This window comes from Schistocerca serialis, chromosome 4 (assembly GCF_023864345.2).
Source record: "Schistocerca serialis cubense isolate TAMUIC-IGC-003099 chromosome 4, iqSchSeri2.2, whole genome shotgun sequence".
NCBI lineage: Eukaryota > Metazoa > Arthropoda > Insecta > Orthoptera > Acrididae > Schistocerca > Schistocerca serialis.
This window is the reverse complement of record NC_064641.1, coordinates 277,418,443-277,490,531: the sequence shown is the minus strand read 5'-3', so window position 1 is coordinate 277,490,531 and position 72,089 is coordinate 277,418,443.

Genomic DNA, 72,089 nt, shown 5'->3' with positions numbered 1-72,089 from the left:
ATCGGAGGCGGTAGGTTGCGGGAGAAGTCCCTGGGCCCCTGTGGCTGGGGGGGAGGGGGTGGCTGCGTCGGCTGCGTGCAGTAGCTGGCGGGAGAGGACACGCAGAGTGGCGTCCGCGCCCACTGCGTCTGCATTGGGTGTGTCCACGATAGATTCCAGGACTATCTCCCGAAAGCGCTCACAGTCCATGCACCGGTACGTCTGTCGGCGTGGTGGCAGCGTGGCTCCGGCGACATCTATGTCAAAGACCACCGGCAGGTGGTCTGACGACAGTGCACACCGTGTGGAGGCGGTCGTGTGGTGCCCGATGCCTTTTATGACTGTGACATCGAGCACGTCCGGCCGTCCCCTGGCTGGGTAGATTGTGGGCTCCTGTGGGCCCAGGATCAGGGCGCCGTTCCTCGCGGCAGTGCGGGTAAGTCGGCGGCCACTGACAATGGTGAGGCGGGAGTTCCATTCCGGGTGCTTCGCATTGAAGTCACCCGCAATGGACACCCTCCCCCCAACTGTCAGCAGCGCGTCGACGTCCGCCTCCTGGAAGTGTCCGCGTGGTGGCCTGTATACCGCCATGAACGTGATCTGCCCGGCTGTCGTCGTGACCGTCGTCCAAGTGGCTTCCAGGGTTGCCAGGTCTGGAAGTTGCACCTGGTGGTGCCTGAGTGATGCACGTACATAGATGGCGGTGCCACCGCCAGCTGTTGGCCTGTCATTGCAGTAGCAAACATAGTTTGCTACACACACGTGGACCCCAGGTTTAAGGTGAGTTTCGCCGACCAGGCAGAGGTCAATGGCCTCGTCCTGCATGAACTGGCGAAACTCACCTTGTTGGGGGAACAGGCTGTTTGCGTTGAAGCCGCAAACAGTCAGTCCATGGATGAGTAGATTATCCATGGTGCGGCTTCATGGTGACGGTAGCAGCCTGGAGGGCCTCCGTGACTGCCGTGACTAGCACGGGCAGTTGTTGGAGCAGGGCAGAGAGAGAGCCCAGAAGGGCTCCCAGTTCTGCAGCTCCTGGTCCTGTTGATGGTGCAGGTATAGCCGCAGCAGCGGGCGCGGGGGCGGCCGGGCGCGGCGTCGCCGTCGCGTCCGTTCGCTGGACCGCGCGTCCAGCAGCCTGCGGAGTGTTGAGTGGACGGGCAGTGCGTCGTCCACCCTGGTGGTGGTCAGCCTGGGAGGCAGCCTGTGTGGCGGACGAGCCAGGCGCGGCGGATGGTGCGGTCTCGTTCGAGTCCCGTGGCGGAAGTGGCGGGAAGGCCGCTTGGCGTCTCATGGTGGCGTCAGCGGACTCCCCCTTGGTGGCGGAGGCGTAGGTGGTGCCAGTTTGCTCCTTCCTGGCAGGTGCTGATCGTCCGTTCTGCCGTGGGCGGCGGCGGAATGCAGCGCAGCCTCTGTAGCTCGCTACATGTGGCTCGCTACAGTTGCAGCACTTTGGCGCCTCCTCTCTCTTCTTCGTACAGTCCCGACTCTGGTAGGAGTCAGTGCACTTGACACAGCGGGCCAGCATGGAGAAGTAGCGAGCCACGTGGTCAAGAACCTGGCAGGAGAAGCACTGGGCGCGCCTCCCCTTGGCCTTGAGTGGCTCCACTTCCACCCCAATTCGGGCCACCATCTGCAGCTGGAAGATTTTTCGGTTTTCGAAGTTGTCTGGGAGGACAACTAGGAAAAGCGGCATGTCTCGCCTCGTCCTGGGCGATTTCATGATGGTCACGGAGCTGGCCATGTAGCCCAGCTCCGCCAGTTCTTCTTTGAGGTGCGAGGGCTCCATTTTCAGTGGGAGGCGGCGGAAAACCACCTTCAGCTGCTTCAAGGGCTCCGCATTATGTGTAAAGCAGTGTAGCTTGTCGGTCTCAATGGTCTTCATTGCTGCACGGTGGTCATCCATGGTGGCGGTCGAAACCCGGTATAGGTCTTGCCCGACACATTTGACCTTGGCAGCGAACGCCACTGTCTCAAATTTATCAAGGAAGGCCTTGTAAGTGTCCGTCCATGAGACAGTTATCGGTGGCCCCTGGCTCGTCGACATCGATGAATGAGTTCGTCGTCGGGAGCGGCTGCACTGTTTGGAGCCGTTTGGCCCGAGCAGTGTGCCGCCGCTTCAGGACGGTGAACCTGTCGTCTGGTGTGTGGTCTGCCTCAGTTGGGGCAGGGTCGTCTGCCATCTTCTGCTTCTGGCTTCTCCTGCAAGCAGACTGAGAGAATGTGGAGGAGTCGTCCTCCTCTATTGCTGCTGGCCTCTTCCTGGAGGTCTGCGGTGTTGCCATGGCTTCCGCCTCGAGCAGGTCGCCAAGGTTGGCCTCTACGATAGTGTCGTCACATGACAGGACGGTGCCGTCTTCTCTCGTCACGCCTGGCGGTACAGTTTCCGGTATATCTGTGGCCTCTTCACTGAAAGAGACCGGAGTGGCAGCCAGCAGTGCACCAGTTTCTTCTGGAACTGGGACTGGTGACGCAACACTCATCGGGGCCGCCGCTGACAGAACAGTGTTGTGCGTATTCAACACGCCTGTCAGGGCTCCCGACGGTACTCGTTCCTCTTCGTTGACCACGCAACCGAGTGACTTGAGGTACTGGTGGAAAAAGTGGAGAGCTCGTTCGTCGGCTGCTCGTTCCCGGTAAGCAGTAGCCCGTGACATTCTGTGCAGGATGACGTACAATTGCGCCGCTGTAAGCGGGCCTTTTTCCCTAGAATATGCCGTCTGGTGGTCCAATGTCGTTTGCTGCGTCGTCGTACGTGGAGGGCCGGATGGGGCCGCAGACGGGGCGGACTCGGTCGCCCGAGCCCGTCCCACCTGGCGGCTATCCGCCACACCCTTCGCTTGAGTAGCATGGTCCTGCTTGCAGTGCATCGCTTACTCGAGTGGGCGCGGATCGCGAACGGAACGCCCGACACAGGACAGGCCTCAGAGAGCTACCACAGGTGGCGCCCAAGTCGGGCGCGGACGTCCGAGGGAACACCGGGGAAGAGGCAAGCAGCGCCAGGCGGGCGCGGACGGCAAAGAGAGCTCCCAGCGTCCTCTGGGCATAAGTACAGGACAAGATCCTCCAATACGGAAGTCTCATGTAACACCTGAAGAAGGCAACGAGTTAGGTGGCTGAAATAGTGTGCCAGAGCGACACAAACATCTGGCAGTAGACCCGATTGTTCCACACATTATATATTATTTGTATCAGCCCCACATTCTAATTCTAAAGCTGCAGTTTGGATTTTCAAATCGAACAAAAGATTATTTAGTTGAATGACATGTGCTAACTGCTCAGGGTTCGGTTCAAGAACTTTAAGATCCTTTACTCTTTTAGCCAGGTGGGCTAATTGTGCATGAATGCGCTTCATCTGCCTCGAGGTCGGCTGATTATTTTGGAGAAAAGTGAAATTTTCTTGCAACTGTTTCAATGCTACCATAATCTGCATGATGGCTAAATCTAACCGCAAGTCCCCTCTTCGCTTAACATCAACTTGTGCCCTAGTAGAATTGTTCCGGCTGTATTTACGACCAAGAGCTGAATAATTAGAACATTAATGATCGGGTACGAACCAGAAAGTAAACGATATATAATAGTGGGACAAATTTTTAAACGACAATTAGTGTCTTAGTACAGTACTACTGCCTATAATTACGACCAGAGAGCTGACCGAGTAAAACTCTGAAGGTCGGGTATAAGCCAGAAAATAATTAGGAAGGAGGCAGACAATGAAACAAATCCCCACGAGGATTACAGAATGTTACTCCCCTTTATCAGCAAGCAGTTCCATGGATCCATGGTGCGTTGCAGCGGTTACTGAGTGGTGCCAATGAAAGCCAGGTAGAGGAGGGCAGCCAGGCCACGAACAATCGACCGATACGAATGTTTCCAACCAACCGACGGGAAGGCGGCTTGCTGCTTGTAGTCGACGCTGACCCCGCTCTGCGCAAGCCCTCCTTACGCAGCTCGTGGCTTCGACCGCTCGGACCTCGTAACCACTTCTTGTTGCGACGCTACCACCAACCCCCAAACTTCGTGCCTCCATCTCGTGCCAGCGAACCCGTATATATATTGGCAAGCAAAGACCTTCTGAGGACACTACCAACAGAATCATGTGGCTTTAAAGAAGATGCACTAGCAACTATTGGCCACTCTCAAGCCAAGGCATATTGCAGAACAAAGAGATACACATTATTCGCTAAACAGGACACAATAATACTGCGCCAATTTTCTTTAAACAATAGAACCACAGGGCCATAGTATCAATAAGCATTATGTTACAGTCCACTCTTCCCACCGTCAAATGGCTTTGAGCACTATGGGACTTAACTTCTGAGGTCATCAGTCCCCTAGAACTTAGAACAACTTAAACCTAACTAACCTAAGGGCATCACACATATCCATGCCCGAGGTAGGATTCGAACCTGCGACCGTAGCAACAGCGCGGTTCCAGACTGTAGCGCCTAGAACCGCTCTGCCACTCCTGCCGGCTCCCACCTTCAATTATCATTTTAACTCCTTTACGAATAACAGAAGCAGAGCTCCAGAGCTCGACCTTCGTCAACTTCTTCAGCGGGTGCCCAACATCTGGCAATTCGCTTCAGCTGTGTACATGCGTTGTCAAACCCAAATCACCCGAACCAAACCCTGCCACTGGTGCTCCGACCTTCCTTCTTCGGCCACATGCCGTTCACCCCTCCCTGCCTCCGCGCCAAGCCTCCACACCTCAACCAGGAAAACCAAAGGTAAGTCCCAACAGAAGTGACTATCGATACCGGTGCCAGATGTAGTTAGGCCAGCAAACTGAGCCGCAACGTCTAAGTGGTGACGAGGAAAAAATTTAGTTGGCACACGGTCCTGAGAAAGAGAGCTATTGCATGTGCATAACATCTAATACCACACGCGAAGATGAAAAAAATTCGGGCACTGTAGAACGCGTATCCATGAAGTTTGTGTCGTATCTCTGCAATCGGCACCTATTCCACAACACTACTGCGATTTGCCGATGTATTTGATTTATATTATGTAACATAACTGAGAGGTGATAACAAGCTGTATCAAGAACGCGCGTTTTTGACACATAATCAGTGTGCACCATTGCCTTGAAACAGAATGCTTTCAGAACACGCAGTTCGAAACAACAAAATATGAAAATTATGTAATCACCGTTAGGACTATTCCTGTCCTTTTATTACAACAAACTGTAACAATAACAAGCATTTTCGAGAGATGCTAAGTATGCTAGCGCTTTGAAACAGCATTTAATCGTAGAATGCCACGTCTTATCAAATACGGGCTTCTGTGAAATTCTATATGGGTTTTGGAGTCTAAGTGGGACTCATAATGAGAGTAAATTAATGATGTGTTATTTTAAGCTGTATTATTGATATGCTTGTTAAATGTTGAGCTCGAATCTGAGTGAGCTACGTTTTAGACATATTCACCTCTCTAATAATTATTTTAAAGACCATGCTTCGTGGATTTGTTAATGTGTTCTGAAGACCTTATTTCGAGTTGGAACTGATTTGTAATATTCACATCTGGGGCGGGACCGGGAGAAAATCAATAGCCTGGGGTGTAAATTATTTCCATAACAATTGTAATCTTCAGTCTTGTTTGTTATTCAGATGACCACAGTTATCTTCTTCATAAAATGCAACTGTGTGGCCAGTATGGTACCGGATTATTGATGCTTTGTATCCATTCGACGCATAATCCGTCTAATCACCGATCCATTGTGTTATGTATTTATGAAAATTGTTTTGCTCTATTATATATATTAAGCTTTATTTATTGTATGTGTTTAATTAATTAATGTTTGATTTGTCTTTGCACTCTTTAATTAATCAGGCTTCGCTCCACTACACTCTGTGGTGGAACATTCTCCGTCCAGGGAAATTACAGCATCATTATTGCATTATTGCAGTTTTTCATCGTTGATATTCTTGTCTATACCTTGAATTGTTTATTAAATTAATGAATTGACGAGATACTGATGTATCGAATCGCAACCGATCAATGAAACACTATTCTATGGATAAGTACACAGTAAAGCATTTGTGATAATTTACGCTCATGAGGAACTGAACTATGAACATCTACCTGGTAGCGTATAGTGCTGTCTAAGACTCAGGTGGTGAAGGTGTCACTTAGTGGGTTATGATGCTGAAGACATAAAAAATGGTCATGTATCATCCTTGTCCATGATCACACAACTGGAGTAAACAACTATCAGAGATTGGTCGAATCACCTCGCTGCATGGCGTCCCATATGGACTCAACAAGACGTGAGTACAGGTAACGCAAAAAGGCTGCACAAGCAGATAGTGACGGGCTGGTAGTGCCGTGAATTCTCTTTTGAAAGTTCGGGTCTCCTACGGGGTTATATAAGAGTACATTCGTATGCACCTGATTATATGTAACTTCCTGATAGATGGTAGAAGAACAACAGTGGCCCAACTTCACCTCACGTAACCTACTCCAGTATTTTCGCCAACAGCCTGTATGCTTAGCTGACACATGTTATTCGTCGCTTTGTGTGGTTTGAGAGTCTCTAGTCTCTCGCCAACCACGTGAACTAATGTCTGCGTGACTTGACGAACTGTTCTAGCGAGCAACGTTCTGCATTTCGACCGTACAGAAGCTGTGTTTCTGAGGCCCTGACTAATAACATAACAGGAGTATTCGTATTTACATTCACCATGAGCCACAAACTCAGCCTCTTGAATGACCTAACGGTCGCAGGAGAAATCTTTTTATTTTATTTTATGGGACTTAACTGCTAAGGTCATCAGTCAGTCAGCTTACACACTACTTAACCTAAATTATCCTAAGGAGAAACACACACACCCATGCCCGAGGGAGGACTCGAACCTCCGCCGGGACCAGCCGCACAGTCCATGACTGCAGCGCCCTAGACCGCTCGGCTAATCCAACTCTTCTTTCTTGCAGGGCGTCCTTTGGAACTATTGCTTCCGTGGTTTTGGAAACAATTTGAATTTTCGGTGTTTGACGTCCGGACGGGGCGCACTAGTCATTCGCTGATTAATGTCAGTTTAAAAAGTTCTCTCTCCCTCTGTTTCCACCATCGTAATCATTGTAGCGTGGATAATAAGTGATGTCCGATGTAATTTTTAAACTTGCTGTCACCGTTTTCATTTAAGCGTCTATGTTGGCTGCAGAAAACACTCAAAATTCTCTAACATCTGCTTTTCTTTGTTGTTATTTCGTGCTCAACTTCAGTAGACTAAACTTCTATAATCTCTACTTATCAGCTTGCGTGAATTTTTACCATCACTTTAGCCGTTTGTTGTGAGGTCATGTTGGTCTCCTACTTAACTCGTCTGACAGGTCGTGTTATATCAAGAGAAGTCCAGATCGGTTAGTAGTCAATTGTCACTTGTTGAGATGACTAAACAATCTGCTGCCTATACACGTTGGTCAGTTGTCAGCTTTCTTCATGAATTGATTTGTGTTACTGTTAATCAGAGCTCTGCAGCACTTACCGTTAGTAGCACCCTTCAGTTGAAGAATGGAAATAAGATAGTAGCAGGTGTTTAGAATGAAACCGGAATTTCATTTAAGAGTAGTGTATTCTGTTTAACATTTATCACATGAAAAGAGTCAGCACACGTAGGTAAACACCTACGCCAGTTGATGGGCAATAATTGACACGAATGATTACTGACGTTGTTGTCACATGTTTGCCATTTATTTCAGGCTCTCTAACGTAAGGTGTAACTACATATTTCTTTCCTGCACTCAAAAAGAGATTTTCGGCCAATGCCCAGTGGCACATACATTTAATACATGGTTTATGGTATTATCTCTTGACATATTGTAGGAAGTTTGTTTTTTTCTTAACTGGAACGCTATATATAATTTAGTGAAATTCCTTAGCTCTCGAAAAATAAAAGTATATTGACGCTGAAACTTCTTGCAAAAATATTTCAGAAATGTGTTAAAACTGATAAGCAAGGTGGTCAGACTCCACATTCATGCCAGAGTTCATCGCTAGATGCACCATATGCTATATGTGATACGTATGTGAAATTCCTTCTGATAGGCTCAGCTTAACATGATGGGTGTCACGTACGAAAATCGCACCAAACTCTGTATAATTACCTCTCCCAAGTAAGATACGTCAACAATGAAATAAATCTCTGTAGCCTTCGCTTATCTAGTTGCTACATATAAGACAGAGCTCCCTATATCAACTCCACTTGGTACCATTTACCATTTACATCGCAGAGACTTTTTACAGACGTCTGGCCTCTCTCCTTTAGTATATTTCTCACATACTTTTCCGAAGTCTGAATGCCAACATCAAGAAGCGTTATATCACTGTATCCGGTAATTCAACAGCATTGGAATAGAGTCTTCAAAAAAAAAAAAAAAAAAAAAAAACAGTTGCTTCAGTCTCACGGCCAAACTTGAATTAACATTACTAAGTCTATAAGATAACCATCTGCCTTTCATTTGAATAACTTCATTTCAACATTTCAACCTCCTCAATCGTTACCAAAATACAAAGGTTGGTACGCCTTACGCAGCTCAACCTACACATCCTAACTGATTTAATCATTGTTTGCTATCCATCAGTTAATTTCAGCATTAAGCCCATCCGTAGATAAAGAAAAAATAAAAAAATGGTTCAAATGGCTCTGAGCACTATGGGACTCAACATCTTAGGTCGTAAGTCCCCTAGAACTTAGAACTACTTAAACCTAACTAACCTAAGGACATCACACACACCGATGCCCGAGGCAGGATTCGAACCTGCGACCGTAGCAGTCCCGCGGTTCCGGACTGCAGCGCCAGAACCGCACGGCCACCGCGGCCGGCAATAAAAAATACCTGAATAACATTAGTACTAATTAAAATCTATCTTTACTGAAAACTTCAGAATCTTGTGCAGTATTTTTACAGTTGTGTTCGCAATAATTTCATCGTGCCGAATATTTGGCCCTTTCATTTAATTTCTCTACAGGTGATCGTGACAAGGCTGTCTAGAGTTGTAGGACTGGAGGACGTTGAAGCCAGTTTCAAAAGTTTCCACTACCTCGGCGTTTGTGCATTTTCTCCTCAAAGGTAGTTTTAGATGCGAACTTCTATTCGTCGAAAGAGAGAGAAGAAAACTCTACCCAGCGAACAGACATCCTCAGGGACATCAGCGGTGTAGGGGAAACACGTTATACTTTGTTCGTGTATAACTGACACAATACGGTAACCACTACATAACGAATGTAACGAGGTGGTGCAGTGGTTAGTAAACTGGGCTCACATTCGGGACGTCGACTGTTCAAAACTGCTTCCAGCCATCCAGATTTACGTTTCTATAACTTTCATAACTCGTTCGGGGCAATTGCCGGCATACCTTCGAAACAGCACCACTGATTTTTGTACCTCTTCTATATACATTTCGGGCCTGGGCTCCATCTCCAATGACCTCTACGCAGACGGGACTTCAACCTTTACCTTCCTTTCACCCTTCGTTCGCTCTTTTCTTCACCAGGCAGTGACGCCTGCAGTGTTGCCCACAGCATAGACAGATTACTAAGGTTGCTAGGAGCCAGACTATTCACCACAGACCTGACGTTTTCCAAATACTACCGTCTCAGAACTAAGAAGCTCATTGTTCTAAATTGCTTACACTTAGCAGTTGTCTGATGTTTTGGATAATCGCAACACCAAGAAGGAATTGTGTGACAGAAATATGGTTGGCGTGTTTCTATATCTACTACAATTTCGCGCCTGTTGCATACGAGTGACGCTATTAGTGCCACTATGACGATTCAAAGCAGGTTTGCTTGAAACAGACGTTGTTAAGGTTGTGAGCATTAGTTACTTTTGATATTAGACGTGGTGAGTTGATGTTAGTCAAGAGTGCCTCACAGAGTTTGAACGAGTCCGCGTCGTACAGCTACGAGAGGGTGGATGTTGCTTCTGCGATATTGTAGGAATGCTTGGCAGGACTGTAGCCACTGTACATGATTGCTAGCTTCAGTGGTCGCATGAATGTACAGCTGCAAAAAGAGAGGTCTCCGGACGGCCACGAGGCGCTGCCTAGAGCGAAGACCATCGTGTTCGGCGTATGTCTCTGGCACATCGTACTGCGTCTACAGCATTCTGAGCATCAGTTGACACCACAGTGACACAACGAACGGTTACATATCGGTTACTTCAAGTAAAGCACCGAGCCACACGCCCTGTAGCGTGCATTCAACTGACCCCCATGTCACAGTCATTTGCGACTTCCGTTGTGTCAGCTGAGAGCTAATTGGAGGGAAGGATGGAAGTGTGTTCTGTTTTGCAGATGAAAACTGATATGGCCTCGGTACCAACGATGATCGTGTGTTGGTAAGGAAGAGGGCAGTTGAGAGCCGGCAACCGACATGTCCGCGTGCTACGTGCGCGGAACTTACACCTGGACGTATGGTCTAGAATGCTGTTTGGTATGACAGCAGGAACACTCTTATGGTTATCCCATGCACCCTGACTGCAGATTTGTACGGAAATGTGGTGATTCTACCATGGACAGGATTCGAGGGGTAGTTTTCCAGCAGGATACTGCTCCTCCACACACTGCTGTTGTAACCCAAGATGCTCTACAGAGTGTCGACATGTTACTTTGGCATGCTAGAGACCAGATCTGTCTCTAATGGGGCACATCTGGGTATCATCGGCCGACAACTCCAACACCATGCACAAATAGCATATTGTCCAACCAAGTGCAACAGGTGTGGAACTCTATCCCACAAACTCCCGCACCTGTGCTACACAGTGCCTCCATGTTTGCATGCTTGCAGTGAACATTCTGTCGGTTGCTCCGGTTGTCAATGTATCAGCAGTTCCGCATTTGCAATGACTTATCTCGTACTTATTTTAATTTGTGGTCTTGCAGTGTTTATCACTTGAATTTGTTACGTAGACAAAAGTATTCCCTAAATTAGGTTTTGGTGTTGCGACTATTCTTTCCGTCAGTGTGGACCACGAAAGATTCTAAAGCAGGCACTCTCCACTTTTTACTAGGTTACACTGTTAGTGAAAAAGACGGCAACTACGTTTTTATTGGAACACCTAGCTCCTCTTATACATTCGCGATCTATGGGAAGAAATAAATAAATATGGACTGCACAGTTTTCATTTCTTCTCTTTTCTTGCGAAATACTATTTTTTCATCCCTAGGGTAATTTTTCAATAAGGAACTACTCCTGCACAAGTTCGATGTAATGATTTTGAACCGCTATGTATTTAATAATTCTTCTTGTGCAGAATTCCCTGTCTCTGCAAACATTAGTGATAAGCTCGATGTCTTGGAGCTTATTGGTACCCTTTTGCTTTTAATAACCTCGAGGAAAGATACCTAGCTATATAATGTCTGGTTGTGTAGCAGGCCATGTGTGGCCACTTATCGTTCAGTATAGAGTTCTAGTAATACGAACTAATATCTCCCATGACTTTCGTGAGAAATGTGCTGGACTGCCATTCCATGTTCTTGATGGCCAGGATCTTCAAGCAATAATGGTAATTCTAGCTCCAAAATACCGCAAGAAGAATAAGGACCACATGATTTCTATTTGTTATTACATACCATGTGTTACTATGTCAAGGACGTTGAAGTTCAGCTTAATGCAGCGATAATGCGAACTTTATCTATCGACATCACTATGATCCAAGTTTTTAAAATGTGTGAACATTCCATGACACAAATAATTTGGGTATATTAATATTTTGCATTGCCAATGCTTGGGGCGATTTTGGAAATCGTCCCCGTGAAGTTTCTGATGCGTCTAAATATGTTGTTGCTGTTGAGGTCTTCAGTCCAAAGACTGGTTTGATGCAGGTCTCAATGCTACTCTATCCCGCGCAAGCCTCTTTATCTCCGACTAACGGCTGCAACCTACATTCTTTTGAGCCTGCTTATTGTATTCAATTTCTTGGTCTCCATCTACAATTTTTACTCTCCCTCCCCCCGTATCTTTACACATTTTCCTCCAGTACTAACTTGTTCAGCCGTTGATGCCTTACAATGTGTCGTATCAACCGACCGCCTTTTTTTTTAGTCAAGCTATGCAACAATGTTCCATTATCCTCAAATCGGTTCAGTACCCTCTCGTTGGTTAGGTGATGTATCCGTATAATTTTCAATATTCATCCGTAGTGCCATCTGACCTTCAGCATTCTTCAGCAGCTGTACATTTAAATAGCTTTTAATGTCTTCTTTTCTGAACTGTTTATCGTTCACGTTTCACTCCCTTACAACGCTACACTCCAAACCAGTACCTTGAGAAACATCTTCTTCGCACTTAAATCTGTATTCGATGTAAACAAATATATGTCGAAATGTGTTAGGGATAAATTTTGGCTTAAAAAACAAGGTTCAAATGGCTCTGAGCACTATGCGACTTAACTTCTGAGGTCATCAGTCGCCTAGAACTTAGAACTAATTAAACCTAACTAACCTAAGGTCATCACACACATCCATGCCCGAGGCAGGACTCGAACCTGCGACCGTAGCGCTCGCTCGGATCCAGACTGTAGCGCCTAGAACCGCACGGCCACTCCTGGCGGCTTTTGGCTTCAGTCCGGAACCACGCGGCTGCTACGGTCGCAGGTTCGAATCCTGCCTGGGGCATGGATGAGTGTGATGTCCTTTAGTTAGTTACGTTCTAAGTTCTAAGTCTGGGGGACTGATGACCTCAGATGTTAAGTCCCATACTGCTTAGAGCCATTTGACCCATTTCATAAATTTTGTGGCCCCCTTAAACTCTAGGAACACAAGTATTTCATAATCTATAATCATGAGCAACATCTTGTGAGTTCATGTTAGGGATTTAGAGTTTACAGCAACAGCACCTAACACTTCAGTCTCACCGCTTTCCCCAGTTTCTACGTGCCTTTTTCTTTATTAGCATGTTCCCACTAGTATAAAACTCTCCCGTAACGCTGCAAAAGGAAGTTCAGTACAGTATTCTTTCACTCAAACACTTACCACAAGGATAACCGTCAAAAATTACTCGTAAGACCAAAAGGAGCAGAAGATGGTTTTCTGCAACATAGTCGGTATTTGATCATTAATGTCTGTTTTATGGACATTAGGCCATGGTCCCACCCATATTTCTGTGAATAATGTTTAGATTCCAAACGCAAGAGACATGATCATAAGATGTAAAGACTCAAATACGAGTTTCAAATGAGCTCAGCAAGGCAAATTGTTTGTATGTATCCACGCAACGGTCGAGTTGTGACGCCATCAGTGTGAGCTTGTAGTAGGGAAGAGTTGGCACTGTTTGCGTCATTTAGCTATAAGGAACACAACTTGACGAATTTTATTCTTTTTTTCTGTTTTCATATGATTCATTGGGCACAGTGAATACAGAGGAAGCACCAAATTTGTTTCTCTGACATTATGGTTTTATCAAGATCAAATCACTGCTATGCCTGTATATACAGAAAGACGAAAAAAATTAAAAATCACACAAACAATTTTAACAGAGAATAACAAAGATTTAAATTAGAAAATACATATTCCTTAAGGCTAAGTAAAGCAAATAGCGCTGAATTTTCTTCACTAAAAACTCCATAATATACAATGACGGAAAAGCGGCAGTACCAAAAACTAATTCATGTAGAGTTATGAAATTTCTGGAACATATTCGTCTAGGTAACATACGTAAGTGATTGACATTGCGAGGTCACAAGCTAATTTATGAGTGAGATACATTAATCAATAGATTAATAACCGACGTAAGCTACAGAATGTTGAATGCAAGCATCCAAACGTGAAAGCATTGTGTTTTACAGGTGCCGGTTGTCAGTTTTGCGGGATGGAGCACCATGGCTGTTGCGCTTGGTCGGTCAATACGGGACCGGTTAATGATGTTTCTGGATGACATTAGAGTTGTTGTGCGACGGTGTCGATATGTGATCCATTGGAGACAGATGTGGTGATCGAGCAGGCCAAGGCAACTTGTCGACATTATGTACAGCATCGGTATATGAGTAAACGTTATCCTGTTGGAAACACCCCCCGCATGCTATTCATAAATGGCAGCACATTAGGTTGAATCACCAGATAAGGGTACAAACATTGAGCCAGGGTGCTTGGGATAACCGCGAGAGTGCTCCTGCTGTCATACGAAATCGCACCCAGACCATAGCTCCAAGTGCAGTTCCAGTGTGTCTATCATGCACCACAAATTGATTACCGGCCCTCAGCTGGCTAACCAACACATGGCCATCACCGTCACCGACGTGGACCAGCTTTCACCAGAAGAAACAACGGACGTTCATACTTCCTTGCAATGAGCTCTCGCTTGACATCACTGAAGTGCCAAATTTGCGGTGATTTGGGGTCAGTGGAACGCACGCTATTGGGCTGTCCTTGAACTAACCGATCTGTAACACTTCGTTGTGTCACCATGGTGCCAACTGCTGCTCAGATAGCTGCTGAAGAAGAAGTACGATGCGTCAGAGTCATAAGCTGAACACGATGGTCTTCCCACTTGATTGTGCCACTAGCCCGTCCGAAGCCCGATCTTCTACATACTGTACATTTTCGTGACCACTGCCGCCAGCAATCATGTAACAGTCTGTTCGTTCCTGCCAAATCTTCCTCCAGTATCGCAGGAGGGATATCCATCTTCTACTAGCCCTATTACACGAGTTAGTTCAAACTCAGTGAGGTGTAGATAATGGAATCTTTGTCGCCTTAAAGGTATTCTTGACTAACATCAAGTCACCATGTCCAACATCAAAGGTAACTAATGCTCAGGACCGTTACAGCGTGTTTTTAAAGTAAACCTGATTTTCATCCTCATAGTGGTGGTACTAGAGCCACTCTCACGCGACTGGCGCGAAATTTGGATAGACATAATTTTTCAGTTGCAGAAATGCGCCTAGCAAATTTAGTTTATGTATCACAATTCCTGCTTGATGTTGCAATTTCCTTTCATCAGTAAATTTCGTCTCGATTCTCGATCCCAGGGAACGGTCCGATGACGTCACGAACCCACGTTGCGTGAATACGTATAAAGAATTCGGCTTGCCGGGATTGTATAAATTTGAAACTTCTATCTCATTCTTCATAGCCCCGAGGATGTTTTCATCGTTAGGAAACAACGTTAGATAAGTGGCTATATCTCTGACCACCGCCTAGTGCCTTAAAAATTACTAGAGAAGCATAAATCATTTCTTGTATGCATTCACAGTAAGAAGGACTGTAACAAAATTAAACCTACAGCTAGATAGTATATCACAACGCTGAACGAATAAAAACGTAGTAATACGAGCACTCTATGACACTCTTGTCTTTGCTAGAATATACGAGCACATGAAAGAAATCCCGTCTCTATGGCTAAGAGCAGTGTACCTGTATTTGATATTATCTTGCAATTAATAACAGTCTGTGAATTCGTGCTTAAATTTTCGGGTTAGTGTCTCACAGAAATGTAGATTTATAAAATTATTCGCTTTTAGGGTTCCATACCTCAGTCGGCGAAAACAGAACCCTCGTAGTTTGCTGTCAGTCTGTCTGTCCGACAGTGAAAATCTTTTTTTCTCAGGAACGGATACACGTGTCAAGTTGAAATTTATGTTACATAATAACGTCTGCAGTCCCTTGGCGGCGTTTAAAGTTTAGCCTTCGAAGGCAGTGCTGCCAAGACATACGGCCATTTGTGCCACATTTTACACTTGCAAACTCTCTCATCAAACCCTATAGGGTACCAGAATCATAAATTTGGAAAGAAGCAAGGTTTCACAGTACAAGTAAAGGACAAAATTATTAATTCGTAATTATACCTCAAGGAGAAGATTACTTTGTCGATCTACCCGTCTGTTAAGATCCCTTTTTCCGAAAGCTGGTAGACATGTTGTTGTTGTTGTTGTGGTCTTCAGTCCTGAGACTGGTTTGATGCAGCTCTCCAAGCTACTCTATCCTGTGCAAGGTTCTTCATCTCCCAGTACATACTGGAACCTACATCCTTCTGAATCTGTTTAGTGTATTCATCTCTTGGTCTCCCTCTACGATTTTTACCCTCCACGCTGCCCTCCTATACTAAATTGGTGATCCCTTGATGCCGCAGAACATGTACTACCAACCGATCCCTTCTTCTAATCAAGTTGTCCCACAAACTTCTCTTCTCCCCACTCCTATTCAATACCTCCTCATTAATTATATGATTTACCCATCTAATCTTCAGCATTCTTCTGTAGCACCACATTTCGAAAGCTTCTATTCTCTTCTTGTCCAAACTAGTTGTCGTCCACGTTTCACTTCCATATATGGCTACGCTACATACAAATACTTTCAGAAACGACTTCCTGACACTTAAATCTATACTCGATGTTAACAAATTTCTCTTCTTCAGAAACGCTTTCCTTGCCTTTGCCAGTCTACATTTTATATCCTCTCTACTTCGCCCATCATCATTTATTTTGCTTCCCAAATAGCAAAACTCCTTTACTGCTTTAAGTGTCTCATTTCCTAATCTAATTCCCTCAGCATCACCCGACTTAATTCGACTACATTCCATTATCCTCGTTTTGCTTTTGTTGATGTTCATCTTAAACCCTCCTTTCATGACAATGTCCATTCCGTTCAACTGCTCTTCCAAGTACTTTGCTGTCTCTGACAGAATTACAATGTCATCGGCGAATCTCAAAGTTTTTATTTCTTCTCCATGGATTTTAATACCTACTCCGAATTTTTCTTTTGTTTCCTTCACTGCTTGCTCAATATACAGATTGAATAACATCGGGGATAGGCTACAGCCCTGTCTCACTCCCTTTCCAACCACTGCTTCCCTTTCGTGCCCCTCGACTCTTATAACTGCCATCTAGTTTCTGTACAAATTGTAAATTACCTTTCGCTCCCTGTATTTTACCCCCGCCACCTTCGGAATTTGATGCTAGAAACATAGGTTTGCCTTTCCTTAATCTAGCTTCTAAGATAAGTCGTAGTGTCATAATTGCCTCACGTGTTCCAATATTTCTACGGAATCCAAACTGATCTCCCGAGGTCAGCTTCTACCAGTTTTTCCATTCGTCTGTAGAGAATCAGCGTTAGTATTTTGCATCCGTGACTTATTAGACTGATTATTCGGTAGTTTTCACATCTGTCAGCACCTGCTTTCTTTGGGATCGGAATTATTACATTCTTCTTGAAGTCTGAGGGTATGTCGCCTGTCGCATACATCTTGCTGGTAGACATATCAAGTTAAAATTTCGAAGTCAATGCAATCGAAATATACCGGCCTTTGTATCACACATTTTGATACTCGCAGACTCACTCTCCGGAATCCTTAGCCTATTTCTCTTCTACCTAGAATCATGAAATTTAGCAATAAGCAAGGTTTCACAATACAAGTAAAACAAAAAAATACTGCAGTTGTTAATTTGTAATTATATCACAAGAAATTAATTTTTTGCCATTCTTAAATGTCTTTGAATTCCCGCGAGTTATTTCTTTCTGGTATCAATATCGGTAACTGGCAAAAATCGTTGAGATTCTCGATTCCTGGCATGTATGAAATATCTGTAGACATTATTAGGTTTGTACGAAACTCTCGGAGAGGGAATTCCATTGACACGCAGCCAATTTTTTGTCGTGCGACACGAATACGCAGTTAAAAATACAGGCTTAAATTTTTGTCATACTCTACCTATATGTAGTTTAAAATAATTGATCTCATTGAGAAGAACATTCGACCTCTAATCACCATCATGTATATCATCTAGTAGTATAGCACCACCTTGTAGCCCCTTCTGACTGTCGTGAGTTGTCATTACTGTTTTCTTTTGGGGTGCACAACTAAAGTGACACACCGTACATGTGCATATATTGCGGTGTCAGTCCACAATGTTGTGATATACACACCTCAACCACTGTTCACTGCTTTCGCCACTCGGTGTTATTGTTTTGTACTGCCAAACTAGATTACTTTCGAATGTAGCAAAGCAAAAGCTGAAATGCTTAAGTCCATTTCCACATGTTCCTTTGCATAGGAAAACCCAGGAGAACTGATCCAGTTTAATCCTCGTATTATTGAAAATATCACTTAATTAAGTGTTTTTGTCACTGGTGTTGAGAATCAACTGAAGTCATAAAAACTGAACAGATCTCCTCCAGGGCCCGATGGAGTCCCTGTCAGATTCTGTACTGAATTTGCGGCTGTGGTAGCCCCTCTTCTCATTACAATTTATCGTAGATACCCCAAATAAAAAACCGTGGAAAAGGTGCACAGGTCACATCTGTTTACTAGAGGGGTAGTAGAAATTAGCCTCAAAACTACCGTCCGAAATGTTTGACGTCATTTTTTGTATATTCTGAGCTGAAACCTAATGCGGTATCTCGAACAGAATGACCCACTAATTGCCAAACAAGATGGTTCCGAAAACACTGATCGTGTGAAACCCATCTCCCACTTTTTTCGCATGACATACTGACGATGCTGATGACTTCTGATCAAGACAGGTGGATGCAGTGTTTCTTGATTTCCGAAAAGCATTTGACTCAGTTCTATACCTACGTTCGCTGTCAAATCTACGATCATGTAGGGTATCAACTGAAATTTGTAACTGGTAGGGAAGACGCAACATGTTCTCTTGAATGGAGAGTCATCGTCAGATATAGAAGTGTGGTCCAGGGAAGTGTGTTGGGACCCTTTGCTGTTCATGTTGTATATTAATTATCTTGCAGACAGTATTAATAGTAACCTAAGAGTTTTTGCAGATGACGCTGTTATCTGTAAGGAAGTATTATCTGGAAGAAGCTGCATATAAATATCAGTCATATCTTCATAAGATTTCGAAGTGGTGCAAAGACTGGCAACTTCCTTTACATGTTCATAAACTTAAAACTGTGCACTTCACAAAACGACAAAACGTAGTGAGTGTAATATCAGTGAGTCATTTTTGCAATCGTCCAATACATACAGATACTTTGGTTGCAGGGATATGAAACTGAATGATCAAATAGGCTCAGTCGGTGGTAAATCGGGTAGTAGACTCCAGTTTACGGGTAGGATACTGCAAAAGTGCAATCAGTCTACAAAGCAGATTTCTTACTAATTAATCGTGCGACCGCTTCGAGAATATTGCTCAAGTGTGTGAGACCCGTACCAAATATGACTAACAGGGAATATTGAACATATACAGAGAAGGGCAGCACATTTAGTCTCAGGTTTGTTTGATACATGGGAGTGTGGAACAGAGGTACTGAAGAAAATGAACTAGTGGACTCTTGAGGGTAGATCTAAACTATCCCGAGAAAGACTGTTAAACAAAGTTTCAATAACCACCTTTAAATGATGATCCTAGGAATATACCACAATCCCCTGCGTATCGCTCACATAGGGATCGAGACGATAAGATTAGAAAAATTACTTTACGCACAGAGGCATACAAGGACTCATTCTTCCTGCGGTCCATACTTGAACGGAACGGAAAGAAACCCTAATCACTAGTATAGCGGGATGTACCCTCTTCCATTTACCCCACGGAAGTTTGCAGAGTATGGCTTTAGATGTTCCTCCCCTGCGATACATTCTACTTGCATACTTGCAGTAAGTTACCGCAAAAGCACCTTAATCGATGGTACTGTATTTTGCGCCAATTGACGAAGAACACTTCTGCCTAATCAGTCTGCACGTGATATCATTCTCGTTTGGTTAAGATACTTTCTGATTCCTTTCTAGGGCAATGAGGCACTCCCCATTCCTGTGGTGGTCCGGATATAAATCCGTGCCATTTGTCGCCGTCGGTCGTGTAATTAGTCTGCCATCTCTATAAATTGCCAGCGGACGAGCGCGGTGTGTTTAATGGAAAGTTAAATTACACTGAAAGTGTGCGCAGAATGCGGTAGCAATGCTTTTCGCACAATCGTCTTTCTAATCCCACGCTGAATAATACATGCTATATTTCTTCTGTTTTAGAGCGAACTATGTTGCTTATCGCAATGAAAGGTACAAAACATTCCGAGAATGTTTCTCCTACACTCTGTGGAAAGTGGTGTAATTAAACACACCACAACGGAGAGGGTAGGTTCAATTATGTGTCATGATTTATGGTTGCATGCTCTGGAATAGCCAAGAAATATATAATTGCATTAACGAGAGAGAAGAAGAACTTGAAGCCTTTTACGTTTGTTACTGGTCATGTTCAAATCATATCGAAAATAGTGCATCTAAAATTTTGCTTGGAACCTACATTACACGAGATGAAAGTTAAGCGTATTCGGGTCGTTGGAACGAATGCTACGAGGGTCATTCTATAAGTCATGACGACTACGGTATATCTTGCGCTAATACGACAACTTGGGAATTCCACCACGTAAATTGAACTGGTAAGGCTGTGTGTATTAGTATGCCAACATAAAATGGGGTTCCAATGCAGGAAGTCACGGCAAAGCTTGAAATCAAACACACGCATTGCAACTCATTGTAAATTTGTTTTACACGAGTACAAATGGAACAAAAACGAATTAAAAACAACTGTTATTCTTAAAAATAGTCCCTCGGTGCATCCACACAGCATTGTCAACGATGGGGAAGGCATTGTATGCTAGTGGCATTGCCCTCAGTGTGTGTTACCTGTCGCCGGCCTTAGTGACCGTGGGGTTCTAGGCGCTACAGTCTGGAACCGCGTGACCGCTACGGTCGCAGGTTCGAATCCTGCCTCGGGCATGGATGTGTGTGCTGTCCTTAGGTTAGTTAGGTTTAGGTAGCTCTAAGTTGTAGGGGACTGATGACCGCAGCAGTTAAGTCCCATAGTGCTCAGAGCCATTTGAACCATTTTGTGTTACCTGTCGCCGAGATGCCGTGAGGATATCACCCCTCTGTTCAAAGCGTCTCCCATGCAACGGTTTCTTCGATCGTGGAATGAGCTCGAAGTCACATGGGCGGAGGTTTGATGAATAGGGTGGGGGCGGGGGGGGGGGGGGGTGCGGGGGAGGGGGGAGGATTGCCCACCTACACCGCTGTACACAATTCTTGGTGATGTCTGCTGCGTGGGCTGTTGCTTTATCATCGAATATGATGGCTTTATCCAGCAGTATCGGACATCTACGCCGAAGTGTGCGTCCAGATAGTACAGCAGAAGTTCCGTGTGACATTTCTGCCGGCGAGAAAGGCAGTTTTCACGTAAGTTCGCTGTTCCTCTCCGCTTACATCCATCTTGTAACACAGCCAAGCTCACACTTATTGTTTCAAGCGCTGATACCGAGCAATCCTCGTATGCGGTCGCAATCTGTCGGATGGTTCACGTACTGCTTACCATGGTCTTTCGAATGTGTTTACTGAGATTACGGTGATGCCAAATGTTCGCAAAACGTACTATAGTTGCTATGATTTTCGGAATGACACTGGAATTACAATTTAGGAACAAAAAAAGAGTCAAGTCAAAAAGGCTGCAAAATTGAACATTTTAATATGAACAGCTAGAGCGAATTCTATAATAAATTGCAAGAGAAAATTGTAACATTTGCCCATGCTCTTGCTTTATAATGAAAATCATGAACTGTGTGGCGTAAGAGAAGGGATAAACTCTCAGTTGCATCGTAATGTTTAAAATAAATGAGATGTTAAAACCTGGAAATATTTTTATGAAACAAGTTAGGATACCATTACAGCAAGTAATCTTTAATATTACCATTACTTTTCTCATAAACTAAACTAAACTAAACTCCGTCCGAACAAGCCTTGGGAGGCCCAACGGTAACGACTGGCCGCACTGTCATCCTCTTAGCCTAGGGGTGTCACTGATGCGGATACGGAGGGACATGTAGACAGCACACCGCTCTCCCGGCCGTTGTCAGCTTTCGTGACCGGAACTGCTACTTCTCAATCAAGTTGCTCCTCAGTTTGCCTCGCAAGGGCTGAGTGCACCCCGCTTGCCAACAGCACTCGGCAGACTGGATGGTCACCCATGCAATTATTAGCCCAGACCGACAGTGCTTAACTTCAGTGATCTGACGGGAACCTGTGTTACCGCTGCGGCAAGGCGATTCGCTTTTTATTTTTTTTTCTCATACGTTTGTGAATTTCAATTTATCTGCGTGAATACTACTGCTAACACTTTCCAGACTGGCCTCAGTCACCGTGGATGGGGCAGCTGGATTGCTGTTTTAACACATTTTTCAAGAATCATAGCTTTTAAACTGAGAAGAAACGTCTATGAAGTTACATTTGAAACACCGAAAACTGATAAGCTAATTTTAAAATCTCGCTATAAAATACTAAAAGTCGCTGATATAAAAAAGTTTCACTTAATTATGATTTTGTTATGAAAAGCTTGTATACATACTTTTATATGTAATTTGCCTGAGTGTGGGTTATTTTGAAACGGTCAATCAGACAAAGAGCCACATTACTATTACGTTACTACCAGGACGTTTCGTTTCAGCACGATTTTCCCTTCTCGCTCCTTCTGACGTCGGAGTACACTTGGCAGTCTTATTCCATTTTGTCCGAGTTGTTTCGCATTCCGTCAGCAATGTGTTAAAATCGCAATGAAAATACACGTTCCACTTACATTAAAGTGAACACCACCTGTGTTCCACTTCAACGTGCACTAACCGCCACAGACGGAAGGTGGCAGAACTAACAGAGGACGGTACATAACGCGTGTGGGGGAGGGGGGGGGGTCAGGAGAAGGGAAAGAGTACAGTCGTTATCGCAATGCGGAAACGTAGCGATGTATCAAACGTCCTAAAGGGCAGACCTGGTAATCACTGGCTCTGGCTTTCAAGTCCAGGGTGGAGGGTTAAGTAAACGGCTAAGTTTGTAGGCTGTTAGCGTGCCGCCATTGTTAAAGTATACCATGCACGCCAAAATGGCGCTATACAAAACCGGCGCTGAGTTAATTGTGGTGCACCACTAGCCATACATGAACGATGGCTTCAGAGATGTGTACGGACAAACAGACGTGCAACAGTTGTGCAACGACTTCCCGCAAGAGCCAGGAGTCTATTAAGAGTGTCTTCCCAAAGAACAGTCAGCGAACGCCGCAGATTAAAGACTTCAACAGCAGGCGCCTGGTTCATGCTCCCAAGTTTATTGCTGTTCAGCGACGAAGAAGGCTGATACTTGCACTGATACTGTCCATTGGACGTCCACTGAGTGGCGACAGGTGAGTCACGTTTTATGCTCCATCAGACAGATAGTTGTGGTATGTATGGCGTGAAACACTTGAAAAAACAAACGCCATGCAACAATTGTTGGAAGAGTCCATGCCAGATGAGGTAGCATTACAGTCTGTGTAATGACTTTGTGGTATTCCACGGGTCATTTTGTTCTTCTGCAACGCTCGATGTGTCAACGCAAGTACGCATCTATCTTTGGTGACCGTGTCCACCCTTAGATGCAGTTTGTTTTTCCTTGACTCAGTTACATCGACGAGCAGGACAATTCAAACTGTCACACAGCTCTCAGTGTACCCGTATGGTTTGAAGAGCATCAGTATTTATTCACCGTACTACCCTGAACACCGTACTACCCTACCCACCAAACTCTCCAGCTTTAAACCAAGTCAAGAGTCTGTTCACGCCATGGAACCCCAGCCGAGAAACTTAGCGCAGCTGGCAACAGCAGTGGGTTCGTCATGGATCCACATTCCTGTCGGTACCTTCCAGCACCTAATTGACTCTCTTCCTGCATGTCTTGCAGGGTCTGTGCCGCAAAGGGTGATTATGCAGGCTTCTGACTGGTGGTCATATTAATGAGATTGCAGAGTGTATCTTTGGTACAGTTTCTTTCTCCCAGATTTTCCGCTTCCTAAGTTTGGAATAGCAGGGGTAAAATACAGGGAGCGAAAGGCTATTAACAATTTGTACAGAAACCAGATGGCAGTTATAAGAGTCGAGGGGCATGAAAGGGAAGCAGTGGTTGGGAAAGGAGTGAACAGGGTTGTAGCCTCTCCCCGATGTTACTCAATCTGTATATTGAGCAAGCAGTAAATGAAACAAAAGAAAAATTCGGAATAGGTATTAAAATCCATGGAGAAGAAATAAAAACTTTGAGGTTCGCCGATGACATTGTAATTCTGTCAGAGACAGCAAAGTACTTGGAAGAGCAGTTGAACGGAATGGACAGTGTCTTGAAAGGAGGATATAAGATGAACATTAACAAAAGCAAAACGAGGATAATGGAATGTAGTCGAATTAAGTCGGGAGATGCTGAGGGTATTAGATTAGGAAATGAGACACTTAAAGTAGTAAAGGAGTTTTGCTATTTAGGGAGTAAAATAACTGATGATAGTCGAAGTAGAGAGGATATAAAATGTAGACTGGCAATGGCAAGAAAATCGTTTCTGAAGAAGAGAAATTTGTTAACATCGAGTATAGATTTAAGTGTCGGGAAGTCGTTTCTGAAAGTATTTGTATGGAGTGTAGCCATGTATGGAAGTGAAACATGGACGATAACCATTTTGGACAAGAAGAGAATAGAAGCTTTCGAAATGTGGTGCTACAGAAGAATGCTGAAGATAAGGTGAGTAGATCACGTAACTAATGAGGAGGTATTGAATAGGATTGGGGAGAAGAGAAGTTTGTGGCACAACTTGACTAGAAGAAGGGATCGGTTGGTAGGACATGTTTTGAGGCATCAAGGGATCACAAATTTAGCATTGGAGGGCAGCGTGGAGGGTAAAAATCGTAGAGGGAGACCAAGAGATCAATACACTAAGCAGATTCAGAAGGATGTAGGTTGCAGTAGGTACTGGGAGATGAAGAAGCTTGCACAGGATAGAGTAGCATGGAGAGCTGCATCAAACCAGTCTCCGGACTGCACAACAACAACAAGAAGTTTGGAATAACATAATTCGGAAGACTTTGGAGCCGTGCCCTTCAGTTTTTACATCGTTAACCATAGTGATAAAACATACGTATTGTTTTAGCTGCACTATAGTGGCCATTATTGAATGTGGTGTTTCATTTCTCTGTACTGTGTTTATTTCTGAATACGCTATGCTGAATGCTTGATCTGCAATGGGTGTTACCTAAGACTTCGTAGCACAGTGTGATAGACGCTCAGTGCGAAACACAAACCAGTGCAATGTGGGAGAAATTTATTTTTGGATGGCAGACGTATACAGGAGTCTGGATGATTGACTAGTACTAGCTGCAGGTTTGATACTTTATTCCTATCCGTTTTCCATTAGATTCAGATTGGGAGACTACGCTTGTTGGTCTGTATAGTCGATATCTTCATCTCGATAATATGATGCTCCAGTATAGCTGGATACGTATACGAATTACTGTCCACGAAGAAAAAGTACAGGTGTAAGACGTAGGATGTGATCGAGATAGACGAGAATGGGAGTCGGAAAGAGTAACTTTCGAAACGAAAGAGAGAAATTCAGTGAAACTGGAATATGTCACTAGGTTTTTCGGAGTTCAGAAAGGCTCGCCTGGGGCAGGAGTACAGGACGACTGCTAGTCCGAGAGAAACATGAAATGAGGAAGAAAACAAGCTTAAAACTAGTCATGGTATTCTTAATTCATCTCACTTAGTGACGAAGCTACAAGACACGCAAATCCTCCGTATGGTCAAAGTAGATCCTTTTGATCTCAGCAACTTATTGACTGATATACCGGTATATGAGTTCCTATGCATTCTTACCTCCTTACTAACTAAATCAGGAACTAACGCTGTTGCCACAGATGACATAAGGTTAGCTGTACAAACTTCCTTAACACAGAATTATTTTAGTTTCAGTGGCGGATATACAAACAGTTCGACAGTCTAGCTATGCGATCCTCCCTCAGTCCAGTCATTGCTGAAACTTCATGGGCAATTTTAAAAACGTTTTGGAAAGTAACCCACTCTCCCCAAGGTTGTATACTTGTCCAGGTATGTCGATGACGTGTTCTGCGTGATGACACGTGCTACCAGACAAAGCCAAAAAAATCCTAAAATAGTTAAATTCTAAACACAAGAAAATAAAATTCACTATGGAATTTGGGGGTCGGTAGTAGAAGCAAATACTCGTGAGGATGGTGCATGGTTGCATGTGTCGATACGTTTTCAAGTAGTAGGCTTGAGGCAAAACACTGACACTCCTCTAGAGGGTTTGACTCTGCTAACGTGGATTATAGATATTTTCGTTGGAAGCTGCACCTTCACATTTACCGGTGATGTTCATTGTAAGAAGAATAAGGATTACAACGACAGAACTAAAGTCCCAAGTCATGAAATAAAGTGTTAATGACAACGGAATTAATAAATTCCACAGTATTAGTTATACACTGAATTATATTTACTAGCTTAAAAACCATATAAATTTATCAATTCAGTGTACAAGACTGACAAAAAGCCAACTAAACTTAAGTTCCAATTACCAGAAATCGATTATGAGTAACACATACAAAAATTATCAGTAATTAAAATACCAAGAGACTGAAAAAGTAGCATTATAAACCTTATATACGGGCAAGAAAAGAATGTAGCTTACAAGCGGTGCACGAAGTATTACAGTAATATATTCCGTTGAAATCGTGAGAGAAGGTTAGTGTGTGTGTGTGTGTGTGTGTGTGTGTGTGTGTGTGTGTGTGTGTCAGCACAAACAGACGACATTTAAAGGCACATGTCAACAAAAACCGTTTACATAAGGGGTAGAGAGCGGTGATAGGCCGACAAACCACGACCTCTGCCAAAAATGTGAAGGGAGGGGTTGCTCCTCATGGCAGTAAGATAGAGCTTTCAGGAGGAGGAGGAGCAAGTTAGTGTCCTGTCGACAACGAGGTCATTAGAGACGGAGCATAAGCTCAGATTACGAAAGAAAGCAATTGGAAGAAAATCGACCGCCCCCTTTCAAAGGAATCATTCCGACATCTTCCTGGAGCGATTTAGGGAAATAACAGAAAACCTATATCAGGATGGCCGGACACGGGTTGGAAACCGTCGTCCTCCCGAAAGCGAGTCCAGTGTGCTAACCATAGCTTTCATGGGAGGGTAGGTAAGGGGAAGGCCGGGGTAAGCGCTGCAAGGCGCTGAAGGCGGAAGAGAGGGCGCTCGTGTCCTATTGTTTCTCACAGCAGGTGCGTATACTTGCTAACAAAATGACCTTGAAGAACTAATTCGCGTGTGTTGACCTGATAGCCGAAGCACTGAACATCATAATTATATGGTTAATTACGTTATTATTGAATATTTCTATACATTAATTATAAATACATTAATAATAGTAATATTATAATTTCAACAAAACAAAAGTAAATCAAGGGACACGCTCTTCTCGATAACACTCACAACTAGTAATATTTTAAATTAAAAGAATGAGTGTTAAAGATTCATATCACAACTGATAACAGCGTAAACCGAAAGAATAGATATCCTGATAATTAGACCTAATATCAACTTGAATTAACATAAGCAATTTTTTTTAGAAGATTACTACTTTATGATTTTAAACTCACACGCGACACTTCGGTAGATCACGTCTGAAAGATCAACAGAATTGAAATTTCACTCTGCTCTCCTGGAAACAAATCTGGTAACCATTTCCTCGAAAAAATGTTCGTTCTTTATGAGTTCTCCTAATAGACAAGCCTCAACTGAAATAGTTGCGGGATGTGACAGTATCCTATCTCCAGCCGATTTTCGAGAATAGCTTTTGATTCTCTTCAGCGATGAAAATGATCTTTCTACTGCAAACTTACAGGAACGGTATACAATAACGACACTAATACGTAAGATACCCTGCCAGAAGAAATAAACTGTACACCTTTTTAGAGGTTTCCAATACATTCATGATTTATTGTTACAACAGTACATATGGAGTATATGAAATGTTTACATTTGCATATCATTAGCACAAGGGCTTCTGAGGTACCAGATAACTACTAATGCTGAAATACACGTAATAATAGGTGGTCTAGTCTGCACTAGCGGCAATTCAGGCGCTGACTCATTCAGTCGATCGTATAGATGGCGAGTATTGTCGTGGGATACGTTATGCCACGCCTGCTCGACCTGTTCATGCGGTTCTGTAAGAGTTTTTGACTGACGAGAAAATGGTTCAAGTGGCTCTGAGCGCTATGCGACTTAACTTCTGAGGTCATCAGTCGCCTAGAACTTAGAACTAATTAAACCTAACTAACCTAAGGACATCACACACATCCATGCCCGACGCAGGATTCGAACCTGCGACCGTAGCGGTCGCTCGGCTCCAGACTGTAGCGCCTAGAACCGCACGGCCACTCCGGCCCCCTTTTTGACTGACGCGCCGCATTAGTCATTTCTCGTCCCATCATATCCCACACATGCATGATCTGAGACAAATCTGGAGATGCTACTGACCAGGAAAGTTTCTGCACATTTTGGAGAGTGCGTTGAGTTTAATGGGCGGTGTGTGTGCGACCGTTACCCTGTTGGAACAACAGATCACCATCCTACTGCAAGAACGCCAAAGGACAACATTCGACGCCGGTTGCCGTCCCCTCCACGAACACAAAAGATGAACAAGGGTCGCAACTTATTGCACCTCATAGGGTGTGATCCATGCGTCTTCGATGAATACACTCAACGAGACAGAAGCGATCAGCAGGTTTCGATTTTTCTCGCCGTCACTTTTCCTGTCTGGTTTGTGAATATTAGACAACAGATAAATAATAATTATTATTAATAATAGTAGTGATCAGTTTATACAAACTTTGCGTGCTGGACAATGGCATTTTTGTTTTCAGTTATCTGATTATGTGTTGATCACATGTTTTCCTTTTGTTTAGTCATTTCATTACGTATTGATGTCAAGAGCTTTCTGTTTTCGGTCATTTGCTTGATAATAGTGTCAAATATGCTGGCAATATTTGTCAACTGAAATTTCTCTGCCCCCACCACGTCGTTTGACATGACGTCACGGACAATAATGGGCTCTGAGCTTGATTTAGCTACTTGACCAGTGGTCGGGTTATTTACGAAACTTCCGTCACTAGGCATGCTAATTGCTGATTGATCATTAATATTGTAGTCAACTGTGGAGTCGTTGTCAATGTTTTGTCCAATGTCCAAGTTGGATTCGGTTTGCGTCTGTTGTCAGTCGTGTTCCATTTTTGCTAATTGTTTACGCGTTACCACCATTCTACACGTAATGTATATGGCAAGAAAAATCTTTAGACACGTTTGAGAATGAATTCATTCATACAGCAACAGTAATGGCTTAACTGAGCAAGAATTACCATAAATGGTGAACAAATTAACATTCATGGCTGCTTGCCATTTTGCGTTGCACATGACACAATTCGGCCATTTTTTGGAATGGTATGACTATTGTCGTAAGAAACTGTATGACAAAAATAATTTGAAATACGCGATCTTGCGCATTAATGACTGCTACGGCTACGGAAAACTTTGACAAAGTTGGGAAGCAAGCTGCAATTACTGAAAGCGCTTGGGCTAGCATGCTAATGTTAAAATGTAATGTCTTACCTTGGGTCCAAGTATGCAGTGTAGATTCCAGGTTTCATCATCAGCTTCAATGGTTCAGCTTTTTGTTTGGTCTTTACAAATATTCAATGGCAATGGCTCGTCAGATACGATCCCTTTATCCACGCAACAAAGAAAATCAACGTAGTATATTCAATAAGAGATCCAGACACGAAGTCGCCAGTTTGATTTATCTCGCCGTGGCTTTTCCTGTCTGGTTGGTGAATATCACACAACAGATAAATAATAATAATTATTAATAACAGTATGAGATCAGTTTATACAAACTTGGAGCGCTTGACAATGGCTTTTTGTGTAAGGTCCGTTCATTGTAAGTTTGACCGTGTGTGATGCTTTATCGGACTTCGTACATTGAATGATTACAAAGCTTTGGTTCATACTGGACCTTTGATATAATTTGTAACACGGAACCTTTAGCCTTGCCAAGACGCCGATTAAATCGAACAACAGCTTGCACCATAAATGAAACACAACATTAAATAATATCACTGTATTCACAGAATATTATACTAAATTGAATAACACAGACACGTTAATTCTGTTGCTGTGTGCAACTATGAGTACGCCTAGAGAGATTGCGTGTCAATATATATAACAATGGCGGTGTGCCAAATAATTATCAGCAGTGACGTCAGAAAAGCGTCCGATAAGGACGGCTTCCAGAACTAAAAACGGTGCCGTCTCCACGGCAAGACAACTGAACTGCATGACTGTTCTAAAGTTTCAGCGGTTGTACGCCACAATCAAAAATGGCTCAAATGGCTCTGAGCAACATGGGACTCAACATCTTAGGTCATAAGTCCCCTAGAACTTAGAACTACTTAAACCTAACTAACCTAAGGACATCACACACACCCATGCCCGAGGCAGGATTCGAACCTGCGACCGTGGCAGTCCCGCGGGTCCGGACTGCAGCGCCAGAACCGCACGGCCACCGCGGCCGGCACGCCACAATCGATACAAACGCTTATACTAATTAATGTCTTACGTAATTCTTTATTTATATTCTGAACTTACATCTACGTGTTTGCTATATATCCACGCCCATCTTACAAATGTGCCATTAACAGGTCTACGTCGTACTCGTGAGCAACCTTCATCTTCGTGCAGTCAGTATCTCCTTTTATTGCTGAAGACCACCGCGCTCCATTCTGTCTTCCAAGTGGTTCTCTGATGGCATGAGTCGGGCCGTGCTCGCTAATGTTGTGGCGAGAGTAGAAGATCGGCAAGAGCTGTGCGTGCCGCAGTGCCACTGTTAATAACCGGTTCGCAACAGCTCTTACCGATACGTCAGTGGTCACAAATTCACTGATCTGTGCTGCGGTAGCTGTATGAACTGCTACTGATGCTCTTACAATACGACTATCATTGTGAGCGTCTGTGCTGCGTGGACGTCCAGAACCTCGTTTACGGGTGCGAGAATGTTCACGTGACCATTGATACTAGCATGGTTGCAGAGCTGACGCAGCACTTCCAATCTGTGTGTTACTTCTCCGTTAGGACCATTCTGCCACTTGGAAGACCACAATGTGACCCGTTACAGATGCACTCATTTGGCCGTAGGCAGCACGAGTGCATCTCGGTGGCTTGTTTGCCCGCGTGCCTTGCACGTTTGCACCACACTGAGCCTTCTGTGAACATTTTCCGTTAAAGGGGAAACACAGATGGTGCTTGGGTAGCTATGACACTACGCCCCCTGTTGTCGGACGACGATGAACCCATTATCAGTACATCTATCATACCGCAGGTGGCATATGCCGTCATCGGATCGAAATCGACGTCGCTTTCCAGGTGTAATTTTGTTTCTGTGGCAGTGTGTACATTGTTTGTTTAGCGTCGGGTTAGTGCTAAGTAGTTTTTCAAGTTCGCTCAAAGTTTTCATTTCTAAACTCTTCGGTATTGTTCACTAGAGTTAGCGCATTTTTCAGTCGCATGGCATCGAAGAACTATCCACGTGTATCTATGAGAGTTTTGAAGCTGCTTGTATAGAATTGGTCAGAATATTGTCCGTAGTTTTCACGTGACCAATTTATAAATTTCAGTTTATAATAATCTTGAAATCGTAAATCCAAATGGCTCTTATTATTATCAAACACTTCACAATAGAGGCGTTTGTAGTTGATATTTTTCCTCTTCGAAGGTTCTCCTATTTGAGACGTGATTTCTTGGAAAAGTTGTTCACAGTAGTGCGGCTATGGAGCGGTGAGTGTCTTCGATTTTCTTTTCGAGGTACAATAGATCACTATCTTGGCTGTGAAGGATATTGTGCAACACATCTGTGAAAGTAAATATTTTGTGGAGTATATTTAAGAGAAAAAAATAGTGGAATCGTCTAATAATGCCAGTGAGCCATGAATTGGTGCTGAAACATCTGAACCGGTTTCTTGAGGATCTTCTAGCATAGTACCAAACACGTATCAACTTTAGTTCTGCTACTAGATGACGTTTAAGACTCTATGAAAAAATTTAACACGTTTGGGGGATCTTGACAGAGAAAGTGCACGTCAGTTACGTGAGCTATAAATACTCCACACTCCGATATTTACCCGGTAATGTGAAACAGAATTAGGTTTAGTACATGGGTACAACAGTGGAAAAATATGGCTTCACGTTATGTGACTTTTATTGGCGCTTGAAACCCGTTCCGATTTTCTGCCGTAGTCACCGCACCGTAGAACGTTCATGCTATCAATAGCACACAAACCTAAGAATTTTTCCTTTACCTCTCCTTCAGATACATAATACGTGACAACAGAAAACGGTGTCACATCCGAAGTTCCATCGACCACGACTGCTACAAAAGGAACGTACGCAATTTCCCGCTTTATAGGTGATAAAACGGCCGAACCTACGGCTTTTTTAGAGCACTTTGAATTCAGTTAGAAATTCCTTTAACACAGTAGAGATCCCAGTAAAAGAGGATCATACACAGCAGTGTACTTCGTAAATTCCGCATAAATTTCATGAGTAAGAGTATTTGTTGTTTTATAGTGTCCTCCAAAAGCCAATTCTTGTTTTCCAGAAAGCATACTGCATTAACACGTCTTTTAATGATGTCCTGCTCCGACTTACTTTTGATTGTGTAGAAACATTTGATGTTTAAGCTGGTCATCGATTAAACTTTCTGTTACACTTCCCCCAACCCCAGCCATAGATACAGACAAATGCAGATGCTTATTAGACAGTCCTTTCTCGGCTATAGACTTCACTAACTGACCCACGTATGTGTAGCCAGTTGTGGTGGAACTAATATTTCTATCCTTCCCAAACACCTGCCAATACAAGTAAAATGCCATATTTAGTTTGCCGCTACCGGCTGGTGACTCACATTTGAAATGTATATTGTTGTTGTGGTCTTCAGTCCAGAGACTGATTTGATGCAGCTCTCCATGCTACTCTATCCTGCGCAAGCTTCTTCATCTCCCAGTACCTACTGCAACCTACATCCTTCTGAATCTGCTTGGTGTATTCATCTCTTGATCTCCCTCTACGATTTTTACCCTCCATGCTGCCTTCCAATACTAAATTGGTGATCCCTTGATCATGTCCTACCAACCGGACCCTTCTTCTAGTTAAGCTGTGCACCTACGGTACGGCTATCTGTATCGCTGAGGCACGCAAGCGTCCCCACCAACGGTAAGGTTCACGGTTCATGGGGGGAATATATATTAAACTGAAAATTTCTGGTGATTTTACCCATCCTTTGACTTATGTTCGGTTGGTCTGGTATTCGTTGTACATATTTAATTATGTTCTTTTCTTCTGAAAAACAATTTTCAGTAAACGGCTTGAAGCAAAGCTCTTTTATATTACATGTAGACATACACTACAGGAAAAAAAGTTAGTTCGTCTGGAAAGACGACGTCGATTTTGACCCGATGATGTCATATACCATCTGGGGGATAGTAGATGTACTGGTAATAGCTCGAACGCTTACAGCTAGAAGGCTCAGTGGCGTGCAAACGTGTGAAGCAAGCAGGCAAGCATACCGTGGAGACCCATTTGTGCTTCTACAGCCAACTGAGCGACTTTGAAAGGCATCAAATTGAGGCCTCCCGAGTGACGGGATGGATCTTTTGGAGAATTGCCACACAAGTTGTGCGATCTGTGTCAGTTGTACAGCCGTGCTGGCATCAGTGGTCACGTGAACATGCTCACACACATAGACGAGTTTCTGGAGGTCCACGCGGGAGAGAAGCCCGCCATGCTCGCACTATTGTAAGAGCGTCAGTGGCGGATCGTACAGCTGCCACAGCACAGGTAAGAGGGCTCGTGAGCCCAGACGTGTCAACACGAACTGTTGCGGATCTGTTATTAGCAGTATAACTACGGCACGCACACATCTAGCCCGTGTTGCGCTCACGCCACAGCACCGATGTGCACGACTTGACTGGTGCCGTCAGATTATCACTTGGAGTAGCTCGTGGTGGTCTTCAGCGATGAAAGCACGCCTGTACGCAAGAGATGGTCGTTTGTGCACACAACGTAGACATGGTGGGCGCTATATCGCAGAGTGCTTTCGTTCAAGATACACTGACCCCGCCGTCGATCTTATGGTCTGGACTGCGATAAGCTACAACTTTCGTTCACCTTCGGTGCTTCTGGCGGGGCTAGTCAGAGCTCGGTTTATGCAGAATGTTGTTAGGCCCTTTCTTTTGCCATTCCTGCAACAGGAAGATGATGTGTTGCTCCAAAAGGATAATGCTCACCCACACACTGCCCGTGAAACTCAACGTCCTCTGCAAGACGTGCTACAATTTTCGTGTCCAGCGCCGTTTCCGTACTTCAGTCGACCACGTGTGCGATATGATGGGACAAGAAGTGACTCGTGCGACTCGTCGGCCAACAGCTGTTACAGAACCACGTGAACAGGACAAACAAGAGTGACAGGACAGTATTCGCCACCCGTACGGTCGATTGCATTTCACAGTCAGTGCCTGCATTGCCACCTGTGGCTGTTACCTGATACCTCTGATACACTTGTGCTACTGATCAGTAAAACTTATCATTTGATCCGCTCCATATGCACTATTGCAGCAATAAAACTTGAGTGAATTTGAAACCACTCAAAGAGATTTTTTGATGCAGTATATTATTACATTATAATACTTTATATTACCACGCCTCTTCACACACTTCCACACATTTTGCAAACCCTTAAACTGGGGAGACCAATACCGTACATCCCGTTACACGCCTCTGTACGAGTTCCGGTCTGAAGATAGCATCGACTGTGACGGAAAAACGCGCACGCGGCCACCAACATTGGTGCACGCACAAGTCTCCCTGCCCGAAACTGACATTGATTGTGGCAGAAAGACACACACTGAGCCGCTCGATGCTCAGCTAAGCTACAAGGACACTGTTTCGGCTCGGCTCATAATGTTTTGTCAATAATGTAACGTAATGACTGAGTAGCGACCTCAACTCACAGGCCACTCCATACCTATCCGTTGGCAACGTCGAATACCCGTGCACCTGCACGATACACTATTAATGTTACTGTTACCGAAGCAGTGCTTAAATTGCTTTCCCTAAATGCACGCTATTGGAACCTAAGCAACATTTGCCAACTGTGGGGCACTGTACACAAGTAACACGCTGTAATTTCACATGTCTGTTACAGTGAAATACGGAAGTGAAAGAGCGGTTCGTTCGAAAGTCGCAACAAGCGTAAAAACTACAAATATGGCGTCGGCTGCGTATACTCCTCTATGCACTGGACGCTAAAATGCATCCAAACAACGGCTGAAGCTTCCTGTATTGGTAGGCAGTTAATCGAAGACAACAACAATACTGCATAAACTAAATAAGGATACAATTATTAAGGCTTCCACATGTGTATGAGTAAATAAATATGAGCCCAGCTTTTAAAACCGGCATTACCAATTCCAGCACAAGATTAAATTTTATTTAATTGTCATAAGTAAATGCAACTGTTCACAAGACAGCATCTGAATTGCTTCTATACATCATTGGCACCAGGGGTAGTTAAGTAGATCCAACAGCGTTGCTGGACTTTTAAATAACTGGTAATAGCATTAGCTATTGTTTCAAGTATGAGGTACTACGTCTTGGTAAGCAATCAGTAAGTTTCTTAAAAAGAGACAGGACGATATACCTGCAACGTGTAAGTCATTTGCGGAACCCTCACTTGATTATTTGTATTTCGCTCTGATGATTGACTGATCTGGCCTTGTAACGCTAACCAAAACGGCCTTGCTGTTGTGGTACTGCGAACGGCTGAAAGCAAGGCGAAACTACAGCCCTAATTTTTCCCGAGGCCATGCAGCTTTACTGCATGGAGAGCTACCTCAAACCAGTCTCAGGACTGAAGACCACAACAACACAACATGTTGCCTTTACCTAAAATAATTCAGTTTAGTTAATTTGTGATAATGGTCAGATTAACATGGTTTTTCAGAATAATATTTAGCACCAGCTAGTAAATTTACAGTGGGTCATATTGCACAGTTCGACACTCATTGAATGCTGACCACTGCGAACGACTCTGTCAAGTAATGATCTACCTTGTTGCACATTTTTCAACTACCCTCTTTATCGAAGCAACGTGAATTAATTCAGGGGTAAACTTACCACTAAAGGAATTAATTTACTTACAGCATGTTCCAGTTCCTAGATACGGTAGCTTTGCCGTAGTCTATGAATTACTGTTATTCTCTAAAACAAAAGTGCTTATTCACCATCAAGTCAGCGATATAATAACAGTCGACTCAGTGTCATCTCTGTTTCCCTTCAATAAACAAAATATATGTATTTCTTTCTTTGTTTCTTTCCACATATTTACTATAGCATATTTCTGTGTACTCAATAACCTATAACGATATTATTTTCCTTTATTATTTAGGTTTAATTCAACAAATTCTAGCCAAAAGAAATCGTTGGGCCATATTCATTGCTAATAAATAGAATTTATGAACTTTGTTCCTTTCGTTCAAGTATCTATATGGAGGTAAAAATTAGGGGATAAGGCGCTACAGACATAGGCTGTACGCTGTTTTGAAGTCGGTGCCCCCATGTTAAGTGCCTTAAAACATTAACAGACTGTTGTTTAGAAGGCGACAGTCGATGATTGCTTTTTGTTCGTAATTTCTGTCTTTCACTCGCGACTATTGTTTTAAATAGTAATTATTGTAGTGTTTACGCTAATAACAAACATAGTATCAAAGTGACGTTTTTAAATGTTTTTCTGCTGTTAAACGCATATTTGATCTAGCAATACGACACATTTGCCCTCATAAATGGAACTATCTCTTTGTATTTTGTTTACACACTTCAAATGCCCACGAAGATAAGTCTCTTTGTTTTTTGTTTACACACTTCAAATAACCACGAAGAGAAGTATGTGAAAAGGATGTTTTCGTAATCCATTTAAATCCTCTTTTGCTGTAGTTGATTTGGTAACTGTTGAAGCTAGAACTCCAGAACAATGTTTGTTTTCTTTGTTAGCCCATAAATGTACGCAATAATCCACGCAAGCTGTCACGGTTTGTGGATGTCGACAAAGTGAAAATTTATTAAAATACCGCAGGAACAGGACTGCGTGGAGGTATACTTAAATGGAGATGAGTTTGTATTTCATTAGACTGTCACTGCATCAACATCATTGTAGTTTACAAATTTTCTCGCTTTAAATTCATACCTACGAAGTGTCATTCAGTGTATGGCCAACGATAGCAGAAAACGATTTACTCGTTTTTGAAAGCATATTCCAGCAATAATAAATGTCGCCAGTAGGCAGTTATCATTGTATTAATTAGCAGTTGAACTAATACCTCCTATATTAGTAAGTGCAAAAGACTGCATTTGAAGAATAGTCTCACTAGCCCGAACCCCGTAAAACGAATATTTTGTTTGAACAAGTATGTAACTCACTTGTATTGGTAGTCTGAGGTGTGTAACACATACTGCTTCTTAAACTTGCTTTTCTCATACATTTTAAAGATAATTTAATCAATTGCACGTAGTTTCACACTTGCGTATCTCCTAAACAATTGTATGTTTTTAACAACAGCATGTTTCCTTCGTTTCCCAGAATATTTTTTCTCAGGATCTCTCAGTGCAAGTTTTCAGGAATAACCTGTTTGATTTTACTTTTTAATTTCATTTAGCGTTTTCCAAAGTACTCAAGTCTGTACCAAGCTTCGTGATAAAGCAATGATAATACTAGGATGCCATTCATTCATTCATTCATACATTCATTCATCATACGGGAGATCAAATTTGATATGTTATACTTGACACATACAATAATGAACGTAAGTGTTCGTCAGAAGAAATATTATGTATATTTGTAGAGTATAAGGGAATAATGATCAAGTCCCATTAAAATTTAAAATTTATTTAATAATGCAATCTTATAGAGGAACGGAGGTACTATGGCATGGCAAGGTTTGCTTTTTGCAAAAACGGTCTAGGTGACCGAAAATCTATGCTGAAGTTTTGATGTGAGCCTACTTAAGAAAAATTATCACAGTCCATTCGATGCTGAGGAAGAACGATCAAGATCCACTGTCTACTTAGACCCTATTTCCTCTCCTTTTATGTTTCGTCTTATAGTGCTGTAGCTTCATGTTACTGAGTCCCGACAAAACTTGTTAGTCACTCACACGTTGTACACGACGTTGCATTGTTTGATAAAGCAAAGATCGATATAAAAGTGCGCCACTTTTGCATCCAAAGTATGGTGGAAGAGGATCTTTCCTCCGTAAGTTGAGCGCTAGGGCTCACGTATTACTGTTACCGAGCTTGTGCATAAAGTTATTTGAAAGTGAATGATGCATCAGAAAGCTCGGAAGATGAAGATAAACATTCCAGTCCCGTGCAGAATACGAGTACATACAAGAAAAAGAAAAATATTGGGGCGTATTTCTGATTCGTCAAACAGATGACGGGCCATGAATCACGTTGGAGGTGACGATTGTAGGTTCTTACGATTGAGATGCTTTCAGAATGTCCTGTTTACAGAAACAAATAGACTGATGAAAGTATTCAATCAAATGGCTTCCTATGCTATACAAAATACTCCTGACTTAACTCACAAGTTTAAATCCTGTGATACGAGGAAGACCAGAGGAAATTCCAGTTGAAGCTGCATGTCATTTTTTCCTGTCTTTATAAGTTGTGTATTAACAGACATCGACAGATACAAAATGTTCAGGTATATCAACCAGCATTCTTACCATTGCATGGCATCACCAACTGACATCTTATTACTCTTTGAAAGGCTTTGACTACTACAGGGAAAGTGCTTTGTGAGACTACAGGGACACAAATCACTAGATCAAACAAACTTAAAGGAGAAACCGTATCTAGAATACATCATCATGTACAGTCACTAAGAGGACGGGTCACATTGTAGAATTCATGATACCAAACGGTTATATAATTTACCAGTGAACTTAATATTCGAAAGTTACATCTGTTATGTTTAGAGAAAATCCTTCAAATCCTGCGGCATAAGAACAATGACTGATTTTTGTAGCTAACTATACATCGTTTCATGTACAGCAGAAGTGACACAGGTTCATTTTGTGACAAATAGAGATAAATGACGAGAAAGATGCAACTCAGATACAAACTTTAAGCAAGCATAAACAGCGTCCGTTGCTAAAAATGAATAACGTATGAGGAAAAACGGACATGTTAACGGCATTAAACGTTCTAATCGTCTGAAGTCCAGAAAATCTGTACTAACAAGTGATACCGTACAGGTTACCAGAACACTCTTCCACTTCGTAGTATTTCACTCCCTGAAGGATAGAACCGCAGGCAATCAGCATTTTATTCATTCACTTTGCATTTGCTTTCTTCTGGGAAATTTGTGTTTTACTCATGTGATGAAACACTTTAAACTACGATGATAACGAGAAATACATCCATAAATGACACAAACCGGCATTTAGATCAACCAACTTTCATGAGTTGAACAATTAAAACGCCTGAAGCTAATATTATGGAGTAATTAAGATGGTGAACTACGGATTCAAGTTCTTTACGCTATGAAAACTCTATTTCTTTTTACCTCCATGAGTAACTAATGGCAAACTAATAACATATTTGCATCTACAGTCAGTCCAACAAGAAAATGTTAGTTATAATTCTAAATGTAACGTCCACAGCGACATCAATGGTAGTGGTCTCGAATCTGTAATTAAGGCGCTTTAGCACAGTGTGTAAATAAACACTGTGAGAGTTGAATGTTTTGTTTTGTCGGTTGCAGTTTTAAATGAGTGCAAAATATCGGAAGCGTCACGAGGCAGTGTTCCTTGTAAATCATCGAAAGGGACCAAAGCTTTCATTTGGAGCTGCTGCTAAAATTCTTAGAAAGTCAAAGACATTCGTTGCGAAGTGGGTCAAACGATATTTAGACGTTGGAAACTTCGATTATTTACCGGAGAGACGACTAATGTTTGCGACGTGGCTATTTGCATCTATTTACAGTGAATTTAAACGCTGAAAAACTGTGCAATATTTATCAAAACTCCTTTCTGAGGTCCAATAACAAGCTATTTGGTTCGAGCGAGGCTAACTGATTACTTCAAGAGGATAATGATCAGAAACATCGCAGCCATCTCTGTACAGCGTGGAAACACGACGATGGGGTGTCCACGACCGATTGGCCTGCAATGTCCCCGGACGCAAACCCAATCGCAAATGTTTCTTCGTATATTAAAATGAGGCCTAAAATGCTTTGAAGTAGCTGTTATACAAAATCAGGACGTTATGGAGATCGCTACCGTGATAATATGCAGATAATATCGTGAACAGTATGCCAAAAAATTGCCAAGCTATAATAGATAACGGCGGCGATTGGATTAACTATTAGGTAATTGTACAATTAGTAATAACATGTATATTCACGTAAACATATATTTGTAATAGTGTCTTTTATTTCATACATATAATTGCGCACACTTTCTTGTTAAACTGACTGTATATGTTTCTTATCCTATCTTTTTGTTTTTATAGTTCCTTTTTCTTTAATTTAATTTAATTACTTCCTCCTTTTAGAGATTTAAATTGTGTTGGGGATCAGTTTATTTTCTTTTGCTTAATGTTCGGGAACTTTTATTTTTCATTCCATCTGTCAAACCTTTATTTACTTTTCACGTTTGCATCAGAATTTGGCAACAGTGGAAGAATGCCAGCAATTGCATCTCTCTGAATAAAACAATCAAATATCTAAAAAAAAAAAAAAAATTAAAAAACTGAGTGTTGCTACCACTTTGGATCCCGAAGTTATATATTACAAACAAAATAAAACCACTTCTGATGTTCATGACAAAATTTAAATTACATTGCAACGAAACGTTAGTAGAAATCTTACCACTTTCCACACTTGTTTTTATGAACTGAGGTGACAAGAGCCATGGGATAGCTCCTAACCTCTTGTCGGACATCCTTTCCTCCGAAGTAGTGCAGCAGCTCGAAGTGGCATGGATTCAGCAAGTCGTTGGAAATCCCCTGCAGAAATAATGAGCCATGCTGCCTCTTTAGCCATCCATAATCGCAAAAGTGTTCCCTGTGCAGGACTTTGTGCTTGAACTAAGCTCTGATTATGGCCCATAAATGTTCGATGTGATTCATGTCGGGCGATCTGGGTGGCCAGATCATTCGCCTGAATTGACCAAGATGTTCTTCGAACCAGTCTCGAACAACTGTGGCCCGGTAACATAGCGTATTGTCATCTACAAAAATTCCATCGTTGTTTAAAAACTTGTAGTACTTGAATAGCAGCAAATGGTCTCCAAGTAGCCGAACGTAACGATTTTCGGTCAATGATCGGTTCAGTTCGATCAGTTAACCAATTCTATTCCATATAAACACAAACCACCACCTTTATGTAGCCACCACCAGCTTGCATCTTGAGACCCTAGGACCATGGCTTTGTGGCGTCTGCACCACTCGCGAACCCTGTTATCAGCTCCTACCAACTGACATCGAGATTCTTGCGACCAGGCCACGGTTTTCCAGTCATCTAGAATCCAACCGATATGGTGACGAACCCAGGAGAGACGCCGCAGGCTGTGTAGTGCTGTCAGCAAAGCCACTCGCGTCGGTCGTCTGCTGCCAAAGCCCATTGACGCCAAATTCGCAGCATTTTCGTAACGGATATGTTCGTCGTACAGTCCACATTGATCTCTGCGCTTACTTCACGCACAATGTTGTTTGTCTGTCAGGACTGACAACTCAAAGCAAACGCCGCTGCTCTCGGTCGTTAAGTGAAGGCCGTCGGCCACTGCGTTGTCCGTGTTGAGAGGTAATGTCAGAAATCTGGTATTCTCGGCCCGCTCTTGGCAGTGTGGATCTCGGAATACTGAATTCCGTAACGATTTCCGAAATGGAATGTTCTATGCGCCTAGTTCCAACTACCATTCCGCCTTCAAAACGTATCAATTTCACCCCCCCCCCCTCCCCCATGACGTCATAATCACGTCGGAAACATTTTCACATACGTCACCAGAGTACAAATGTCAGCTCCGCCAACTTAAACCTTGTGTACGCGATACTTCCATCATATGTGTATGTACATATCATTATCCAGTAACTTTTCTCACCTCAGTCCACATTGTTATACAGTATTGCCTACCTGCTCTACCTGAAGTCAAAATACTAGCACTAGCGCTTTCCTTAAGTGTCCAGACATGGCCGCGGGATGCCAGTACACCCACAAACGGAAGCAAAAAATCAAGATAAAGGAACTGTGTGTACTGATTATTCAATGGGATATTAAAATATACTGAGCTCAACAATTTTCGGGCCACGCCCCCTGAGACGCACCGTTTTATCAACCACCGCTGGTGAGAAGATTCGCAGTACACCTCAGTGATTTTAGAATAGATAGACGCTTATCGGAGACTCTTTGAAGGTTTTCATTGCGTTATAATGTTCAGGGCACTAAATGAAATGAACTGAAATAAATCAAAGTTCCTCTTAATTGTACGAATTGATGCATTCATCGTGAAATGAGCAGACAACGGAAGTAGGTGCAGGATTATTTAAATGGAAGGGACACGGCGGGCCGGATAAAGGGACAAATGAGCTGCTCTTCGGAGAAGCGGTCTTTGGCAGAAGTCATTTATTCGTACTCGATAACTTGAAAGACTGAAAAAGAGAAGTGACAGTGTTCGCATCGAGATCGGGTATTGGCGACGTACAAATTGTCCTTGCATTTATTCATGGCAGAGGCGTAGAAATGCAGACATCCGGAAGCAGTGAAGGCCTAGCTAAAAGCAGGATGAAGGAATTCTTTCTCCTTTACGTTTTCTCAGCATGGCGGTACAGACTATATACAAACAACTTTGAAAGAAAACTTATTAAAGTGTTATAAGCATTTCGTTTGCTTGAAGACAAGTAATCTATTATGTGGACAACGGCCACGTATCGATGCTGCTCTGCAAAGAAAAATGTATCATAATAAAAGATAACACAGAGGTGCAACAGTCTACACCGAGAGACGTGGTGCAGTGACTCGCACACTGGACTTTCATTCGGGAGGACGACGGTTCAATCCCGTGTCCGGCCATCCTGATTTAGGTTTTCCGTGATTTCCCTAAAATGCTCCAGGCAAATGCCGGGATGGTTCCTTCGAAAGGGCACGACCGACTTCCTTTCCTAGTCCGATGAGACTGATGACCTCGCTGTCTGACTCCTCCCCCAAAACAACAACAACAACAACAACAACAACATGAAACAGTCTAGAGTCTATTATTAATTCTTGGGCTATAATACGAGTAGGAACACTTACATGGAAAATAAAAATTAACTATTTTTGCGTTATTGTTATTCAGTCAGTGATTCCCTGTTCTTATGAAACTGGAAAAACTGCTGCAATTAGATCGAAAGACGTGAGGGTTAAATATTGAATAGGCTACTATCACTCTTCGTTCTCGGTACACGTGAGACATTCTGCAATAGCGTCGTGCGTCTCACAACGCTCTCTTTTACTCTCTCTCTCTTTCCAAGCATTAATCCTGACTTGCAGGTTATGATATTAGGGTTAACCAGATTTGCCCATACCCCCCCCCCCCACCCCCCCCCACCCCCAAGGATGGAACGTGTGTACCCCAACTGTCTGCATCTAGTGTAATCCATAGAAGAGAGCGAACGTGTTTCAGATGTCTGCAAGTCGTGTAACTGAGGTGGAACCTGGCGACCAGGCCGGTATTCAGCAAGCATAATGTGGAAAACCGCCTAAAAACCACATCCAGGCTGACTGGCACACCGGCCCTCGACGTTAGTCCGCAGGACGCATTCGATACGGGGTCGGCGCGCCTACCCCAGTCCAGGAAGCAGTGCGTTTGGCCTCTCGGCTACCCTGGAGGGTGCAATGCTCTCTTTTACTAATGCAGCTAACTTAATGCCAGTTTGTCTCTAAACGTCCTATTTTCACTCTTTGTGAACTATTGCAGCGCTTTCGAAACACATTATAGTTTGTTCTTATTATACATGACATCCAATCATCTACTCTCCCTAAACCACGTGGTGTCATTTTTATCCAGTTTGCATAGAGGTCTGCAGGAAACAATCGGTTTGTTGTCAAGGAAGAGGCAGTGGAAACACATGGTTTCTTCACGATGTCTATTCTTTTGTCGAAGCACGTCCTTAGGAGATGGAATGAGAGACTGTAGGTTCCAATTTAAACAGATTCCCTGATTTCATAGGTATGTTGGGAAGAAAGAGATTTTAAATTTATGAATTATGGGGAACGTAAGGTATACAGGTTGTCCCTCCTAAGAGACCTCAGGCGCATTTTCTCTGGTGTTTTGTAAGGATATTGCAATTTCATTTTTGCGAAGTGTAGTAGGCGCCAGCTCAATCCAGTACTGCACATCATGTCTTACATTAGACTTTCATTGTCGGATCAAAGTGTCGATTTGTGTCCCTTTGCTAACAAAATTATTTTTAAAGCAGATTTTTATATCCACACTGAATACGGCGGCCTCAACCAGAGCGATATTTGTTTTATCGATTTGTACGAGGGCTATTTGGAAAGTAACAACAGATCGAGCGCTAAATGGAAACACAGTGAAAATACGATGAAACTTTGCACACACATGTCGAGCACTTCGTACGGCTGTCGATCGTATCAAGTCGTTCTTTGCATTTCTGAGCGCACAGTGAGCCCTTACAAATGCTTAAAATGTAGTGTCTCCCGGAAACTATGAGGGCCTGGTAAGCGATTTCACCTGAAGTTAGGCCGCCCTAGGACACCACTCATATAACACAACTCTACCTTCTGCGACGAGGGTATTGCAAACTTGGTACAAAGCTACGACAGATGTTTAATTAGACGCTGCAACTATCCAGACAAGTAGCGGGAAGGTGTAGCTAACTGTTGTAATTTTTTTTTTATATATATATTCACAGTTGCTATTGGCGACCAATCGGACCTTACTTCCCAAATAGCCCTCGTAGAGACAGGTACATTTAAAGTACAAAGAATAACGAGTACCCCAGCAACGACTAACCAGCGCTGCTGCATCATTGTAACAATCAGCACGGGCCATGGAGGTGCTGTCGATGCTGGAGTACTGGTTACTCTTCGTGCTATACTCTCCCTCTTGATTCAAATCGACCAAATAAATATCGCACTACACTAATATGAGTCAGTTATATTGAATGGGCTCATCAAATTCCACTTTAAAAATAGTATTGATGACAACAGGACACGAGCCGACGCTCTCCGTCCATCCTTGGCGTAATATACACTACTGGCCATTAAAATCGCTACACCAAGAAGAAATACAGATGATAAATGGGTATTCATTGGACAAATATATTATACTAGAACTGACATGTGATTACATTTTCTCGCAATTTGGGTGCATACATCCTGAGAAATCAGTACCCAGAACAACCATCTCCGGCCTTGATACGCCTGGGCATTGAGCCAAACAGAGCTTGGATGGCGCGTACCGGTACAGCTGCCCATGCAGCTTCAACACGATACCACAGTTCATCAAGAGTAGTGACTGGCGTATTGTGACGAGCCAGTTGCTCGGCCACCTTTGACCTGACGTTTTCAGTTGGTGAGAGATCTGGAGAATGTGCTGGCCAGGGCAACAGTCGAATACTTTCTGTATCCAGAGAGGCCCATACAGGACTTTCATTATCCTGCTGAAATGTAGGGTTTCGCAGGGATCGAATGAAGGGTAGAGCCACGGGTCGTAACACATCAGAAATGTTACGCCCACTGTTCAAAGTGCCGTCATTGCGAACAAGAGGTGACCGAGACGTGTAACCAATGGCACCCCGTACCATCACGCCGGGTGATACGCCAGTATGGTGATGACGAATACACGCTTCCAATATGCGTTCACGGCGATGTCGCCAAACACGGATGCGACCATCATGGTGCTGTAAACAGAACCTTGATTCATCCGAAAAAATGACGCTTTCCCATTCGAGCACCCGGTTTCGTTGTTGAGTACACCATCGCAGGCGCTCGTGTCTGTGATGCAGCGTCAAGGGTAACCGCAGCCATGGTCTCCGAGCTGATAGTCCATGCCGCTGAAAACGTCGTCGAACTATTCGTGCAGATGGTTGTTGTCTTGCAAACATCCCCATCTGTTGACTCAGGGATCGAGACGTGGCCGCACGATCCGTAACAGCCATGCAGATAAGGTGCCTGTCATCTCGACTGCTAGTGATACGAGGCCGTTGGGATCCAGCACGGCGTTCCGTATTACCCTCCTGATCCCACCGTTTCCATATTCTGCTAACAGTCATTGAATCTCGACCAACTCGAGCAGAAATGTCGTGATACGATAAACTGCAATCCCGATAGGATACTGTCCGACCTTTATCAAAGTCGGAAACGTGATGGTACGCATTTCTCGTCCTTACGCGAGGCATCACAACAACTTTTCATTAGGAAACTCCGGTCAACTGCTGTTTGTGTATGAGAAATCGGTTGGAAACTTTCCTCATGTCAGCACGTTGTAGGCGTCGTCACCGGCGCCAACCTTGTGTGAAAGCTCTGAAAAGCTAATCATTTGCGTATCACAGCATCATCGGTCAAATTTTGCGTCTGTAGCACGTCATCTTCGTGGTGAAGCAATTTTAATGACCAGTAGTGTAGAAGATCCGATGAGAAGTGTTCTTTTGGACTGGCTCCAGCTACGCGTGGCAAAAACAAAATTGCAGGTCTGTCTCGAAATATCAAACCTTGACGACCCGTAGGAGGGACATCTTGTGTAACACGACAGAGTCATTCTTAAATAAAATGAACATGATGTTGAATTCCTCACTACAAATGAAAGAGAAAATCGGCTGCATCATCCACATGAAGTCTTCTGTAAATATCAAGGATGACCTCAATCACCAAGAGTGGACGGATACTTAAAGCATGCTCCTTTGGCATTCAGGTCCAGCGCCTTCTCCCTCAGAGTCCACGTCCATGTCAGTCTCACACATTCCATTTGCCATGTAGATTCAAGGCAGTGATATCCAGCCTAAGACACAGAAATCTACACTCCTGGAAATGGAAAAAAGAACACATTGACACCGGTGTGTCAGACCCACCATACTTGCTCCGGACACTGCGAGAGGGCTGTACAAGCAATGATCACACGCACGGCACAGCGGACACACCAGGAACCGTGGTGTTGGCCGTCGAATGGCGCTAGCTGCGCAGCATTTGTGCACCGCCGCCGTCAGTGTCAGCCAGTTTGCCGTGGCATACGGAGCTCCATCGCAGTCTTTAACGCTGGTAGCATGCCGCGACAGCATGGACGTGAACCGTATGTGCAGTTGACGGACTTTGAGCGAGGGCGTATAGTGGGCATGCGGGAGGCCGGGTGGACGTACCGCCGAATTGCTCAACACGTGGGGCGTGAGGTCTCCACAGTACATCGATGTTGTCGCCAGTGGTCGGCGGAAGGTGCACGTGCCCGTCGACCTGGGACCGGACCACAGCGACGCACGGATGCACGCCAAGACCGTAGGATCTTACGCAGTGCCGTAGCGGACCGCACCGCCACTTCCCAGCAATTTAGGGACACTGTTGCTCCTGGGGTATCGGCGAGGACCATTCGCAACCGTCTCCATGAAGCTGGGCTACGGTCCCGCACACCGTTAGGCCGTCTTCCGCTCACGCCCCAACATCGTGCAGCCCGCCTTCAGTGGTGTCGCGACAGGCGTGAATGGAGGGACGAATGGAGACGTGTCGTCTTCAGCGATGAGAGTCGCTTCTGCCTTGGTGCCAATGATGGTCGTATGCGTGTTTGGCGCCGTGCAGGTGAGCGCCACAATCAGGACTGCATACGACCGAGGCACACAGGGCCAACACCCGGCATCATGGTGTGGGGAGCGATCTCCTACACTGGCCGTACACCACTGGTGATCGTCGAGGGGACACTGAATAGTGCACGGTACATCCAAACCGTCATCGAACCCATCGTTCTACCATTCCTAGACCGGCAAGGGAACTTGCTGTTCCAACAGGACAATGCACGTTCGCATGTATCCCGTGCCACCCAACGTGCTCTAGAAGGTGTAAGTCAACTACCCTGGCCAGCAAGATCTCCGGATCTGTCCCCCATTGAGCATGTTTGGGACTGGATGAAGCGTCGTCTCACGCGGTCTGCATGTCCAGCACGAACGCTGGTCCAACTGAGGCGCCAAGTGGAAATGGCATGGCAAGCCGTTCCACAGGACTACATCCAGCATCTCTACGATCGTCTCCATGGGAGAATAGCAGCCTGCATTGCTGCGAAAGGTGGATATACACTGTACTAGTGCCGACATTGTGCATGCTCTGTTGCCTGTGTCTATGTGCCTGTGGTTCTGTCAGTGTGATCATGTGATGTATCTGACCCCAGGAATGTGTCAATAAAGTTTCCCCTTCCTGGGACAATGAATTCACGGTGTTCTTATTTCAATTTCCAGGAGTGTATTTCTGCAAACTGATAGCAATGTGTTACGGTCCTTGTTGATCATAGTTTTGTAAGGAAGAACAGAAAGCGGAGCTGTATTCTTGAAGCAGTAAAATCACCTCGAAAAATTTACCACTGGTAGCCAATTGCCGTATAGTTCTGTCAAAGACTGAAGATTTAAAGCTAGTCCGAAAATTTAGGACTGCGATTCTGCGCTATTAATCGGGGATTCGCTCAGACATAAAATGTAGGCTCTATCAGGAGGTGGTAAAGTCGACGCTGTGATTTAAGGGAGTCTGCACTGTAGTGTAGCACAGCAAGCGGGGCGGGTGCGGGGAGGTTGAAGTATTGATGTGTGGGGGAGGGTGGTTATCGGCCTCGGCGTTGTCTCCAGCTTACTGTTGCACACGGCAGGGGGAGGCGCGCCACAAATCAGTCCGGAAATCGATAACTATGCTGGCGACACGGCGGTGGGTGGCGCTAACGCCACCAACTGGTTCGGATGCTGGCTTACTGCAGACTGTGAAACTGCAGCAATGTGGCGGGATTCTGATACCGGTGTCAGGCGGCAGTGCCAAGAAAATTAGTGGAATATCCTCAATCCTGTCCAAGAACACAGAGCTTTTCCCTGCGTTCTCACATTATACCGTGTGACTATGGCGTATGTGGCTTTGCACGTTCCTCGTAGTGCTCCGATTTTTTATGGGTAGAATGTTATTATGATAGATATCATCTCCGACAAAGGACTGGTCCTCTTGAAGTACAAAGGCAAAATCGATCAAAAAATTGAAATACTGGAATTTACGATTCCTCTCCATCTTCTAGCCGCGTCAAGTGGTTTAAAAACCACGAGCTTTCGATCGAGTACTCGTCGGGCATTGTCAACTGGTGACTGTCTTCCGGTTGTTGCTGCCATCCTTAAGTAGCCACGGTGCCATCTGTGGCGTCACCGTTCCCTCCAGCGCCATAAATGGCAATGTCTTGACTGAGCGCCCGCCGCCTCCGTTTCAACCATCTGGTGACCGGACCCCATGCCGTGTCTAGCTGGAGGCTACCGTCTTTATTCATGGTGTTGTCATACATTTTTATTTCAACTGCTTCATTTATCATACTATCAGAGAAACAAGTAGTCCGCGTACTAATAGATGTTTTGCCGAACGCAGTTAAAATTTAGTTTTTTTTTCTTGTCAGTTACTATTAATTATATAAGATTTTATAAAACTTTAGAAGACTTATGAAGTCTTTTGGAGTTACATTGTCCGTCAGTCCGTCCATCCGTCTGTCAACACCCCTTTTTTCCCAGAACTGGTAGAAGTATTAAATTGAAATTTATATCACTCACAAAGGTCTGCAGTTTCTTTTACGTGTAACTGATTTAAGCTTCTGAATTAACACAGTAAAAAGATACAACCATTTATGTCATGTTTCCATACTGAGGAACTCACTGATCAAAGACTGTAGTGTACTTTCCGTTGAGCTACAACTTTGGTAAGAAGCACGGTTTCAAAGTACAAGTAAAGGAAAAATTTTAAAAAAATTTTAATTTATAACAATATCACACGAAAAAATATTTTTAGTCATTCTCGCAACTCTTGGAATTCCGGTGACCAGTATCTTGCTAGTATTGATACCGACAGTAACACAAGTCGTCGAAATTCTTGATTCCCGGGATGGATAAACTATCTACACACATAATTACGTTTGTGCGGAACCCTCGGTGCGTAAGTCCTAATCGCACTTATCTGGACTTAAATATATATCAAAAAAAGTTTTGCATCACCCCGGTTCCCAGAACACCTGAAGATAGGCGTTGACTGTGGGTATTGTATCACAGGCACAGTCCCTTTGACCAGACATGTCACTTAACCCGCCCAAAGATGTAAATAACCATGCATGAGTAGCTCCTATTAGACGGAGGGGGTCCGACAGCCGATTAGTTCCAGTCATTCCACCAGGAAGAGGGTACACGGCTCGTGTTCTCGGTAGTTCAACCACGCCTAGACGGTCAGCACCGCGGTTCGATCGTGTCCGCATTGTTACTTTGTGCCAGGAAAGGCTCTTAACAATGGAAGTGTCCAGGCGTCTCGAAGTGAACGAAAGCGATGTTCTTCGGACATGGAGGATATACAGAGAGACAGGAACTGCCGATGACATGCCTCGCTCAGGCCACCCAAGGGCTACTTCTGCAATGGATGACCGCTACATACGAATTATTGCTCGGAGGAACACTGACTGCAACTCCACCATGTTGAATAATGCTTTTGGTGCAGCCACAGGACGTCGTGTTACGACTCAGACTGTGCGCAATAGGCTACATGATGCGCAACTCCACTCCCAACGTCCAACTTTGCAACCGCGACACTATGCAGGGCGGTACAGATGCGACCAATAACATGCCGAATGGACCGCTCAGGACTGGCATCGCGTGTTTGGAGGCAACCTGGTCAGGCTGAACGCCTTAGACACACTGTCCAGCGAGTGCAACAACGTGGAGGTTTTATGCTGCTTTGGGGTGGCATTATGTGGGGCCGACGTATGCCGCAGGTGGTCACGGAAGGCGCCGTAACGGCTGTACGATACGTGAATGCCTTCCTCCGACCGATAGTGCAACCATATCGGCAGCATATTGGCGAGACATTCGTCTTCATGGAGAACAAATCGCGCCGCAATCTTTGACATCTTGTGAATGACTTCCGTCAGGATAACGACATCGCTCGACTAGGGTGGCCGGCATGTTCTCTAGACGTGAATCCTGTCGATCATGCCTGGTATAGATTGAAAAGGGCTGTTCATGGACGACATGACTCACCGACCACTCTGAGTGAGGGATCTACGCCGAATCGCCGTTGAGGAGTGGGACAAACTGGACGAACAGTGCCTTGATGACCTTGTGGACATTATGCCACGACGAATACAGGCATGCATCAATGAAAGATTACATGCTACTGGGTATTAGAGGTGCCGGTATTCACAGCCATCTGGTCCACCACCACTGAAGATCTCGCTGTATGGCGGTACAACATGCAATGTGAGGTTCTCATGAGCAATAAAAAGGGTGGAAATGATGATATATATATATGTGTGTGTGTGTGTGTGTGTGTGTGTGTGTGTGTGCGTGTGTGTGGAAGGACATACTGACGAAGCTAAAATGAGCTCTAACATGGAAATTAAGCGTTTCCGGACACATGTCCACATAACATCTTTTCTTTATTTGTGTGTGAGGAATGTTTCCTGAAAGTTTGTCCGTACCTTTTGGTAACACCCTGTATATATATATATATATATATATATATATATATATATATATATCGTCAATAATAATTCTATTTTGTTTCACGCTATCAAAAAAAATTGATGTCACATACTTTCACGACATCAGTAAAGGAACATAATATTGAGTTTTAACACTGAGCACACGAATTTAAAACTCTGCTCTGCTCTTAGCTACGGCGCTACCGGCCCATTTGTCTACATAACACATCAGCGTACTGATGAACTTACGTCGAAGTTTCGACCGCCATTTTTCGAAAACTATTGTGTGTTGATACTCAAGCCAAAATCGGTGATCCTTTACTTTCACCTTTCTTTCATCCTGCGAAGCTTTGGCTGCGCCAAAGAGTGACCTGTGGTAGGTTCGCTTATGAGTCTTTCTTCTCCGTAATTCCGTTCTCTCTGCCTCTCCCTACAAAAGCACTTCTGCCGCCAATGATTATACACTCTAAAACAAAAATGAAAGATGCACTAAGAAGGAATTATTCGAATACGACTGAAATCTGTAGATGTGATGTACAAATTAATGGTTACAAATTCCGGGAAAGTCGATGATTTATTAAAGAGAAAGAGCTTCACAAACTGAGTAAGTCATTAGCCCGTTGGTCCACCTCTGGCCCATATGCAAGCAGTTATTCGGCTTGACACTGATTAATAGTGTAGTCGGCTCTCTTCCTGGGTGAAGACGGGCGCAGTCAGGTTGATATACCACCGCTGCCTCTAGACACGTCTTCGGTCTGAATCTCATTGAGTGGAGTGCAATTATCTTCAGTGATGTTCCGCTTCGAACCGAGCCCCAATGACGAGCAAAGACCTGTCTAGAGACACCCCGGACAGCTGTGAGATACCGACCTTCGGACCTTCGCCCGCCGTACAGCCCGACAACCACGATCGATGGTCTGGGTGCCACGTCATTTCATAGCAGGATCTCTTTGGCTGTCGTCCGCACCACCCTTACACCATAACGATACGTTGCGGACATTCTACACCCAGTTCTGCTGCAAGTCGTGCTGGGCTTATATTTCAGCAAGATAATGTCTGCCCCCACACGGAAAGGGTTTCAACTGCTTGTCACCGTGCTTGCCAAACCCTACCTTTGCCAGCAAGGTCGCTTTATCCCTCCCAACGGAGAAACTTTGGAGCACTATGGAGAGGGCCCTCCAACCAGCTAGGAATTTTGCTGATCTAACATGATAGTTGGGCAGAATTGGGCACGATATCCTTCAGGAGGACATTCAACTATTCTATCAATTAATGTCAAGCTGAATAACTGCTTGCATATGGGCCAGAGGCAGATCCATGCGTTATGGCATTGCTCAGTTTGTGAAGCTCTCTCTTGAATGAATAATCATTCAGTTTGTCGGAAATACTGATCTTTTGTTTGTCTGTACATGTACATCTCATCCGCAGAATTCCGCCCCATCCGGATAATTCCTTTTTCGTGAGTCTTTTTTTTCTGAGAGTGTGTTTTCAGCTCCGATTACACAATGAATTAGAAGTTCAATATGCTTCTGTACATTATTTTCTTCTATTTGTGACATCGTACCAATACATGAACTCCTCGTTATCGTTGGTTTACGCACAACATTACTGAAGGAAGACAGCTGCTTCAGGCTCCGTTTTTTCATTTATTATTTTTTCCATTGATACTGCACATGCAGATGGCACTTATGTTTTAATGCAGGCAGTAATATGAATATCTCTTCTAAGGCGAATTCCTCTTTGCTGCTTGTAGCTTTTGCATCTCGAAACATCAGCCATACAAAAAAGGTTAATCTACAGTAAACCACTATTTACTTATTAATGTTTCTCGTGGATCTTCCGTTATGCGATCCTAACACATCTGCTAACCTACACGGTATCCCAGGAGGAATGCCCAGTATTCAGGTTATGAAAGCAACTATCATTCATAGCAAAAGAGTCTAGTAATTATCGGCTGTAAAATTCATACCGCAAGAACTATGAACACTTCTTCATCTTCGATACAGTGAAACATATCCGTACCGAACTTGTCAAAATATGGAAAGGAAAGCGTTCGCAGAACGATACTTGTTTCACAGTATCGAAACACAGTACAGTTCTTAAAGGATGCATTTTAGAGCCCATTTTTACTAGATATTTTTGCTTAGAATGATCGTCACGTTCCTGAATGTTGCCCATCCTCTATACTCTATCCACCTGGATATCTGATCTCACGCCACGCTAACTTCATTCGTATTAATCAAACAACTGTGTTGACTCACCCCTGGGCTGCCCTCTGTTTTCGTCCCAAAAATGAAGCTTTCAAAAATGAAGTACACGAGAAAAAGTACCAGTTATAAGACTTAAAGATTATTTACGCCTCCTTGGAAGTGCAAGTGAGACCTTGGTCGTTGCGAGAGGATATATAATATGCATAAAGGACAAATAAAATTGGAGGTAGTCTTCATTAGCACAGCAATTGGGAATTACAATTATAAGTGAAATGATTGTATCTAGGGAGCTGGAATACGAATTATGATCATAATGCCGGCCGTTGTGGCCGAGCAGTTCTAGGCGCTTCAGTCCAGAACCGTGCTGCTGCTACGGTCGCTGCTTTGAATCCTGCCTTGGGCATGAATGTTTGTGATGTCCTTAGGTTAGTAAGGTTTAAGTAGTTCTAAGTCTGGGGGACTGATGACCTCAGATGTTAAGTCCCATAGTGCTTGGAGCCATTTTTTTACGCTCGTAACAACGAAGGTGCAATGAATAGGTAGCAAAACAGATAATTTAAGTGATATTCAATATTTATCAAGGTGTCACACTAGTAGGATATGGGAAACTCCAGTCTGGTGTTTCTTTGCCGGCGAAACACTTGTATCGTTCATACGTCAACTTTGACCGAAGGCTACCGTCTGTATACATTTTCATTCGTGCCAACGGGGAATGTCAAGCATATAGAAAGAATGACGGGGAGAACCATCACAGATATACATGTAGACATTCGTAGAAAGATGACGCACATTTTGCGAAAACCGTCTTATAGAATCCAGCATCCGGCTTTCAGGACATTATGAAAAGGGGAGAATCCTTGATACATGGAACACTAAACACCGAATCGCATAGATTTAGATTAAAATTCTAAGATCTACATGATTTATCTTTAAATGAGTGCTGCTCAGTCTGATGCTTGTACGCGATAGTACTATGCAACGTGCAGTCATGTTAGCGCGCTCTCTTGAATAGAATGAAAGATGAAACTAAAGTTTTGTCTCTCTAACAATCGTTTGATTCAACATGTTCACGAAAGTCGTTTAGGTTCTGTAGGGAAATAAACAGTTGTTTCCTGGCCTGTCGTAAAGTGAGATCGAAAGCCCGTCATACTCATATCTAAAAGGGTCATGTATCTCGCTGGGAGTATAATGACAAACAGGTGTGGATAGAGATTATATGTAACATATTGGAACGAGCGCCGTGATCCTGTGCGCAAATTGAGATAAACAGCAGCGTCCATTACACAGCTGCTGTGACACTGCTGACTCCATCCATACTTATTCCAAAACGATAATTGGAATATAGGAGATATTTGCTTCATGCAATTACGTACGGGATGTGCGGTAACTGTATTACAGTGACACGATGTTTTCTAATTCCAGTTAACTTATAAAGGTTAATTACGACTGCTACAATTTCGTGTTAAAGGCATTAAATATAAAACATGTAGGAACTCTCTATTGCCCTAATGTTTCATTCTTTCTTAGGAACTTTGGCGCACTCCACTCTGTATTCGAAATGACCAAGTGATAAAACACTACTGACCATTAAAATTGCTACACCACGAAGATGATGTGCTACAGACGCGGAATTTAACCGACAGAAAGAGGATGCTGTGATATGCAAATGATTAGCTTTTCAGAGCATTCATACAAGGTTGGCGCCTGTGGCGACACCTACAACGTGCTGACATGAGGAAAGTTTCCAACCGATTTCTCATACACAAACAGCAGTTGACCGGCGTTTCCTGGTGAAACGTTGTTGTCACGCCTCGTGTAAGGGGAAGAAATGCGTACCGCCACGTTTCCGACTTTGATAAAGGTCGGATTGTAGCCTATCACGATTGCGGTTTATCGTACCGCGACACTGCTGTTCGTGTTGGTCGAAAACCAATGACTGTTAGCAGAATATGGAATCGGTGGGTTCAGAAGGGTAATACGGAACGCCGTGCTGGATCCCAACGGCCTCGTATCACTAGCAGTCGAGATGACAAGCATTTTATCCACATGGCTGTAACGGATCGTGCAGCAACGTCTCGATCCCTGAGTCAACAGATGTGGACGTTTGCAAGGCAACAACAATTTGCACGATCAGTTCGACGATGTTTGCTGCAGCATGGACTATAATCTCGGAGACCATGGCTGCGGTTACCCTTGACGCTGCATCACAGACACGAGCGGCTGCGATGGTGTACTCAACGACAAACCTGGGTGCACGAATGGCAAAATGTCATTTCCTTGGATGAATCCAGGTTCTGTTTACAGCATCATGATGGTCGCATCCATGTTTGGCGACATCGCGGTTAACGCACATTGGAAGCGCGTATCGTCATCGCCATACTGGCGTATCACCCGGCGTGATGGTATGGGGTGCCATTGGTTACACGTCTCGGTCACCTCTTGTTCGCATTGACGGCACTGTGAACAGTGGGCGTTACATTTCAGATGTGTTACGAAACGTGGCTATATCCTTCATTCGATCCCTGCGAAACCCTGCATTTCAGCAGGATAATGCAGGTCCTGTACGGGCCTCTCTGGATACAGAAAATATTCGACTGGTGCCCTGGCCAGCACGTTCTCCAGATCTCTCACCAATTGAGAACGTCAGGTCAATGGTGGCCGAGCTACTGGCTCGTCGCAATACGCCAGTCACTACTCTTGATGAACTGTGGTATCGTGTTGAAGCTGCTTGGGCAGCTGTACCTGTACACGCCATCCAAGCTCTGTTTGGCTCAATGCCCAGGCGTATCAAGGCCGTTATTACGGCCAGAGGTGGTTGTTCTGGGTACTGATTTCTCAGGATGTATGCACCCAAATTGTGTGAAAATGCAATCAAATGTCAGTTCTAGTATAATATATTTGTCCAATGAATACCCGTTTATCATCTGCATTTCTTCTTGGTGTAGCAATTTTAATGGCCAGTAGCGTATGTAAAGTCAGATAGATGATTGACAAATAAACCCATAGCAACCGGCATGCCAACATGCAAAACAAAAACGCTATGATTTTATGCACCAACCTGATGCTTGTCATACCGAAATTGTTACTTTTTAGGAAACTATGATCTGAAAAAGGCACTGACTGTATGAAATCCTGGACCGAAGTAAGGATCGGATTAATTAAATGAATAAATCTCTGTTCAGGTTGAATAAATAGTCTTCTGAAGTAGGAGAATCTTTTGAAGATACCATGTGTTACTTCCTGAAATGTGTATCTCACGAAATGATAATCGTCAGAGTCATCAGTGTTTTAACCAAGGCTTCTAGGCTTCCTTTCATCCGAAACCGAATTCGACTTCGGAACTAAAGGGGCTAATATCAGATTGTCACAATGTATACCCTCCGCTATATACGATATGGCAGCTTTTGGAATGAAGACTTCTCCTACGATGCTCGCTGTAGACTGCGGGCCGGGGGAGTGTGGAGGGGAGGCGGCCCTAGACATTGACTCTTTGCTACATTTCTGACCACATTCTGTGTTTTAGCCGTCCCTGCTTGGAGCCCAGCCAGGCGGTCTTCTCTCTGCAGTCTGCGGCCTCTGATTTGGCACTTGGCCTGCCTGTAGCGATTCATGGAAACCGCAGACTTATCGCTTACGGCCGCAGCCGAGAGCTATCTCCCCGCTGTTTTCCATGCGGAGATTTAACGCTCTTTCTCCGAGAACGGGTAGTTTGTGGCTACCTCAGATTTATTTCTACTCATAAAGTTCCTTCTGCTAGAGCTATTATGTTTTCGTAAGACTTCTATAGGCTGACCTGCTACCAGTTACATAAATATTCAACAGAAAGGCAAAATTATGGCGAGAAAGAGAACGGAAGGAAGATTAGGGTTTAAGATTTCGTCGGAATTGAGGGAACTGGAGAAAAAGCTCGGTGTGCAGAAGATAGAGGCAGGAAATGAGTTGTATTTCTCGAACGAAACATCCCGACATTCGCCTTAAGCGATTTTGGGCAATTACGATAAAATTTGGATATGGACTGAGGACATCTTCCTCTGCAACGGAAAAGAAGCACTCCGTGACAGACACGAGACGTGAAAGTTCTGCCGGCCGGGATGACCGATCGGCTCTGGGCGCTACAGTCTGAAACCGCGCGACCGCTACGGTCGCAGATACGAATCCTACCTCGGGCATGGATGTGTGTGATGTCCTTAGGTTATTTAGGTTTAAGTAGTTCTAGTGCTCAGAGCCATTTGAACGATTTTTTGTGAGTTCTGCAGTACGATTTACTGGAAAACAGCTGGCTGCCAGCTGCCGCTATTGTGACTTCCTCACGGTCCTGGAAGGCGGATGACGTCTTCTTGCAAGACAGGCACTCTACTGCTCCGGCTCAAGAGAGAACTGAAAACTGGAAATAATAAACACTGAAAGAGATGACATTGGGTATTTCCTGTTTTTTTCTCCTCTGTAAATCACTGAGTACTTCCACTAGATTGAGCAATGTATAAGTTCCACTGTTCGTGACATGTGCCGTGGGTGCTTGACCCCGGTGGTAAGCATGTTACGAGGGTTACTCCAAAAGAAATGCATACTATTTTTGTAAAAGTACAGTTTTCATTCTGCGTGTGTGAAAGTTTTACAATGTGTAAATACACCCCTCCCACTTGTTTTCAAACGTGTTCCCGTGAGTGTCGCCGTCACAACATGTCTTCAAGATGGATGCTACACTTGACGTTCGTCAGAAGCAACGTGCTGTCGTAGAATTCCTGTGCTGTGAAACCGAGACAATGGGAAACATCCACAAGATGTTGAAAAAGGTGTATGGAGATGCTGCTGTCGATCGCAGTACAGTTAGTCGGTGGGCAAGCAGGTTATGTGAATAAAGCAGGCACGGCAATATTGAGGATTGTCCTCGCAGCGGCAGGCCTCGTACTGCACACACTCCAGACAATGTGCAGAGAGTTAACGAATTGGTGACTGCTGACTGACGCATCACAGCGGACGAATTGCCACGCTAGGTTGGGATAGGGGAAGGAAGTGTTTGCAGAATACTGAAAGTGTTGGCGTTAAGAAAGGTTTGTGCCAGGTGGGTTCCCAGGGTGTTGACAGTGGCTCACAAAGAAACAAGAAAAACGGTATGCAGCGAACTTTTGAAACAGTACGAGAATGGTGAAGATGAATTTCTTGGAATAATTGTTACAGGTGATGAAACATGGCTCCATCATTTTTCACCAGAGACGAAGAGGCAATCAATGGAGCGGCAACATGCAAATTCACCCAAAAAATAAATTCAAAACCACACCTTCTGCTAGAAAAGTTATGGCTACGGTGTTTTTCGATTAAGAAGAACTCTTGCTTGTGGACATCATACCAAGTGGAACCACCATAAATTCTGGTGCATATGTGACGACACTGAAGACACTTCAAGCTCGACTAAGTCGTATTTGACCACATCGGCAGAAACAGTCAAAAAACCATGGAAGTGATGACAAAATTCGGATGTACAACACTGAAACACCTTCCTTAGAGACCTGACCTGGCTACATGTGACTATCATCTCTTTGGGAAACTGAAAGACTCTCTCCGTGGAACAAGGTTTGAAGATGATGACTCCCTTGTGCACTCTGCCAAACAGTAAAGGACGTATCTACAGACTGTAAAACTTTCAGACATGTAGAATAAAAGATGGATTTAAAAAAAAATGTGCATTTCTTTTGGAGTCACTCTCGTGTAATACTGTCCTTGTTCGCTTCTTACAAGCAACAAGCATAGCCCATTTACATCATTTTAGTTATATTCGACGTGAATGTCCAGAGCTTTATGATGGGAAAGAAAAGTGAAATTGGAAATATAAACAATAATACTATGCTAAGAACTGAACGAAAGACGCATGAAACATTCTGTTGCCCAGAAAAGAAAAAAGCACCACCACATGATGTCTGATGATATCATTAGAATTTAACTGATTATTGTACAGCATAATGAAATAAAACAAAATATCGTGTAATTTTGGGGTTTTCTAGTCTTCCCTTCCAAGAAAATATTCCTGAATTTCCATTGACCAATATACAATGAGCAGAAGGAAAGGAAGGACGCGTCAGCCAGGGTCAACTTTCTTGAAATGAAGTACAGGCACCTTCATTTCTCATTGTGTTAGAGATGTATGTTCTGCGTTCTCTGTTGGTGGTGAAAAATGTTTTATGTAAAGCTTTGAACGTATAGTATTTTCTTGGAAGTGAAGCACTGGACTTCAAACTTTGTCTAAATTTGCATTGATGAATTTTTGTGAATTCTAAACTTACTGCACTGTTGCAACACGTTTCCTGTCGGGCAACCCTAACTCCAATGTTCCTTTCTTCCTACCTTCCTCCGTTTCTTTTTCTGTCGCACACAAATGACGTGAAACTTCCATAACCTGCATTATTTCGATAAAATGGGTTGTAAAGTGAATCTGTCCGTTCTCCTGTTTTTCTTTCTTTTCCTATAATACATTTTTATTATGCCACTTTCTTGTCCGCTTGTTGGATGAAAATTTTGCAATTGATTTTAAACTGACTTGATACCTTCAACATAACTCACAAGCGGATGACAATGCAATATTAATTCTCTTTCTTGTCTGATGTGTAGCGGAGTGCTCTGTGTCTACCACTGCTATTTCCCTCCTTTCCTGTTCCACTTGCGAAAGTTGGCTGGTGACACCCCGTGTGAGCTCCATTCTCTCCAATTTTCACCTTTGAGGTTTTTTTCGTGAGATAATCGTAGGAGCAAGAGCTGTATTGGTTGACTTAAGTGAAGAGAAACTGGCATAACCTTCAAATGTACCACAATTCTAGCCGGCCGTTGTGGCCGAGCGGCTCTAGGCGCTTCAGTCTGGAACCGCGCGACGGTTACGGTGGCAGGTTCGAATCCTGCCTCGGGCTGGATGTGTGTGATATCCTTAGGTTAGTTAGGTTTAAGCAGTTCTAAGTTCTAGGGGACTGATGACCTCAGACGTTAAGCCCCATAGTGCTCAGAGTCGTTCGAATCATCATGTACCGCATTTCTGTCTCCTGAAATCTCATCAAAATGTTTGAAACCGACTGAAAAATTTGACACATACGAGACTAAAAAGCAGAAATTAATCATTTAAATAAAAATCTTTTTGGTATAACACGTTTTTAAAACGGACCGAAAAGTATAAAAGAAGTCTTCCTTGCCCCATGCACATTTATCACCCTATACAGATAGTTCCAGAAATCAGTTCTAGTGAATTTTTAATAGCTATAAAAATGCATGTGGAATATAAAATGAAAAATGTGCAGCGCGGGCATTACATAACTGACGCATGAACAGTTCATCTCCTTACTATTATGTACTGCATGCACCCCAAGTGATTCGTTTTAAAAAAAATGGTTCAAATGGCTCTGAGCACTATGGGACTTAACTGCTATGGTCATCAGTCCCCGAGAACTTAGAACTACTTAAACCTAACTAACCTAAGGACAGCACACAACACCCAGCCATCACGAGGCAGAGAAAATCCCTGACCCCGCCGGGGATCGAACCCGGGAACCCGGGCGTGGGAAGCGAGAACGCTACCGCACGACCAGATTCGTTTTAAATTCTAAAAGTATGTTCACAGCTATTAACAATTTTATCTCAAATTTTCAGGACTATCTGTGTGGGGTTAGGAACCTGTATGCGGACAGGAGAAATTATTTTATACTTATCAAACCGTTCTGAAAAAATGTTATTGTTAAAGGTTTTTTATTTGAGTAATTCTTACATTATAACATTCCAAACTTACAGCTTTTCCATTTTCAGTCTAGAGTCGAGGTAGAGAGTACAGCACACATTACTATCTACGTCTCGACAGACTTGAAATCATACACCAGCTATGTTTATGATCAGTTTTGAATCGAACAGAAAAAACAGGCAATAATGACAGATTATCGCTGTTATACCCACTATAAACAAAAAATACGGCTAAATTGTGTTAGCTGAAATACGGACGACGATAACAGAAAGTTTTTGCAGAAAGGAAAAGAACGACTTTAACGAACTACGTAAGCTCTAGGCATGAACGACAGCAAGTCCGCACAGTCCTTTTCAAACTACACCTGCTCCGATTGCTGTTGCCGTTGGACAAGGGCGCAACCCGCACTCCCTCTGGAACAAAGGCGCGTTCTTGCAAATGTACAATACTGCGCCACTCGGCAGGTTATTCATCGCGCTCGACACCGCAGCGCTTCACTGCTGCGCCATCCTAGAATCGAGCTAACGAGCATGCAGAGGGCGTGCGCGATACACGGAGATCGATATTTTAACAAACGTGCATTCCCGTGATTCCCGACAGCTGTGATGAGGCGGAGAAACCTGACAACGGCATCATTATAGGCTAAAAGAATACGGTTTCGGTGTATCAAGTTTTTTTCACTATTGATGCGACTCCTTTTATGCTACTTCTCGGTGATACTTTCTCCAAACCGCATCCCTCCGCCATGGTGCTTCGTTTCCACTGGAAACGCACACTGCTCTACAACACTCAAGGATGAGATAGATACAGTAACACAACATACTCAGTGAATTAAAGTGTTGACAGAAATCTTGTGGTGGTGCGCGGGAGGCTGACGGTCAGATGACGCGAGGTTAGCGTGACTGTAGCGCCAAATTGGGCTGACCACGCGTAACAACGCAATTGAAGGAACAGGAAGAGACAGCAAGCATTTACTGTGCACTATGGCGTTCTTCACTACAGTATGGTCCGGAGAGAACATCTGGATGACACAACAAGGGAGAGAACGATCGGGAAAATGGAAGAAGGACGAAGTGAGACGAGCGTAGCCCTGGGGTCTTGTATTGCTCGCAACATTGTTTCACGTGCGTCGGGGAACGTGAAGGAGTGGAGGTGGTAGCCCACGGTCACCTACGGGAGCAGATGACCGCTGCATTGTGCAACAACCCAGAGGAAACCAACGTCAAACAGAAGGTGCAACTGCAACCTGATTCAACAGGCCTGCGAGCCACGGAATCTCACGTTCTACACTGGCATTGTGACTGCGTGGCTAGGGGTGTTCTCTTAGGCCGACGGCCAGTACGTTCTCTTCCGTTGAGACGCGCACATCGGGGCACCGTTTGTGATGGTGCCAAGAGCGTGAGGACTGGACCAATGAGAATTGGGGTACCCTGATCTCCTCGGATGAGATCGGATGCATTCTGAGTGGTGATTCTGGACGGATGCTCACGAGGCGATAGGTGGGAGCTCGTAATGTACCCGGAAGCATTGTTATGGGGAGCACTTGGGTCTGACTTTTTATTGATGACAATGCACGACCGCATCGAACAGCGCAGTTGGAGCAGCTCTTCGAACAGGAAAAGATTCGGTGGATGGACTGGCCTGCAAGTTCCTCCGACTTGAGTCCCATCGAGGTCCCACTAGGTAGCTGCGAGCATGGGTCTGTGTTTGATTCTTCGGCGGGTCTGAGATCTTCTCCGCTCGGGGACTGGGTATTCTGTTCTCTGGGACTGAGTGCTGTGCTTTCCATATCTTAGTATTTTTATGACTGACGCGAAAATTTCCTGCATGGTGTGATATGACATTTCTAAGCCTACGTAACGGCGTACCAAGGTACGACTTGACCCTACATAATCTTCCCGCAACTCACTGTCGTATCGTCTTTCCGATGTTCCGAAAGCCAATAATAAATAAATAATTAAGCCTGTCGAATAACTGTGGGGTGTGTTGGGGATACGTATTGCATCATCGACCGTCTAGCAGTATTCAATAGCGATGGAGGAGGAATGGAACGCTTTGCCACAGGACTCATTACCAACCTTGCAGCCAGCATGGGGGCGTGTTGCATAGCATGCACTGGTATCGTTAGGTATCACACAGCCCACTGAGAACTTGGTCTGACCTTTTCTGATATCCAGAGGACCATCATAAACTCTGATGATTTCAGTGTATTTATTGTCTTTGAATGAAAGTCTCATTTCTGTTTATTTTGTGATATTTTTCCTTCAGTTACCTTCTGTACTAAACTGTAGCTTCACTTAACACTTCCGCGCTGAGATGCCGTGGTCCAACAATAAGACTCTCCCCTGAGGTTTCGCCTTCAGCTGCGGAAGGTGAAACGTCAGGGGAGAGTCTTATGTATGGACCACGGCATCTTAACCCGGAAGGGGTAAGTGATGACAACACCTGCCGTGAAAAGCTTCATTCCAAGATTATATCGTAGCTGTTCTTTCTGTGCATGGGGCAAGTTTGAACGAGTTATGTCCCGTGGTAGTGGCACGTCATTCAAAAGCCACTTTCATTCTTAAGTTTAGTACAGAAGTGTGGTTCCTGCGCGATATATGACTCCGAATGATAGGGCACCATTGTGCGCGGCCGTGACTCCCACCAGTTAAAAATTGACTAAATCGATTGTTATGCTTGGCTGGCAGAGGCAGACTTCAGTTTGAGGCGTTAAATGACTAAATCTTGTGCATTAACTGAGTTCGCTAAACTGTGGAATGCACACGTCTTAAGCAAACCAAATATTATTAAAAACGAATAGCCTTCCTAATGTACGGCAAAAAATTGCAAAACATTAGGAAGTATTTTCTTTTTTAATATTATCATGTTCTGCGAAGTACCGACGGAAAATTCAGTGAATGCTAACCAAATTTGTTTCTCCAGTTCTGATATAGAAGAAAGGGCAGTACTTATCAACAAGTTACAGCATTTTAGTACTTTTAGATATGATTATCTGGACACTTCCTATTTCAAAGGAATGTAGTCATTTCCTTAGCTCGAGCTTACGATCACGAGGACAGCAACACAGCTCCCAATAACACATTCTGGTTTAAATGGTTCAAATGGCTCTGAGCACTATGGGACTTAACATCTATGGTCATCAGTCCCCTAGAACTTAGAACTACTTAAACCTAACTAACCTAAGGACAGCACACAACACCCAGCCATCAGGAGGCAGAGAAAATCCCTGACCCAACACATTCTGAAGTTGCCGTATATAATGGACTGCCACGTCATAAAGAAAAATTAGTTAATACTAATTTGACCTTTGTCTTTGACACAGATAAGACAGGAACTGCGTTTAAACGCTCTTTTGACTTTTGACCTAGATTCATAGATTTTAAATTTTTTTTACCTATCTAATATAAAAATGTGTGAAAAAATTTGACTATAGATAAAATGTTTTCTTCGTTGCTGCTGTAGGGAGAGAACGGGTTAAGTACAGGATGAGTTGGCGGTCGGAGGTCTCCGTTTCTCAGAGAACGCCAGACAAAGTCGGAGGAAACTGCTACAATTACGTCTCTCGTGGAAGCTAAAATACTCACAGTCGCCGTAAGATTTTCTCGCAACACTTTCAGAATGAGAAGGTTGAACAACAGTGGCAGTATAATATCTTCTTACTAACAAACTGGTCGCTTAGGGAACGTCTTTAACACACAAGCTGGTGGCAAAATAGTTAGCATCGTTCGGACCGTGATAGTTACAGATTCGTCCACTATTGTTAATTTGCGAACAAATCACTCTGCACTGGGTTGGTTAACACGCTAATCGTTTTGTGAAGGTCTGGGTATCCAACATCGAATAAAAGTTCGTAGACGATATTTACATTCTTTTTTCGTAAGAGAAATTTTTATTCTTGGTAATTGGGATTACAAGTTCTATCTCCTCTGCACTTCAAATCCTAGGCAAATATATATGACCTCCCAAAACAAAGAAACAAACAAAAAAATCTCCAATAGCCATTCCTTATCTCAAACAACTGCAAAAAAGCTATATGCTTCCTTTTTTTCAGCAAAGAGCGTTGTCGTCACAGCAAAGGGCGTTGTCGTCTCAATTACAGTAGTGCGTCATCGCTGGTACACGCAGCCGGAGTATTACAATAATATTAGATTATGTAGGGAAATAACACGTAACGTATGGCTTACGCTAATGTGGAGTGTATGCTATTGTGAAACTTCCTGATAGGTAATGAAAGTATGACATTACGCTGATATGGAGTGTATGCTATTGTGAAACTTCCTGATAGGTAATGAAAGTAATGTGCCATATCGGCATTTGCACTGGAAACGTCCCTTTCGCCAGTAGTATATCCACCCCTCAGAGTGAAAATGCTCAATTCGATATGTCTGTAAATTGTCTATGCTTATCACCACGGCTAAAAAATCTAATTTTATTTAGGAATCTGCACTGGAAATGGAATTAATAACTTTTTATTCTTTTCAGGTAACGTCCAATGTCTCTGCCGTCAGTGTGTCGGCTACTAAAGAAAGCGGCGTCGGAAAAAAAAGGTATTACCGTTTACATTCTTAGTTTATTAATTGAATATAGCAGTTTAATTCAGTTACTAAGACTAATGTCAGAAATACGTGAGGAGCGCCGTAGTTTAAGGATTCTGCTAGTCGTTGACTCAAAAAGTGGGAACCGTGAAGAAACAGTCATGGAGTACGACAATGACAACAGGGAATCTGTATGTCATTCCTTGGTCTGTGGCCTGTCGCATAATCCTATTGTACTATCGTTTGTTGTGAAAGACCAGTTTGTAACACTACAGCCCAGATGTATTTAACTAAAGCTTGAAAGTGTTATTTCTCGCGGTACTATGACATTCATAAGACCTGGTCATTTTACGGACAGTTATTGTGTACGTTATCAGAATTGATTTTGACGTCTTTGGAAGGCAACAAAATGCGAAACATACTTCTGGCTTACATCTCTAAGATGTTATGAAAACAGGTGAAAAACTGAGTGCCACTTACGTAAGCGGCCTGCAGGCCTGCGCAAGACTCAGTGAATATGGCGGTACTCGCTACCGTTTCACGCGACGATACAGCAACATTCTGGATTGCCTCTTAACAGAATTAAAGCCTAGAAACCGTTTGAGCCTAACTAAATGCTCATCAGTGTAGTGGGGCCGTTCGAACGTTGTAGTCGACGGCCAACACCATCTAACTGACAGGGTTTAAAATAGTAACTTCGACTATTTTAAACATCTAAACATACTATTTTTTGTAACGTAAAAGACATATCGAATATTTTAATGAGGAAGTGTTAATTATAATTTGTTTTGAGCCAGAATAGGTGAACACGAAAATTTTTACTAAGTCATCGTTACTTGTACTGGAGTTCATAATTCTTTTGTATTGAGATCTGAGTGTCGAATAGGCCCTAACTATTGAGCATATTAATGAAGTGCCTAAAATATAAAATTAATAATGGTAATGAAATCTATTGGACAGTTGTAAGTGAAAGTGTGGTCGAACCAATGTTCCATAGATTAAAATGAATAAGTTATTGACTTGATCCCTAAAAATAACAAATCATGTGAGATATGCCGTCTGAAGTTTCGCAGCGGCTTTTTTTTATAATTCTGTCATTTCATACAATTTGTATTTCAGTTTGATCTGATGTGTACCATTGAACTGCTTTAGCTAGTCGTTATTCAGAGGTCAGGCACTTTACTTTTTTCTGGATGGGTAACTGTGTCTTGTCTACTCTGTTGATAAAAGAAGTTATAAAATTTTAAACAATTTCATAGGACATAGCCAAAGCAATTAAGTATCATGTGAAGTATGCACCAAGATTCTTAACACTAATGGCCAAATTTCCAATATTTAAATACACAACTTTCGCACTACTTCTCTATACTACTACATATAATGAAAGTAGGTTTAACCGTGTTAAGTATGTAAGCGCATTTAACATTTACTGCGGACTTTTTGCCGACAGTACACATAACGTTAGTTACTTTTGTCCTATATGTGTTACGAATACGCTGCGGTTAAGTGGCATCACTGTTCCGTTAACCATTTGGCTCAAGAAGAGTTTTATCCTTTTTGTGCTCATTATCTATCTCTGTCTACATCTACATCTGCATGAATACTCTGCAAATCACTTAAAAGACTGGCGGAGGGTTTATAGAACCACCTTCACACAATTCCCTATTATTCCACTTTCGAACAGCGCGCAGAAAGAGACGAACTCCTGAATCTTTTCGCGCAAGCTCTGATTTCCTTATTTTATTATGGCGATTTATTCTGCCTATATAGGTCGGCGTCAACAAAATATTTTTGATTTCGGAGGAGAAAATTGGTAAATTGGCGATTGAAATTTCTTGAGAAGATCCAGCCGCAATGAGAATGCCTTTATTTTAATGATGTCAACCCAAATCTTGTATCATGCCCGTGACACTCTCTTCCTTATTTCTCGATAATACAAAACGTGCTGCTCATTTTTGAACCTTCTCGATGTACTCCATTAATCTTATTTGGGAAGGATCAAACACCTCGCAGCAGCACTTCAAAAGAGGACGGACAAGTGCAGTGTAGGCAGTTTCTTTAGGGATCTATCTCATCTTCTATGTGTTCTACCAATTAAATTCATTTCTTGAGTCACCTTTGATACAACATTTTCTGTGTGTTCTTTTCAATTTGACCTGTTCGTAATTGTAATTACCAGCTATTTAGTTGAATTTATGGCCTTTAGATTTGATTTATTTATAGGGTAACCGAGGATTAACGGATTCCTTTTAGCGCTCATGTGGATGACCTCACACTTTTCATTATTTAGGGTCAGTTGCCAATTTTCGCACCACACAGAAATGTTTTCTAAATCGTTTAGCATTTGTTTTGATCTTCTGTTGACCTTGCTGGACGATAAGCGACAGCATCATCTGCAAACACCCTAAGACGGCTGCTCAGGGTCTATAACACTTCCTTGGGCAACACCAGAAATCCCTTCTGTTTTACTCGATGACTTTCCGTCAGTTACTACGAACTATGACACATCTGACAGGAAACCACAAATCCAGTCACATAACTGAGACGATATTCCATAAGCACACAATTTCAGTAGAAGCCGCTTTTGTGGTACAGTTGCCCGCATCTCGTGGTCGTGCGGTAGCGTTCTCGCTTCCCACGCCCGGGTTCCCGGGTTCGATTCCCGGCGGGGTCAGGGATTTTCTCTGCCTCGTGATGGCTGGGTGTTGTGTGCTGTCCTTAGGTTAGTTAGGTTTAAGTAGTTCTAAGTTCTAGGGGACTTATGACCACAGCAGTTGAGTCCCATAGTGCTCAGAGCCATTTGAACCATTTTTTGTGGTACAGTTCAAAAGACTTCCAAAAATCCTGAAATACGGAATCAACTTGAAATCCCTTGTCGATTGCACTCAACACTTCGTATGAGTAAATATGTAGTTGTGTTCCACAAAAACGCTGTTTTTCAAATCGGTGTTGACTGTGTGTCAATAGACCGTTCTCTTCTACAAAATATGTTCCATTATCCTGCTGAATATCATTGTTAATTATATGGGCCTGTAACTTACTGGAATTATCCTTCTGATTACTTGCATTGCCTGTCGTGAATATTAGTGTGACCTGTGCAGCTTTCCAGTCTTTGGGTAAGGATCTTTCGCTGAGTGAGCTCTTGTATATGATTGTCAAGTACTGAGCTACTGCATCAGCGTACTCTGAAAGGAACCTAATCGGTATGCACTGTGCACCGGAAGAGTTGCTTTTATTGATTTAAATTGCTTCACTTCTCTGAGGATATCTACTTCTAAGTTACTCGTATTGACAGCTGTTCTTGATTCGAGTTCTGGTGCATTTATTTCGTCTTCTTTGGTGGAGGAACTTCCGAAGGCTGAGTTCAGTAGCTCTGCATTAGCAGCACTGTCATCGCTAATATTTCCATAGCTATCACTCTGAGAAGGCACTGATTGTATTTTGGCGCTAGCATACTTTGCGTACGATCAGCATCTCTCTGGATTTTCTGCTAGATTTCGAGAAAAAGTTTCATTGTGGCTTCTGCAAAATACAACCAATCTTGAGGATTTTGTGTTCGCTTAAATTTCGAATGCTTTTTGGCACCGTACTTCATGTTACCACTGTGTTACGGAAATTTCTTTTTTCAAACTAAATTCCCACTAATTAACATCTAATGGTCGGGGTTCACAGTCATGTAGATTTTTTTAAAGGTTATCATATACGTCGCTGACAGTAACAGTTATTTATTTCACAACTTGTTTCGGCGTTTGGGTCATTTACAAGTGGTGCCGCAAAAGATTTAGCTTCAGCACAAACCAGACATTTAATGCCACCGACACGTATACATGTCATCGTCAAAAATAAGCCTTTTCGCTGGTATAGCAGTGTTGCTACAGTGAAAAGGTATATTTTTGACGATGACACCAATACTTGTCGGTGGTTTTTAAAGTCTGACATGTGCTGAAGCAAGATATTTTTTAGTACCACGTGAAAATGGGCAAAAGGACGAAACTGCAATTGTGATATAAATAATCTCGAGAATCGACGGCGAATATGATGTCCTTTCAGAAACAAATTGCCAGTGTATCTCATGCTTGTCAGTCTTCGCAACGCAGCTCTACTGTACCTACAATTTGTCTTGATTTTTACTCATGTGAAGTGAAGGTGATATTTTGAGATACTGCGTACTTTCCCTTTCAAGCGGCATTCGCATTTCGGAATACAAGTTTTGTTGCGAAGCATTACGTACACAATGACCTGAAGTTTCTTACTAGTAAATCTAAAAGTAAGTATCACAAACGCGTTAGATTTTACAGAGTGTATTTCAAATGTCTGATGTAGTGTAAACGTACCTAAATCCCCACATTTCCTTAAAAGAGGGAGCCACGACTCAGTTGAGAAAGCCACCGTTACAAGCCTGTAGCCTTACAGTGTCGTCCGCGCGTCAGCAAAGGAAAGAAACTGTTGGAGGAGACTAAATGTTGAACAGATATGTGTAGGGTGTCTCACGTATGACCCATGCACTGTGTCCCGTTTTGCTCGGTGGTGGTGGGGGCGGTGATGTGGCGTGGGGGTGTGTGTGTGGGGGGGGGGGGGGGAAGGAGGAGACCTGCATGCTCTACAGGCCGTTCCTCGGAGTTTGACAGGTTCCAGATCGGTTTTAACCCAACTAGACGAATTATGAGCTGCCTTGAAAAATGTAAGAAAATAGGCAGTTTGGTGTGACAGTAACATCTGCTGTCGGAGCTCTGCACTAACTCGAAGGAAGACTAGGATCTAACGACCGCCGGCCGGAGTGGCCGAGCGGTTAAAGGCGCTACAGTCTGGAACCGCACGACCACTACGGTCGCAGGTTCGAATCCTGCCTCGGGCATGGATGTGTGTGATGTCCTTAGGTTAGTTAGGTTTAAGCAGTTCTAAGTTCTAGGGGACTTATGACCACAGCAGTTGAGTCCCATAGTGCTCAGAGCCATTTGAACCATTTAACGACCGGTCGAAGCGTCGTAATTAGAGACGGAGCAGGAGCTTGGATTACGAAAGCATGGACAAGGAAATCGGCAGTGACCTTTTCAAAGGAAAGAGACAGGTATTTGCCTGGATTAGTTTGACGGAATGACGGAAAACCTAAAATTGGATAGCCAGACAGAGATCTGAAACGTCGTTCTTCCGAAAGCGAGTGCACAAACCAAAATTATAGATACGGCGCCAGCTATCCATGTTAGATACTGTTGCAGTCTGCATGAAACTGACTGAAGTAATAATAATAATTTCATCCCTATTATTGTTTTAAGATACAAATGTTAATGTTTTGGTTTCAGAATGTGTAGTATGAATAAAAAAAACGCAATTTTAAGCATGTATATATATCATCTATGGAGGAAACGTGTTCAGTAATGTCTGCAGTTTTTATGCAGCATTAAGTTGAAGTAAATGCTTTACAATTCTGGAAGGTACCCCGCTTAAAGAAAGATGAGGTATATGTGTGAATATTTTTCACTTATTGAAGTGTCGACCACCAAAGTGAAAGGATGAATCTAGAAGAGTCACATTTGAAACAGGCAGCGAGACACTGTTATGTGAACAACGAGCGGCCACTTAACTCTTTTTTTTTTGTTTGTAACCAAATGCAGCAACACAGTATGAACCAATAGTAACTAGAGAATCTGGAATGTGTAAGGCATGCTACATACAAAAAAAACGCAAAATTTTCAGTGTCGACAATGTTTTACAGAAGCTCGAAACTTAGAGCGGACTTTAATGCTAAACTCTGTCTAGAAGTTTTGTAGAAAATCCAAAATAAATATCTTCACTGAGCAATAGCAACGGTAATCTTAATTATGAAAATGCCAGTAAAGCGGTGTTACAAAACAGCTCTCTGAAATTCCTTGCGTTGAGAAGGTGCAGTAACTATTCCAGAATTCGAATCAAGAACAGCTCCCAAAAAATGCCTCTGAGCCCTATGGGACTTAATATGTGAGGTAATCAGTCCCCTAGAACCTAGAACTACTTAAACCTAACTAACTTAAGGACATCACACACAAATGGCTCTGAGCGCTAAGGGACTTAACATGTGAGGTCATCATTCCCCA